Source organism: Rosa chinensis, chromosome 1 (assembly GCF_002994745.2).
Source record: "Rosa chinensis cultivar Old Blush chromosome 1, RchiOBHm-V2, whole genome shotgun sequence".
In the NCBI taxonomy this organism is placed as follows: domain Eukaryota; kingdom Viridiplantae; phylum Streptophyta; class Magnoliopsida; order Rosales; family Rosaceae; genus Rosa; species Rosa chinensis.
In genome coordinates, this window is record NC_037088.1 from 12,630,139 (window position 1) to 12,702,227 (window position 72,089).

At 38.9% G+C, this 72,089-nt stretch overlaps 3 protein-coding genes, 2 long non-coding RNA genes and 1 other non-coding gene across 9 annotated transcripts in view; 5 read left to right on the top strand and 1 right to left on the bottom strand.

Annotated features, from left to right (window-relative positions):
* The first annotated feature begins 2,043 nt into the window (after positions 1-2,043).
* Positions 2,044-3,947, top strand: LOC112181755 (phenylacetaldehyde synthase). The gene has a single exon (XM_024320155.2). It carries the CDS (start codon positions 2,102-2,104, stop codon positions 3,626-3,628), a length of 1,527 nt encoding a protein of 508 aa, XP_024175923.1. The 5' UTR covers positions 2,044-2,101; the 3' UTR covers positions 3,629-3,947.
* Positions 3,948-16,428: 12,481 nt separating this feature from the next.
* On the top strand, positions 16,429-20,130 carry LOC121051044. 2 transcript variants are annotated; one of them, XM_040512880.1, is made up of 3 exons: positions 16,429-16,763; positions 18,145-19,175; positions 19,284-20,130. In XM_040512880.1, exons 2-3 carry the CDS (start codon positions 18,290-18,292, stop codon positions 20,060-20,062), a joined length of 1,665 nt encoding a protein of 554 aa, XP_040368814.1. In that variant the 5' UTR covers positions 16,429-16,763; positions 18,145-18,289; the 3' UTR covers positions 20,063-20,130. The 2 variants fall into 2 exon arrangements, with proteins under 2 accessions (XP_040368814.1, XP_040368813.1); XM_040512879.1 differs by having other exon boundaries at positions 18,145-20,130.
* On the bottom strand, positions 18,686-18,789 carry LOC112183159. Its single transcript, XR_002929752.1, has one exon. It is a non-coding gene; the product is annotated as a small nucleolar RNA R71 (small nucleolar RNA).
* A 399-nt stretch (positions 20,131-20,529) lies between the features above and the next one.
* On the top strand, positions 20,530-27,496 carry LOC112180104. 3 transcript variants are annotated; one of them, XR_002928079.2, is made up of 9 exons: positions 20,530-22,418; positions 22,605-22,749; positions 22,947-23,054; positions 23,133-23,292; positions 24,302-24,430; positions 24,538-24,636; positions 25,001-25,134; positions 27,092-27,239; positions 27,357-27,496. It is a non-coding gene; the product is annotated as an uncharacterized LOC112180104 (long non-coding RNA). The 3 variants fall into 3 exon arrangements; XR_002928076.2 differs by having other exon boundaries at positions 20,532-22,418; positions 27,092-27,414; XR_005805738.1 differs by lacking the exons at positions 27,092-27,239; positions 27,357-27,496 and adding an exon at positions 25,484-26,269 and having other exon boundaries at positions 20,532-22,418.
* A 32,531-nt stretch (positions 27,497-60,027) lies between these two features.
* Positions 60,028-63,925, top strand: LOC112196745 (ribosomal RNA small subunit methyltransferase nep-1). The gene is made up of 7 exons (XM_024337168.2): positions 60,028-60,429; positions 60,564-60,656; positions 60,899-61,043; positions 61,475-61,585; positions 61,659-61,741; positions 61,821-61,878; positions 63,657-63,925. Exons 1-7 carry the CDS (start codon positions 60,163-60,165, stop codon positions 63,734-63,736), a joined length of 837 nt encoding a protein of 278 aa, XP_024192936.1. The 5' UTR covers positions 60,028-60,162; the 3' UTR covers positions 63,737-63,925.
* Positions 63,926-70,151: 6,226 nt separating this feature from the next.
* Positions 70,152-72,089, top strand: part of LOC121051724 — a 2,228-nt gene continuing 290 nt past the window's right edge. The window contains exons 1-2 of the long non-coding RNA XR_005806635.1: positions 70,152-70,763; positions 71,232-72,089. The exon at positions 71,232-72,089 is cut by the window's right edge and continues 290 nt beyond it. This is a non-coding gene — a long non-coding RNA (uncharacterized LOC121051724). The remainder of the gene's footprint in view (positions 70,764-71,231) is intronic.

Consider the following 72,089-nt stretch of genomic DNA (forward strand, 5'->3'; position numbering starts at 1 on the left):
ATGTTGATCTATTATAGTAGTAACTCATTGTAGTAGCTTTACAGCTGATTGGTGGACACAATTTGGGTATTCTGCACCAAACATGCAGAAAATTGCAATGCGTATTTTGGCACAAACGGCTTCTTCTTCTGCGTGTGAGAGAAATTGGAGTACATTTGCTATTATTCATACCAAGCAAAGGAACCGTTTGGCATATCAGAAGTTGGAAAAGCTTGTATACTGCTACTACAACATGAAGCTGCGGCTGCGAGATAAACAGGCAAAGAATAATGTGGTCAATGAAAACAACTATATAGATCTACTTCATGTTGCAAGCGAGCCGCTTGATAATGGCATTGATCCACTTCATGATTGGATTATGCCTGCACACCTCGATGATGAAGCTGGAAGACCTCTTCCACAAGTTGTAGAAACTGCAACTAATGCTGGAATCAACGTAGAGAGAGTCTTATATGAAGAAGTTGTTAAAAACCCAGAAGATAATTCAGATAGTGATGATGCGTGGGGTGGTACAGCAACTCCAGATAGTTCTGATGATGGTGGAGAGGGTGGAAGCGGAACAGGTGGTGGAGGTGAAAGATATGAATATGGACAATCTTCTGTGGATGAAGGATTCCAATTTACCTGTGAAGGTAATTTTGATCATACCACCCAAGATGAAGACCACGGAGTGAGAACAACTGGTCATGGTGCTCAAGAGAAGACCCGATATGGGAGGAGGACTAGAGGTGCAACTGATGATCAAAGTACCCCATCTAATGTTTCTTCAATTGCCTTAAGTTTTGACTCTATCAGTTTAGGCACAGAGTGCAGCGGGATCTCAAATGAATCTCATGAAGGCAACAATCAATTTGGTTATGATGCTTATGGATATAATCAATATGGAGAAGTATATGATCAGTCATCTAGTTGGGTTCATCCTTATTATCCCCTTATAGGGGAAACAGTCGGCAGCTCTAAAGAGATCTATAACTATCATGTTCATCACTACAATTCGCACTATATGGGTCATATGTCTTGGTCTGATTATTGCATTTTTGTAGACCAGCGAGCGGCTTTTCAACCTCCTAGAGTCTTTTTTTGGATGTAGATGAAGTTTACATTCATATATATATATATATATATATATATATATATATATATATATTTATATGTAGTTCTAAATTTCTAATAAATTGACTTTTTTCAAAAACGATATTTTCGTACACTGTATCCCCGATATATCCGATATCTCCCTTTTTCAAAGTACCGATAGATATGAAAATACCGATATTTAAAACCTTGATCAGAACCAAGAAAAGTGACACAAACAAACCCATTCAGAAGAATACAGAAGAATAATGTTTAAACTCTTACGGTTCAAGCTTTTCGCTAAAATTACTTAATAAACCTTTCAAATTATAAAATTAAAAACTGAAAATATTAAAATTAAAGACCATACCGGCCAACGCATACCTGCAGATCGACATGGGCTCCCCCCTTAAGTGTCATTCTTTGTCTCGCTTTTCATTGGGTTCTTATATGCATGGCATTAAGGGAGTATTTGATAAATGCTTGTTTGATAGTTATTCCTTGTATATACCTTCAGATCGACATCGTACCAGATAGGTTTTTGTCCAAGAACAAAATTTTCATGGTTCAATTATAGTCTACTCAGACACCGTGTCTAGGATTTTCTTTTGTTTATTCTGAAATTCATGTTGTTTTTGTTGGTTCCAGTTTGTCATTATACAATTTAAAGATTCTTTTGGAATATTACAATTTAAATATCTATTTATTAATTTATTTGAGCAAAAAGTGACTTTGAATGTCAGTTGCTCAGACTTAAACGTCGGGTTAACTGAGCAACTAATATATTGGTGATAATGGCCCCACTTCGTTTTTTCTTAATGAAGAGACCTGAACGTCGTGGGACACCAATAAGCTGTCCAGCGAAATTCGATCAGTTTCAAATCATACCGCGTTATATCTCTATATAAAGTTACCAACACGAGCATATAGTGCTACAGTGAAACTCAAGTCATCAATATTTTAACCAGCTCCTGTCTTCCCATCCTTCGTCTTCAATCTTTTTTTAGTTGTGTTCAGTTAAGCGATCCAAATGGGTAACCTCCCATTCCACCATGATTCACATGAAACCACCTCTGCCCCCATCACCAAATCCCTAGACCCTGAAGAATTGAGGAAATACGGCCACATGGTCGTAGACTTCATCGCAGATTATTACCAAAACATAGAGAAATACCCAGTTCTAAGCCGAGTGCAACCTGGTTATTTGAGAAAATGCCTACCAGATTCTGCCCCATATGACCCTGAACCCATATCAACCATCCTTAAAGATGTTCAGGACCACATTGTTCCTGGCCTAACACATTGGCAAAGTCCAAATTTCTTTGCATACTTCTCTTCAACTGCTAGCACTGCTGGGTTTCTCGGTGAAATGCTCACCACTGGACTTAATGTGGTGGGGTTCAACTGGGTTTCATCACCAGCAGCAACCGAGCTCGAAAACATAGTCATGGATTGGTTGGCAGACATGCTTCAGCTTCCCAAGTCTTTCCATTTCTCTGGCAACGGAGGCGGTGTGTTACATGGGAGTACTTGTGAGGCCATTGTTTGCACAATGGCAGCTGCCAGAGACCAAATGCTACGCCGAATTGGTAGCGAGAATTTGGGAAATCTTGTTGTGTATGGTTCAGACCAAACACATAGCACACTTCAGAAAGCTTCCCAAATTCTTGGAATCAACATGGAGAACTTCCGGGCCATCAAGACTACAAAGTCAACTGAATTTGCACTATCACCTGAGATGCTAAGATTGACAATAAGTTCAGACCTAGAAGAAGGGTTAGTGCCACTCTTTGTATGTGCCACAATAGGCACAACCGCAACCACTGCTATTGATCCATTGGAGGCACTATGTCATGTAGCAAAAGAATACGGCGTGTGGGTTCATGTGGATGGTGCATATGCTGGAAGCGCATGCATTTGTCCAGAGTTTCGACATTTCATTGATGGCGTAGAGGGCGCAAACTCTTTTACTTTTAACCCCCATAAGTGGTTATTCACTGGAATGGATTGCTGCTGCCTTTGGGTTAAGAATCCGAGTGCATTGGTACTTTCATTGTCAACGAATCCAGAGTTTTTGAGGAACACAGCCAGTAACTCAAAGCAAGTTGTGGACTACAAAGACTGGCAAATAGCACTGAGCCGGAGGTTCCGAGCATTGAGGGTATGGCTTGTGCTAAGAAGCTACGGCGTGGCCAACCTTCGAAACTTTATACGTAGCCATGTCAAAATGGCCAAGACTTTTGAAGGGCTTGTGAGAATGGACAAGAGGTTTGAGATTGTGGTGCCTAGAGACTTCTCCTTGGTCTGCTTTAGAATTTCACCATCGGCGTTGATCAGTAGGGATGAGGATGGTGAGATCGGTATGATAAACGAGGTCAACTGCAAGCTGCTAGATGCCATCAACGCATCAGGTAAAGCATACATGACCCATGCTGTGGTTGGAGGTATCTTTCTGCTGCGGTGCGCCATTGGTGCTACTCTGACAGAAGAAAAGCACATAGTCCAGGCTTGGAAGGTGGTGCAAGACCATGCACAAGCCATCCTCAATATGCATTGATAATGAGCTACTTGTGCCGGGCAAACCTACCCTGAAATAAAGAACGTCTCCTTCTGTTGTAATAGTACGTCGAAATAAATAATTAGGCCCCTGAAATTGATGTAGAACGGATGGCAGTCTGAATTGAAGAGCAGCTCGATCGTGCAAAAGGAGGAAAACCAAAGTTACTATTGCAACTTTGGAATTCGGTGTCCAATTCGATCGTTCCATAGCTTTCTGGAAAGGGAATCGCGCCAGGAACAAAACTCGTCGCTTTGCTACGATGTGTGGGCTTTTTCGGGCTTTCGGGGTCGTTTAGGGCCTCAAAACTGTAATTTACCGTTTTTCAAAATTTTCGGTTTCCTAGTTTGTTTTGGATTTGTTTTATTTTTACCCGTGGGTTTAGGGTTTCATTGTTAGTCGTCCTAGGGTTTCTTTTCTTTTCTCATATATATGCAACCTTAAACGGCTGCAGAACCTATTTTTTTTTATCATATTATCAATTAAATTGAGATTTATCTCTTTTATGTCTGGTGGACTCCAGAACCTTTGTTCTAGGTTTATTGTTTGTAAACCTTAGGTGATCTTTCCGACTGCGTCAGAAATAAACTTATCAGCATGCATTAATGAATTTATGAATATGTAAACGGTAAAACTACTTGTACCACGCATGTAAACCGACCGTGAAAATAAAGAATGAGTCTATGTCATGAAATAGTCGAAATGTTAGGTTTCGTTTTGGGAATAATGCTTGAAGGGCTTGTACGCTAGTATGTGTTCGTTTGTTTATTTCTTGTTGGTTGCTGGTTGCTGGAAACCGTATGTGTTTTGCTTTACCGCTAATTAAGATTGGTTGCCTGCCATTCTTGAAAAACAAATGAAAAATATTCTAGTAACTTTTCAGCAATTTTCTTCCCCATTCCCAAATCATTATAATTCCTACAGGAACCAAGCAGTGAACTCCAAATTCTAGTATCTGGCTCATCAGGCATGTCATCTATGAGGTTTAAAGCTTCCTCCGATTGACCAGCCCTACCCAGCATCTCTAACTTAATTTCAAATTTTTTTAGGAGAGTGAGTCCACTCTTAGTAAAAGTTAAGACGCTAAGGATAAAATTAAAGTTATAATCCTCCGATTGACCAGCCCTACCCAGCATCTCTAACTTAATTTCAAATTTTTTTAGGAGAGTGAGAAATGCACACTTAGTAAAAGTTAAGACGCTAAGGATAAAATTAAAGTTATAGTGGACTCACTCTCCTAAAAAAATTTGAAATTAAGTTTATAATTATTAACAAAATAAACATGAAGCCTTTCAAAAAAAAAAAAAAAACATGGAGTCTAAATTGTAAAATGGAGAGGGTAAATTTCACTTCTGTTTTTAATTATAATATTGCTTAAGGAAATAGGATGCAAGAGAAGATTGTAGAGAGAATGATTGTGTCTATTCATTGATAATAGGAGCCCTATATATAGGGATTATATAGTACAATTAATTGGAGTACAAGGATTCCTAATCTAATTAACTTGATTTGGGAATCTAGAATTTTCTCTCCTATTACAACAATAGAACTAACCCTAGTTTGACCGGCACACCAATAGTCAATATTCTTCAACACTCCCCCTTGTGCCGCTCAAACTTAGTGATGACGCTTTGATCGTTGCATCGTTAAAAACCTTGCTCGAGTAATAAAAAATTTGTGGGACAAAAGCAACCTCGAGGAGGAGAAAAAGAGTACAACACGTCTTTCACTCTTCGAGATCAAACATGTAGACATCATTCCTCCCCCTGATGTCGACATCTCCCCCTGATTGCTACAATCATGGGAGTTCAGATAACTTTCTCAATCCGATGCTCTTCACATGTTTCTCGAAGGTGGATTTAGATAACGACTTAGTAAATAAGTCCGTTATATTATTGTCTGATTGGATTTGATTCACTTCAATCTTTAGAAGTCCTTGTTGTTGCTGATTAATTGTAAAGGAACTTAGGCGATATATGTTTGGTGTTGTCAGCCTTAATGAAACCTAACTTCATTTTTTCAATACAAGCTGCATTATCCTCATAAATGCATGTAGGTTCATCTGTGGTAGACTTCAAACCACAAGTTTCTTAAATATGTCTGATTACAGACCTTAGCCATTCACTCACAGCTTCATGTAGAGTAATACTCTCTGCATGATTCGAGGAAGTAGCAACAAGGGTCTGTTTTGTAGACCTCCAAGATATCGCAGTGCTTCCCATGGTAAAGACATAACTTGTTTGGGAGCGACATTTGTGAGAGTCAAAGAGATACCCTACATCAGCAAAATCCATCAAAACATCACCATCATTTTGATGTAAGGGAGGAGGGTGAGGCAGAAAATCCTTGGTGGAGACGACAGGCCATGGCGGTATGGAAGGCGGCACCATGCCTAATGGGGTCCGATCCCATTCTTCCGTCATTCCTTTTCTCTCTGTAGGGATAAAACAAGTCCATATCAATCGTACTTTTTAAGTATCGAAAGATTGTCTTTACACCAGTCTAATAACGGCGTGTTGGCGCAGAGCTATGTCAAGTTAACAAGTTCACTGCGAATCAGATGTCTAGTATTATGCATTGAGCTAAGTACAATAATGCGCCTATTGCACTTAGATAGGGCACTTCGGCATCTAATAACTCTTCGTCCTCATCCTTTGGACGAAACGGATCTTTTACGGGCACAACACTACAGCCAATCATGGGTGTACTCACAGGCTTCGCTTTATCTTCATTAAAGTGCCTTAGTAATTTTTGAGTATATGCTAACTGATGGATCAAAATCTCATCACTACGGTGCTTGAGTTCTAGTCCAAGACAAAATCGTATTTTTTCAAGATCTTTCATCTCAAATTCGGATTTCAATTACTTAGCAGTTTCCTTTAACTCATCTAGAGTTCCAATTAGGTTCATGTCATCAACATAAACTGCTACAATTGCAAGTCCGGAACTTGTCTTTTTAATGAACACGCATAGGCATATTTCATTATTGACATATCCCTTTCCAATCAAGTAGTCACTTAGACGGTTATACCACATCCGTCTGGATTGTTTTAATCTATATAGTGAGTGTTTTAATCTTATAGAAAACGCGCTCCGTGGTTTAGAGCCACCTGATTTGGGTAATTGAAGTGCATCTGGAACCTTCCTATATATCTCTGAATCTAGATCCCTATAGAGATATGTTGTAACCACATCCATAAGCTGCATGTCAAGTTTTTTCAGAAACTACCAAACTGATAAGGTAGCAGAATGTTATTATGTCTATTATGGGAGAATATGTCTCCTCGTAGTCGATTGTAGGGCGTTGTGAAAAACCTTGCGCCACAAAACGGGCTTTATATCTAACAATCTCATTTTTCTCATTACCTTTCTAACAAAGACCTATTTATGTCCAACAGGTTTTACACCTGGGGGTGTCAGCGTTATAGGCCCAAATACCTATCTCTTTGCTAGTGAATCTAATTCAGCCAGGATCGCTTCTCTACATTTAGGTCAATCCGCTCTTCGTTGACATTCTTCAATGGAGCGAGGTACGATATCATCATACTCTATAATTCCTTTTGCAACAGAATATGCAAAGGCATCATTAATAGTAATAGAGTTTCTATTCGTCGTCTTATGTACACTAGTGTAATTCTTCAAGATCTCTCTATTCTCTGGAATTGGTTATGACATTCGAGCGTCCCCCAATGATGTCTCCTGGACATAACCATAATCCGGAATATCTTCATGAGACAGATTATTTATATCGATGATTAATGGATCATTTTTTGCCAAACTCGCTTTCTTTCTTGGGCGAGAATCTATCGAACCTTTGGGCTTCCCACGCTTCCTTGTAGGGAGCCCGGCCTGAGCCACAACATCCCCACTAGGGGTGACTTTGACACCATGCCTAGTCTCTCTTAAGGTGGCATCATGTCCTCTAATATTAAGGACATCAATCCTTGCAGGCACGTTTACAGCAGGTATGTGTGATCTCGTCACTTTAGTGATATAAAAAACCGCATCAGGTATCGAATCTGCTACCTTATGAAGATCAAGAATTTTCTGCAATTCAATTTCGGACTGTGTAGTTCGGGGATCAAAATGATACAAAGTGGGGACAGACCACGACAATTCTTGTCGTTCCTGTTGAACATTCTCGTTCTTATCTCCCCTTAACGACGGGAAGACTGTCTCATCAAAGTGACAATCCGCAAATCTAGTGGTAAAGAGGTCATCTGTCAAGGGTTCTAAGTAGCGAATAATAGTTAGAGAGTCATATCCAACATAAATGCCTCATCGTCGTTAATGACCCATTTTGGTGCGCTGTGGCGGCGCAATTGGCACATAAACTGCACACCCAAATATGCGAAGTGTGAGACATCAAGTCATATCCAGTAAGTCAGTAACCAACTGAGACACAGAGAATGGCTGAGTGGCAAAGGGTCTTAGACTAATAAGTACATCTGCATGCTATATTATTGCATAGCCCTAAGCAGAAATAGGGAGATTGGTGCACATAACCAGTGCTCTAACAACCATTTGAAGTCGTTTAATAGCAGGTTCTGCAAGAACATTTTGGGTGTGAACATGAGGAACTAGATGTTCAACTTCAATCCCAATGGACATGTAATAATCATCAAAAGTATTTGATGTAAACTCCCCAGCATTGTCAAGACGTATTGACTTAATAGGATGATCAAGGTGGTGAGCCCTTAACTTTATAATTTGTGCTAGGAGTTTAGCAAATGTAGCGTTCATTGTGGAAAATAGCATGACACATGACCAGCGTGTCGATGCATTAACCAACACCATAAAATATCTAAACGGTCCGCAAGGTGGTTGAATAGATCCACAAATATCACCTTGGATTCTTTGTAAGAATAGAATATTTTCTTTAGTGTCCTTTGCATAGGATAGTCTCGATCCTAATTTTGCTAAAGAGCAGGCTTTGGAGAACGAATGATGGGCTTTAGAAACAACCAATGAGGATTTTGGTTGAACCATGAAGTCACCATTGACTTTCGAAGTAGAAAAAGGGGTCAAAGAGGCACTTGTGGCGTCAAAGGCACCTTTAGGCAGCAGAGGGTAGGCAGCGCTGGCCTTGAATGGTCGGACTTCCATAGGTTTGGTGGGGTGAGGCGCATGCGCTTCTCTTTGAACCGACTTTCAGTTTTTACTTCTTTGCGTTATGAAAAATGGATGTCCGTGTGAAGTCTTTAATATACGGATCATCATATCACAACCTAGGTGTCCTAGACGGTCATGTCAAAGCTTATATGTGTCGGAATCCCATAAGTCATCTCTCATGACATGGTTAGACTCAATGATTCGAATAGTGGTTGCATACAACCTACTAGAACGACACATAAGTTTCTCTAATACTTGTTTATGTCCATAGTCATTAGAGATGATGCAAAGAAACTCTTGTCCATTCTCACAATGTGTTTCCACAAGAAAACCATTGGCTCTTATATCTTTGAAGCTCAATAGGGTTCTTCCAGCCCTAGGAGCATATAGAGCTTTAGTGACATTAATATTCGTGCCATTTGGCAACATAAGTTGGGCTGGTCCTCTACCATGAATCAATCTTGAAGATCCAGCCATTGTAGTCATGGAAGATCAAGTAGGCAACATCCAAAGGAATAATTGCCTATTTCGAAGTATGGTGTGTGTAGTAGCACTATCCACGAGGCATTCTAACTCTCCGGGAAACATACTGAACAATAATAAAGTTCAAAATTAAAATATGTCCAAGACATTCAAAAAATAAATCGATACTTTATTAGTAATAGCCAATGATTACATCAAATTTCTTGAACGAAATCTAATCCAAAGTAAAAAATCAAACTTAGACAGATCGTAGTCACTCAATCCTTTCGGTAACTCCAATTTGGTTGTGACCACGTAAAGTAAGTCAAGATTTTGGTGGAGCTATGTTCTCTTATAAAACCTTTCTCTTGGTCAAACCTTTCCTAGACATCACAATTAATTGGATGAGCCTAGTGAGAAAGAGTTAAAATAAAATGTCATCTTATTGATTTAAAGGCATAATTTCCATTACATAATTCTTGGAAAAATAAAAGACTATACTAGATAAAATCTGCGGCATTTTGTCTTCATCGCTATATTTAAAGTCTTCCATAACTCGATGTCATGATCACTATCGATCAGGTACTCCATAAAATACCAGAAGAGGATGCTCTCTTGATTGAGATGTATTAACACAATACATATGATCCCTAGGACCAATGGCATTGGAATAGCATCACCATGGCCAAAAGTGGCGCCATGGTGTCTAACCCTTATACCCTCAACGTCATGATTCCTTTGGTCATGTATTGGCCAACTTTGGCAATTACCTTCTTGAGCAGGTTGATTATATAGATCACATCGTCCATGGCGACTTCTTCTAGCCATCAAATGGTGCTCATGGCAGCCATCTTGAGTCCTAACATATTCTCTATTTGAAAGTTCATGGCTGTGCCTTTCAACATATGCCATAGCTCCAAGTAGCTAATGAAAATTTGTGATATGTCCTTCGTTGATTAAGATTCGATAGAATTCAAAAAATCTTAATTCAGTGACGAGGAAGGTAGTTAGGGTTTTCTCAATCAATTGACCCAAAGGTTTCTAATGCTATCCTCATTCATGTACTCAAGCTGGAGTGTTATCTCCATGTGGCGCTTCATTAGGGTAAGTGCCCTGGAATTATCTATCTCAGCTTGAGAGTCTTGAGTGGTTCCTTTAGAACATGGCTCTTGGATTGTAGGCAATAAATCAAGAGCAATATCCCGTGCCCATAGAATCCAATGGAGTAAAATCGAGCTCGTTCAAGTTTGACATCCTGAAAAGGGAAAACAAGAACGAATTAGTTTCGGAGTCAATGCTTCCACGAAAACTAATATTAAGATTTCCGAGCCTTAATGCTACCAAGAAATCGATTTCCAAGAATATTTGGATTAGACCGAAACAATGATTTTTGGATGGTCAAATTTTGATGCTCATGGACGCTCTTAGTCGGTAGCTTATGAACACACTTAGTCCGCAATATTTTGATGCTCACGAACGCTCTTAGTTCATATAGCGTGAATCCCGAGGATTCCACTTTTATAGAATCGAACCCACATTATATAAAGGTGGGATAAAGGAGAAGGGAGGTTGCATGTCCCAGAAGAAAAAGAAGGAGTAAATTACTGAAAGCGAGAACTTTAATTGTAAAGTCTTGTTAATCGAAGCTTGAGAACACACACGTGTTGATGCAGGCGTGCTAGGGTTGATCGGGGCTGCTAGGGGTGCCTAGTGGCTGTCGATGCTGGCCGGAACAAAGAGAAACTAGTCAAAAACTACTTCTGCCGGTTTTTCTGTAGGAGCTTTAGTCGATGTGGAGGACTGTTCAGTGACTTCTAGACAGGTTCTTGAGGTTCTGCTTCCAGTTCCTGAATCCTGAGATCGAGGCACTGCTGCTGGAAAAATTTAGTGGAAATCGAAGGTCCAGAAAGTGGCGAACCAGTTGAGAACTTGCTGCGAATGGTTTGGAGCTTCCGATGGCCGGTTCAATAGGTTTCTGGCCGGTTCTGGTGGTTTTGCCGCCTATTCTGGACTCCTAATGTCGAGGGCTTCAAGGTGTGTGGCGGAGGCCAAAAGGGTTTCAGGGTTTTGTATTCGGATTTAGGGTTTTTGTAATTTGTTTCAGGGTTAAGACTTCGTATTGATAACGTATTTAAGGAAATATGACGCAAGAGAAGATTGTAGAGAAAATTATTGTGTCTATTTGATTACATAAATTTTTATGCATGTAATTGTATCTAAAATACTAGAAATAAGTTAATCCTCAAGTCAATTATTATGTAATTAATCCATTTTTATTTATTTTGTAGTAAATAAGCGAAATTGCGGAAACGAGATAGAATAACGCGAAAATGGTGAAAATAGAAGTTTTCGACAAACGGACGAAATTGTCAATGCCTTAATTAAGTATTGGTTAATTAGCCTTGTCGGTGAGCCGTGACCTGTTGGTTAGCCAGCCTAACTAACACTGTGGAGGTCACGGGTTCAAATCTCACTAACATCAGGGATAGGGTGGGGTGGGGAGTTACATTGTCGTCCAGAGTAAAAAAAAAGAAAGAAAAAAGTATTGTTTAATTAGCCAATTAACTAAGCAATCATGCTTTGGTTAATTACCCAAGTAATTAAAAGTGCAGCGCATGAAGAAATTTTGGGTCAATTAGCTAGCCATTGCATAATTGTCCACTTGACACGTGGCAAACTCTTCATTCACTAGCCAAACCATCACCACGTGACCTTGTTTACTAGCCAAAACCCTTCTCTCTCCTCCCATATATATTTACTCAATCACACTCACCAGAGACATCAACACCGGCGCCGCACTCACCATTCTCAAAGGGGGAGGGCTGCTGCCCTCTCCTCTCCACCCTTACATTTTTGTTATTTCTTTACTTTTCTTTTGGGCATTTGGAGAACTATTCACACAAAGGTTTACGGAATCCATCAAAGTCTACAAGATTCAAGACTTAGATAATTGTGAGAGTTGTAATTCAAGACTAGTCATGCTAGCTTTTTAGCTATTTGTGACTATTCTTGTTTTCTCCTGCACTTTTATACTCTGTTCTCTTTGAATTTTGTATCTTTGATGTTCATAATTATGGGTAGTGAGTAATTTTCTTGTTGGGGGTTAGGATTGTGTGCCCTAACCCAAATTTTGTGTAAAAGATGTTTAATTTAATGTAATGATGCAATTTTCATACCATGAATGCTTATATCAATTATTGTTAGGTTGAAATGCATGTCTAGGAATCTAGTCAACTCTAGGATATGTATTTTGCACATGTCTAGGACGGAGTTTGAGGCTTGACCCCATCTAATTCCTAAGCTAGAAACCTTCAATTTCGTATTCGAGGGGTTATAAGCATGGTGATTTACACCTGTTGCTTGATTGCGCGGGCGGGTTGCTTAGTAGTCTAATTCCTCGATCTCTAGGCCTCTTGATGTGAATTAGGGACCCTTGAACTGGCTCTAATTCAAGTCAAGTGAGTTCCTACGACCCTTGAACCGGAGTAGGAATACAATGAAAGGGAATTTCGGTCCTTGAGCCTTGAACTGCCTTAGATACGACTACTGCCAAAGTATGAAATTTGCATCTACATTAGATTAGCTTCCGACACATAGAATTTGGGTGAAGGAACCTCCCTAGCACTCGACATTCCCATTTATTTGGTTACACTTTTATTAATTTCTTTGCATTTTTATTAATTGCTTTACATTTCATTACATTTTGTTAATCTAAAATCCTCTCTCAAAATATTGAAACTTCGACTCATTGTAAATAATCATCATTAGGCTCTTAGTTTTGATTAGACTTTAGTGAGAACCAAAGCCGAGCATTGCTAAGGCTTGGTGCCTTAGATTAGAAGTTTTATTTTATTTGCTCTTCTTTTGCATGCTAAGTGTCTTTAGTTCCAACTACCCAAGGATTGTGGGTTAGTCACTAATCCCCGTGGTACGATAATTTTGGGCTTAATACTTCTCTATCTTGACACGATTCGTACGCTTGTGAGAGTATATGTATCAAGTCACTATTTATTGATAATAGGAGCCCTATATATAGGGATTACATAGTACAATTACTTGGAGTACAAGGATTCCTAATCTAACTTGATTTGGGAATCTAGACTCTTCTCTCCTAGTACAATAATAGAACTAACCCTAATTTGACCTACACACCAATAGTCAATACTCTTCAACAAATATAAATTTATTTTGCCATTCAAACTTCGCCACCCAAATATAATAAAGTTGAACTCGGCTTGCTTTCTCTTTTGACTCTGTGTTCCCTTATCATCGCTGAAGCCTTCATGGGGTTTCTGAGGTAGAGATCGGTGCTAAGAGATGAAATACTGGGTAGTTTATATGTTGAGGTTTCTGATAAAGTTCCAGGATGGTTGAATGAATGGCGGGACAAATTGCTTGAAGTTGAGATGATGAAATTGGTTAGGGTTCCTGTTCATCTCATCAAAGAGATGAGAAAAATTATTTGCCATTATATCTTACATGATGAGGGATCACGAATTCGCAATGGTTATGACTGTTCTTGTGGTCAATTTTATACATTTCACTTGTCATAACAGGCCATCTATGCTTCACACGTGTACATTGTATGACAAGATTCAATTAGCTATGAACTGCCCCTTATTTTAAGAAAGAAAATCTTTCAATTGGTCAGTTTATAAGGTTTGGCTTGATTTTTCATATTTCCCAATATGTGTCAAACCCTTACAAAAAATCCTTGATTTGTAGCCGAAACAACTTAGCGATCGTCTTGGGTACCTTGGTGTTTGCCATACCCTTATTTTTTTATTTTTTTTACTTTTAGTAAATTAATATAGTGGAAACCTACTGAACTGGTCAACAGGTTACCCAATTAAATATCGACATGTGTCATTTTTAAAAATAAAATTTACAATATTAACAACACACTCTTTCTTGATATGTAACATTGTTAAAAATCATGTGACAAGTATTGTCAAAATAATAAATTACACATAGTTGAACTACAATTACGACTTATGACAACAGTTGTTGTGGTTATTGTAATTGAGTGGTCAAAGATGTAAATATTATATTTGGACAACTTTTATCAAATTCAGAACCTTGATTATGAAGTGGAGAAGCTCCTTACAATACTGAGCTGTTACATATCTTTTGGTCTAATTTTAATTTTACCATGTTCACAATACAAATGTTGTCGGAATTGTAAAATGGTTGGTAATCTTTTTTTTTTTTTTTTACTTTGTCAAGGGGAACCCAAAGGCTTCCTAGGCCCAAGATAAACCCCTTCGGCGCATGTGAAATGGTTGGTAATCTTGTAAATGGTATAGTTTTTGAAGTAATTACTACAATTAGAACAAACGTTACCACTTTTATACCAATAGTTGCGAGTTATGGTAAAATATGTAGTCATTGAGTAATTATTCCATTAATGATAAAAATATAAAGATTTATCACTTTGACAACAAATTTGTTGTTGCACTTGTTAAATTGTCCATAAATTAGTATATTAGTTTAGGTTGAGTGATTACTATAAATAGGACAAAAGTTACCGCTTTTACATCAATTGTTGTGATTGTGGTAAAATGTGTAGTCATTATAGTAATCATTTCATTGATGATAAAAACATAAAGATTTACCACTCTGACAACAAATTTGTTGTCATACTTGTTAAATTGTCTATAAATTAGTACATTAGTTTAGGTGGAGTAATTACTACAAATAGAACAAAAGTTACCGCTTTTACATCAAGTGTTGTGGGTTGTGATAAAATGTGTAGTCATTGTAGTAATAATTTCACTAATGATAAAAACATAAAGATTCATACATGTTCTATTTTATATAATATTTACCACTTTGAGGACTCATGTAACCACTTTGAGGACACATGTGGTAATTAGAAAAAAAATCCGCATTAAAGTAAATAAGGTCTTCGTTAGAGAAAAGTAGATTCTCATTTGAGTAATTAAGTCCTAAAAGTGGTCATTGTAATAGGTTCTCATTAGAGTAAAGTAGATTCTCATTTGAGTAAATAAGTCCTAAAGTAGGTTCTCATTTGACTACATTTAAAACAAATATTATTTATTTTTACACTAATTGTTGTCGTTGTAGTAAAATACATGTAAAAAGAATTATATTTGGTTAAGGAAACTACTAATGATATAATTAATTGGTAATAAAGATAACTTAACTAATACTAATTTTGCGAACTTAGGTGAGAAGGTTTTTGTTTTTAATAAGGAAAAAACTGTTTAAGGAAAACTGAAATTGGGAGAGAATAGAGTCGTACTTTCATTGATACTAGGGGCCTCTTTATATAGAGGATTACAAGCATAGAGATAGAGTTATACATGGAAACATAATCGTACATTGATTGGATATCTCCTAAGATTCTTCGAGAATATCACTAATATAAATCCTATTTCAACTAGAGCAAGTAATCTCGAGTTTGGGCCAGACACATATTCTGGATTTACTTGAACAAAAGTGTAATTTTCAATTGCGTAATTGTCCATTAATAACAAGCATTAATTCACTAATAATAAAATTAATTAGTAATATAGACTATTTAACTAAAAGTAATTCGGTGAACATAGAAGGTTCTTTTAATTTTTTTTGAAAAAGGAAAAATCATAATTGTCAATTGTCAATTGATAATCAAACATTAATTGGCTTTTGTTTAAGGATATTGATTATACACATTTATATGCGTCTAATTGTATCTAAAACACTAGAAATAAGCCAATCCCCTTGTTAATTAATATGTAATTAATTCATTTTTATTATTTTGTAGAAATAAGTGGAATTGCGGAAACGAGAGAAAATGGAGTAAAATTAGAACAAATTGGAGTTTCTGACAAAATGACGAAATTATCAATGCGGGTCAACTATGGTCAACGCTATCAAGGGAGCAGAATCCACTTATCTCTGATAGTATTTGCGTAAGTGCATTTGGAAAAGAAGAAGAAAGGAAAAAATGGAGACAAGGGAAGAGAAAGAAAAAGAAAGGAAAGAAAAAAAAAAAGTTAAATTTAATTAATGAAGAAAAGGAGAGCAGCTTAATTAATTAAGCAAGATGCATGCTAGCACGTGACTGCAGCCATGAGCCCATGACTTTTCTTTCTTTTCCTTTCTCTCCCATCATGCAGACGACGCGTGCCTCCATCATCCATTCATTTTTCAACAGCCAACCACACCCATTCATTATTCTTTTCTTTTAAAAACCCACCGAGCCACCCATTCTAGGGATTCTTCTTCTCTAACAGAAGAAAGCAACAACTCCGCCGCACACCAAAATCCCATCAGATTCTCTCTCACCTCCAACCCAATACATCACGCCCAGATCCCAATTCCCATTTCCCATTTCTTTCTTCCTTCTTCTCTCTAACACCGAAACCACCCCACCTCCAATTCTTCTCATCTTTCACTTCACCTCACCAATTTCTTCCCCTCACCAAGATTCACACCTCCTCACCAAGATTCACCTCACCAAGATCTACCTCACTAAGATTCAATCTTCTCATCAATTCCACAAATTTCAAAGGGGGAGCCCAAGCATCAAGAAATTCATCACCATTAAATTTGGGTAAAAGTGGGGAGCCATAAATCAAGGCTAGCCATAATTGCTTTATAGCAATTTGTGGTTTGTTCTTGTTACTCCTACTTCTCTTCACTTTGTTCCTCTTTAAATTTTGTATATTGATGTTTGTTTAATGATGGGTAGTGAGTAGATTTGTTGTTGGGGGGCTAGGGTTGTGTGCCCTAGTCCAAATCTTGTGTAAAAGATGCTTATTTTAATGTAATGATGCAATTTTCATATGATGGATGCTTATATCTATTTTTGTTGGGTTAAAATGCATGTCTAGGAGCCTAGTCAACTCTAGGGTGTGTATTTTGAGCATGTCTAGGATGGAGTTAGAGGCTTGACCCCCTCTAATTCCTCAGCTAGAAACCTTCAATTTCGTATTCGAGGGGTTATAAGCATGGTGATTTACACCCGTTGCGTGAATGTGCGGGCGGGTCGCTTAGTAGTCTGATTCCTCGATCTTTAGGCCTCTTGATGTGAATTAGAGACCCTTGAACCGGCTCTAATTCATGCCAAGTGAGTTCCTACGACCCTTGAACCGGAGTAGGAATACCATGAAAGGGAATTTCGGTCCTTGAGCCTTGAACCGCCTTGGATACGACTACCACCAAAGTAGGAAATTTGCATCTACATTAGATTAGCTTCCGACACATGAGATTTGGGTGAAGGAACCTCCTTAGCACCCGACATTCCCATTATATTGTTCACACTTTTCTAGTTTAATTTCCTTGCATTTTTATTAATTGCTTTACATTTTATTACTTTTTGTTAAGGTCAAATCCACTCTCAAACATTAAATCCATCGACTCATTTGTGTATACCCATCTTGAGGCTACAAGTTAGTGGCTTTGAATAGGCTTGGTGTGAGCTAAGCCGAGCATTGCCAAGGCTTAGTGCCTTGATTGTTTATAGTCTTATTTTACTTTTTATTTTTCTTGTGTGCTTTTAGTATGCTACTGCCAATTATCTTGGTTAGGTCCAACACCTAATCCCCGAGGTACGATAAACTAAGGTCCAATTACTTCCCTTACTTGACAACGATTCATACGCTTGCGAAGAGTTTATGAACCAAGTCAATGGCGCCGTTGCTGGGGATTAAGGTCTTCGGATCTTAATCCCTTGGTAATTGGCATTTTGGGTCACTTTTAGCATACTTTTATTTTTATTTTTCTTTTTATCTCTTGTTTCTTTGTTTAGTTGTTATTTTTTTTTATTTTGATTTTTCATCTCCTTGGTTAGTTTAGTCAAATTTAGTACTACTTGTGTTTAATTCTCTCTTCACCCCTCTAATTATTCGTTAATTTTTTGTGGGTTGAATTGGTGCTTATCTTGCTTATATTTTTGTTATTGAGATACTTGATTTCTTATTGATCCTTCGTAGGTATATCAGTGACACTCTACTACCTATCAATTTGAGAAGTGGTTGTGTTTTGCAAAGACTACCTAGAGGAAGACCAACAAGGAGAGTTAGGAGACCAAGACGTCGCTCACAAGCACCTTCTAGGTCTCCTATTCGAGTAGTAGATATGGGTGACGAGCGTCAAGGACCACAAGATGAGGAGGAGATTCCCTTGAGCCATTATTCATGTCCTAGCATTGTAAATGCTCCATCTTGCATTGTGCTTCCTCCGATAAATGCCAACTTTGAGATCAAGCCTAACATGTTGTCTATTCTCCCTACTTTCCATGGCATGGCTAGTGAGAGGCCCTATGATCATATAATTGAGTTTGATGCCATATGTTCCACTATGCACTTGGGAGGATTAACTTTGGAGGGTTTGAAGCTTCGATTATTCCCATTTTCTTTGAAAGATCAAGCATGCACATGGTTTCATAAGCTCAAGCCAAGATCCATTCTCTCTTGGGCTGATATGCAAAGAGTGTTCTTGAATGCATATTATCCCCATCATCGGACTACTTATATGCGGGATAGATTGACCAAGTTCTTTCAAGAGGATAATGAGACTTTTTATGATGCATTGGAACGCTTCAAGGATATTGAGTTAGGTTGCCCTCATCATGGACTCACCAAGTGGCTTCTTTGCGAATCTTTCTACAATGGGTTGATTATTGATGATAGAAGGAGATTGGATAATGCATCGGGTGGAAATTTTCTAAAGAAAGGTCCTAATGCCTCTTGGGATACTTGTGAGGAAGTGGCTACCCAATCCGGTCAATGGGATAATCATCAAAGGAGAAGAGGAGGTAGAGATGACCACACTACATCTAGAGGCCGAGATTCACAAGCATATGGTACTAGAGGCCGAGTTGATATGGAGCCTCGTGGTAGAGGTGTGTATGATGTTTCTCATATTGATAAAGATGATGGAGTTATGAATTCCAAACTTGAGAGGCTCGAAGCAAAGATTGACAAGAAATTTGAGATGCTTCTTCAAGCGCAAAAGGGTAGTGGTTCGTCTTCTTCAAATGTCAAGAGTGTTACTTCTTCACATCTTTGCTTGATTTGTGAGTCCCCTAATCATTCTACTCATGATTGTCACTTGGCTTCACAATTTCCGGAATTTGTTGAGGAGCAAGTTAGAGCTATTAATTCTTATCAAAGGCCACCAAGAAATGATCCTTATTCTACTACATATAATCCGGGTTGGCGTAACCACCCAAATTTCTCATGGAGAGATAGTGGAGGGTCCTCTAATGCACACCAAGGTGGTTCTCATTCATATGGAGGGAATCAAGGCCCTAATTCTTCATCTTTTGGTCCTCACGGTCATGGAAACACACAATTTGGTGGACAAAATCATTATGGGCAGCAAGCATCTAGTTACAATTCTCAAGACCAAGGGCCATCTTTTGGTGCTACACATGCTTATGGAGGAGCCCCACATGATACTCAAGGGTTTGGTCAAAGTTCCCATTCATTTGGAGGTGCCAATCCTACACAAAATGCTCCTCCCGGATTTCAAAATAGGCAAGCACCACAAAGGGAACCAAAGAAGTCTCATATGGATGATATATTGGCCGCTCTAGCCCAAAGTCATACTTCTCTTACACAAAGCCAAGCGAAGACCGATCAAACTCTTAATATTCTTGCTCAAGGTCAAAGTTCGCTTGCACAATGTGTGGGAAAATTAGAGGTCCAAATGGGACAATTAGCTAAAGAGCTTGGAGCACGTCCACATGGTGCATTACCTACTCAACCGAATCAAAATCGGAGACATGAGCAAGCTAAGGCTATTACTACACTTCGAAGTGGGAGAGTTTACGACAATAAGGTACGCATGCCTAAATCTTCTAACTCCCCTTTGAATGTGCATGATGACATGTATGCTCCCACTTAGGGCTGTCAATTCCGACACGACCCGATAACACGACTCGAAACCCGCACGAAATAAAGCGGGTTGAACCCGCACGATTAAAAAGCGGGTCGACGGTGGGTCAACCCGCCATGACCCATTTAATAAATGGGTCGGCCACGGGTCAACCCGCCAACACGAAGTGAACCCGTATAATCCAATTATGCTATGTTTCTTCTTGAAATTTTGGACGTTCAGAGTATTTTATCGTAGGATTAGACAATTTGAAATATTTCGTTTTTTAATTATTGGATTTAATTATTTATGAATTATATATAATTATTTATATCTTTCGTCTTGTGGAGTTTTTAGTGAATTTAATCAATTTATGCATTTTTTTAGTTAAATGGGTCCCATTATTAACGCTTAAATGAGTCATTTTATCTAACAAGACATGACTTATTTATTAAATGGGTTGGAAACGGGTAACCCGTTTAATAAATGGGTTGGGTTTGGGTTTAAATTTTTGACACGATTATTAAATGGGTTGGGTTTGGGTTTATATTTTGCGACACGACAAATACCTTAACCCGACACAAACCCAACCCGACACGACCCATTGACAGCCCTACCCACTTACCCCACATCAGATTCTTATGATACACATGTTTCCACCCCTATACATGATTCTCATTCTTCACTTTCATATTCTAATGATGATGATCATGTGTTAGTTGAGGATTACATTGATAATGATGATGATAATGTGTTGCATTCATATGGGGCCAAGGGGGAAGAAAATGTACCTCTTGGCCATGTTGCTAATGATAATGTGCATATGCATCGTACTTTTATTTCAAAGGAGGATGGGAACCGGGGGGAAGAAAATGTACCCCCGGAAATTGGAGTGGGTGATGTGACTTTGTATACAAAAGGAAGAAATAAGGGGGTGGATAAGGAAGCCGGGGAAGGAGAAAATGTACTTCCCGGAGGTGCACAAGGAAGGAAGGCCTCTTTATCTCATTCTACATCTTCAAAATCTCAAGCCTCTAATTCTTCATCCGCACCACCTAAGCATGTGCATTTTGGCCCCACTACTCCTTTATCATCACCTAGGGATCTTCATCAAGGGGGGAGGAATAAGGCGGAAGCTACTTCATCTACTTCTATTGATACACATGGTTCATCCTCGGGTTTGAGTTCTAATGGTTCACCGCCTATTTCGTCATCTAGTGAGCATCGGGAACAACATCAAGGGAGAAGTAATAACGAGGAAGACTATTCTCATGTACCTTTGGATTCTAGGGATAGGAGTGGACCGATCCATTCTACACTAGGCGAGGCCTTGAGGGCTAAGAACCCTAGTGGGATGGTTACCACCCTTAGGGGTTCAAGGGGGAGTCTCACTTTTTCTCCACCTCTTGATTTGAACTCATCGGAGCCTAGACTTCCCTATCCACAAGTTAAGAGGGCTCAAGATCAAAAGAAGCAGAAGGAGACACAAAAGCAAGAGTTCATTGAGCTATTCAAGTCCGTTAACATCAATATCCCATTACTTGATGCCATCAAGCAAGTACCGGCCTATGCAAAATGCTTGAAGGACATGTGCACTAGTAAGAGAAAGTTTGTGGAGAATGAAGATATATATTTAAGTGAGCAAGTGTCGGCCGTACTTCAAAGGAGGTTGCCTCCTAAGCTTAGTCACTACTAGAAATCTGTTCATAGACATCGCAAGTTTTAAATCGGTCAGACTTGCCCACGATGTAAAAAAGTAATCTAACATTGTTTTATGAAAATACCGATTTAAATGTATATCATTAACATCGGTTCTTAAAATGACCGGTGTTAAAAGTTTTGTTTGAAAATTTGCGGGAACCTATTTTTGCAAAAAGCGCCAAGTCTTTAAGTGAAATGAGGAAGCGGGGACTAAAACTTAAAATTTTCACACTTAGAAAAAAAATTGCGCCCGACCCCAAAACTGAAACACAAACCCTAAGCTCATTGTCGACCTCCATTCTCAACCCAGACTCGAACTCCTCCTCCTCCTCCTCACCATCACAATCCTCCCTCCTTCATTCTCAGGCGGAATCTGAAGCGCCGAGATCCCGACCTCGATCTAAAATTGAAGTAACAGCTCTAAATCCTGAGCCAGGCCTTGATCTGAGATTGGCAGAGTTGAAGAAATTAAAGAGGAATGGTTCTTTCCTCTCAAGCCCCACCGAAGTCGGGGTTGGAGCCCTAAACTCGAACACAGCAACCCAGCTGCACTCAACTGCGCCATTTCTGACTCTCTCCATGACTCCGTGTCTCCGTCTCCGCCATTTCTGATTCTCTCCGTCCCCGACCCTCCATTTCCGCCTCTCCGGTCTCCCGTCTCCGAGTCTCCGTCTCCAAGCTCCAGGTATCTTTCTCTCCCAGTCTCCCTCTCCGTCTTCTTCTACTCCTCTTCCTCTTCTTCTTCTCTTCTTATCTTCTTCTTCTTAATCTAATTGAATCATGAATCGCCCATTTGAAATTGAAATTGAATTCCTCAAAGTAATGAAATTGTATATATGAATGTATCCTGATAATCTGATATGTTGGTCAGGCCCAGATTGGAGCTACTTTCATGGCTAGGCGGCCAGCAGAATCTAGATGACTAGATTGGGAAAATCGATCCCATTGATCTGCTATGATGCTTCTTTGCTTCGGTCAATCTCGACCAAACGATCACCTCAATGAAAATTGAAATCGTAAGTTATTTCTTTTTCTAGAATTCTAGTTGTTGAATGTTGAATTGTTGATGTCCTGATATATATATATATATACTTATATTGTGCTATTGCTGATTTACCGATTATGTTTACAATGAGATTGGCTGTTAATCTGAAAGATGAAAGCTTGAGAGTTGAATGCTTTCTTGGGTAAGTTAATCTGCCTTAATTTGCAGGCTTGGTGATTGTATTCAGATATTCTTCTTCTTCAATTCATCAATTGCCCCACCGATTCACCGATTGTCATCACCAATTGTCGAGAACTGCTGCTTCATATGTGTAAGGTAGTTAGAAACTTAAAATAAAGCTTGAAAGTTGAAAGCTTTCCTGGGTAATTATTAATTAATTCAACATTCCTGCAGGTTAGTGTCGAGAAGCCCCCATAAGCAGAGGCCCACAATTCCTTTGAGAAAGCCCTCACAATTCCTTTGAGAAGCCCTCAGAAGCAAAGGGCCACAATTCCTTTCAAACCACTGAGCTTCTCTCTATTTTGCTTCAATACCAGAAATCTACTTTCTCTTGGTAAGAACTTCTACTCTCTGTTAAATTTCTGTTCTTAAATCTATTCAAGGTTCTTGTGGAATGCACTTTTGATAATTACCCAGCTTTGGTAACCCCATTAGGATGGACTGGAATTGAACTTTTTTACTGCACTCCAAGTGTTTGATGTTATGCCTCAAAGACAACACCCAAGCTGAACCAGTGGGCTATTCTATGATTTTTGAAAAACCTATACTCCTTGTTTTACTCTCAGTTTTTGACAGCTTAAAGTAGACTCTTCAATGATCATTTTGAGCTTGGTTTCACGAAAAACGGAGTTAAAATGAGATACTTGTGCTATTTTGAAGTTACTGCACTGTTTCAGGATTTCTGCATAATCCAGCTTTTCTGTAATTTCAGATTCTTGTTTGACCCTCCATTTGAACTTCGATTAGCATGAAACTTTGCAAAATAGTAGCTTTGCATGTCTATTTCAAAATCTGGAAGGTTTTGCTTGAAATCACTGAAAGACAAATTGTTGGTGAAATTTTCTTGCTTGTTACCAGTTTTCTGAAATTTTCTCAAACTTGCAACTTATTGTTGCAAACAATTGATTTGAGAACCTTTACACTTATTTTTCTGTCCTCGATCTTTAGTGAGTCGGATTAGACATGCAAAGCATGCCTTGAAACTTAACTTCAGTTCGAAAGGCTTAGAAAAGGTTCTCTTTGTTCGAAAGTAACTACAAACCAGTGTTTTCTATGCTTTCTGATCAGAACATTCTAATCAATGTTTTCTTTTCGGAATAAGCCCACACATGGTGAAGCTCTAGCTATTGCTCAGTCTCTAATTGAGTGATTTAGTCTAAGGGAGAATTAGATTAAAGATTCTAACTTGCATCAGTTAGGATTACGAGGTTTAGGGAAATTGATATCAAAGAGGTGCCAACTTTTGCAAAAGGATCAGATTTCTCATTATTCATTGCACATGCTGAGATTAGTATAAACCTTGTGAGTGTGCTATTTCACTTATGATATGTTTAAACTTACAGATTTTCCTTTGCTGAACTTGCTACAAGGACTGGTATAATCTAGGTGGTTTTCAGGTAGGAGGTGGGATCAATTCAGATAATTCTTTGCAATACATAGAAGAAGGGGCTAGCCACGTCATTGTCACTTCTGTGAGTTCTGTTTTTCTCCTCTTCTAAAATTGAAAAACCATGTATATTTCTTAGAACAATTGATATCAGGAAAACATTTTCTAAAACTTGTCATGGTTTTCTTGCAGTATGTATTTAATAATGGGCAAAACCTTGAAAGGCTTAAAGATCTTGTTCGTGTTTTTGGAAAAGAAAGGCTTGTTTTAGACCTTAGCTGTAGAAAGAGGGTATGAAGTTATCCAGAATTATACGTCTTATGTCCTTCGTTTGTTCACTTTCTTTACGAGGCTAAGCAGTCTCATTAGACTACGTATTCTTGAGCAGTTTTAATTATTGCCTTTGAAATATCAGTTTATTAAAACTCAGATCATATTATGAATGCTAGAACACAGTGGACGAGTTTTGCAGCAAGCTACTGGAACTATTGTATTTTTTTTTTCTTTAAGCATTTTCAAGTACCATGTTTAATATATAATAGGCTTTTGTGCTTTAGCCTAATAAGCAACTGTCACACATTCGCCATCTCATTAATTTACTCAAGCCCCTCTTTTATTCGTTGGCCTTAATGTGTATTTGGTCTTTTATGTGTAGGAAGGTAAATATGCAATTGTCACAGATAGATGGCAAAAGTTCAGTGACGTGTATCTTGACAAGGAATTATTAGACTTCCTTGCCAAGTATGCAGATGAGTTTCTGGTACATGGTGTCGATGTGGAAGGGAAAAAGTAAGTCATTTTTATTGCTATACATGTTTCTTTACACAATACATACGCTTACATAAGTGCGGCAGAAATATAGATATTTAAATAAATGCTCATGAAAACCATTTCCTTGTGCGAGGCTTTTTTTTTATTTTGTCTGTTTCTTTGAATGGTCACACTCTTTTTGCTGTTATCAAGAAAACATATTTTACCAATAAATTAGATTAGTTGAGGAAATTTGGTGGATTCCCGAATTATAAATTACTACTGATTTTACTACTGTTCAGAACATAGGGTATATGTTCTTTGGTTTACCAAGAGTCGAAGTAGTTTAGATTGAAAAGATTTGGCTTATTGCTGCTTTTTCCGTTAGTTTTAGGCAGTGTTTGGTGAGACTTCTTCTGATAATCAACTAGCAGAAGAACATATGTATAGCTGGTTTGACTTTTGAAGATGATCCAGTCGATAAAAGTGAAAAGCTGGAACGAGATGGGAAACAATGGGTTGATATGTGCTCTTCAAGGTGTTATGTACCCAGAGTGCATGATAATGTCCTGCTGCAAAAGTGGCTATGTGAGAATAATACAAAACGTTTTCTTTAGCATAATTTACCCCAACCTAACCCTGGCTGACCTGAATAAAGAACTGTTCAGTAATTGGTGCTACGGTAGGTATTCACAATCTGGTCAGTTCAAGTGTGTTTATTATACAAATAAATAAATAAATAAAAGCACAGTTATGTAGATTATGTTAAATTTCTACTTGTTTCTGACTATATCAGGAGCTCAGTTAAGGCTCTGGAAGTCTCTCATTTTGCTAGTTACTGATGTCACTGAAAACATGTGCATATAAGTATACCATTTTTCTTGCGCTCCTTGAATCCTGTTTTCTTTTTCTTTTTCTTTTTGTGGAGAAGAGTGTTCCTTGAATCCTTAAGCCTGATACTCTTAACTTTCATTTTATCTTGTGCTTTATAGATTATGAAAATAATGTTTCTGAATACAGGGTTTGTGCATCTGGCTTCTGTTATCCTTATTCTTATCTTTTCCCATCAAGTTCTTTATATGGGCAGTTTTATTATACTGTTTTCCTATGATACATCATAACTGCTTCTTGGAGTTGTTGTGATAATGTTTTTTTTTTCTTTTTCTCTTTTTTTCTTTTCTCTGTGATAGGTTCTTTGAGCATTTGTATAATTTGCTAGTATGTGATGTTTCATTGTTATATCAAGAATCAGTTCAAATTGGAGCTAGTCTTATGGTTGCTCAGAATTATACTGAAATGTTCAACCAATGATACTTAAATTCAAATAATAAGTGATGCATTTTGAAATCCACAATCAGAAATTACGCATGCATATATATTTGGCTGATTGTAAAGTTGCTCAAATGACATGGCATGTTAGCATTCTTCTAGTAGTTTGTCCCCTAAGTAGTGGTAAAATTAACAATAGCATTCTGCTGCCTATCAATGTTACTGCAGATCACTATCTTCTCTTTGATTTTCCAACACCAGGAATATTATCATGAAACTCATAAAGAAGTTAAACCTTAGGTTATGATTATATTCTTCTTTTGTGATATTGTTGCTTTGACCATTCACCATGACCATGAATGATTGATGTGCCTTCTGCTCTTCATTTGGTTGGCTTCCTGATTTTCTGCAGTTGGCTGCAACGCATTTAGTTGACGCCCATATATGCAATGACATTGCAAAGTATGTTACTGCATTTCTTCTTTTTTATCAACCATGATACATATGGAGCTCCCACACATAAATGTCTTCTCTAAGATTGATTTGATACATAACTATGGAAGCTAGGTAATGGCTGCAGCTGTCTTCCCTTTTTTTTCTTTTTCCCTTTGCTTACACATGACTTGCAATGTAACTGTGTGGAAAGGTGATCGATATGGGATTATGGGGTTTTGCTGCATTTGGAAACGAGTTTGCTTGCAAGTTCATGTCTTTGCTTTTGACACAGGTACTTGCATGAACTTCTTACTCAAGGAGATGAATTTGACACCATTGCTTTGTTGATCCGGCATCTACATATAATTGTCAAAGACCAGACTTTGTACGTATTGAAGTGGCTGATTATATACAGAGTTTGGCTACCAACATGATTTTGAGTAAGACTAGTTTTTGCTTTGAAGCAGAGTTTGGTGTTGAACTTTTGTAGTTGGTTGCTAGTATGTTTATAGGCTAGCCTTTGTAGGTTTTGGGGTTTTATTTTGTGAATTATGTAGAATCATGAATGAAGATGAGAAAATTAATGGAAAGCCCCAATTTTTGAATGATGAGAAATGTATTTCTAAATATTTTCCCACCACCAGCAGCTAGATGATTATTTGCACATCATTCTTATATATATGAACTGATGTATATAAATGGGGAACAAAACAATAATGACAGAAAATGATGTCAATTCAGAGATTAGAAATCAGTACCTAAAACTGGCCGGACTGATGTCTCATGATTATCAACATATCGAAATGTCACCCCGAAATCGATGTACACAAAATCAATGCACATCGATATCTAAACACCAGACCGTTATCTACTGTCAACTTACAAATCAGCTGTTATAGTAAACCGATTTACCATGAAATACAGGACATCGGTTTTGAAAAATAGAAATGATGTCTACAAAACTACTAGACATCGTTTCAACCAACGAAAAGCGATGTTCCTAGTAACATAAAACATCATTCTTCATAGATTAACTGATGTTGCCTAAAGGTACATACATCGTTCTCAGGAGAATAAGACGGCAAGATGCACGTAAAAATAGATACGAACAAACAAATTTTTTTAGAGACTGATGTCTACGAGTGTATTAGATATCATTTCTGAAATTGTAATCGATTTAAATGTTCACTTAGATATTGTTCGAGATATACTTTATTAAGCATAAAATGTGAAAATATGAAGAATTAGACATACCTAACATACAAAAATATGATGATTATAACGATTATACATCGATTTGTTTTTTAGAATCGATGTTGGTTGTTGTCTGGGACATCGGTTAAAAACGCGCTTATACTGATGTCTATATCTTTCTCTACACCCACTAAGACATCGGTCGAAAATTAGTTTAACATCGGTTCTGGGCCGATGTCTATGAACAAAATTCTAGTAGTGAGTGACCCCGGATCTTTTACTATTCCATGCACCATTGGGTCACGAAACTTTGATCGAGCATTATTGGACTTGGGGGCTAGTATCAACCTGATGCCATAAGATTTGTACAAGACTTTGTCATTAGAGCCAATTAAACCTTTGAAAATTAAGCTTAAGATGGCGGATATGAGAATTAAGTACCCTCGTGGAGTGGTGGAGGATGTTCTTGTCAAGGTAGATGAGCTTTATGTGCCGACTGATTTTGTAGTACTTGATATGGACTCTCCTTCTTGTGATGATGGTGATGATGAGTTACCCATTATTTTCTGTAGAGCTTTTATGGCGACCGCCGGCGTGAAGATTGATGTTCAAAAGGGTCTACTCACCATGACAGTATTTGACACTATTATTGGGTTTTGGATTTTTGATGCTATGAGGAGCCCATTATATCATCTTGATGAGTGCATCCAGATTGATGTTATGGATGATATTGTTGGGAAGAACTTTATTGAGCATTCATCGATGGATTACATGGAGACTTGCATTGCTCAAGGTGGAAGCGAATTTGAGAGTAAGGAGCATGTTGAGGCTATTGCACACTTAGAGGCATTGACACCATATTTGCCTAGACGTGTTCCACCAGTTTTACCTTTGCCACCTTCTACTACACCACCTATTCCTTCATATGAGACCCCACCAGATTTGGAGCTAAAGACTTTACCTTCGACTTTGAGATATGCATTTCAAGGGGAGGAGAGCACATTACCGGTTATTATCTTGTCGAAGTTGAGTAAAGTTGAGGAAGATAAGCTTCTGAGGGTGTTACGTAAGCATAAGAGAGCTATTGGTTGGACCATTGCCGATATCAAAGGCATTAGTCCATCCAAGTGCCAGCATCACATTTACTTGGAGGAGGGGTGTAAGCCCACACGAGAGGCTTAGAGGAGGTTAAATCCTCCCATGATGGAGGTAGTGAAGAAAGAAATTATTAAGCTTCTAGATGTTGGAGTCATTTTCCCAATTTCTGATTCGCCATGGGTTTCACCAGTTCAGGTTGTCCCCAAAAAGGGAGGAATTATAGTAGTGCAGAATGAGAAGGGTGAAGATGTGCCACAGCGAGTTCAGAATGGATGGAGGGTTTGTATTGATTATAGAAAGCTTAATGGAGCGACAAGGAAGGATCATTTTCCACTACCTTTCATTGATCATATGTTGGAGAGACTAGCAGGTCATAGCCACTATTGCTTCTTAGATGGCTATTCGGGGTATAATCAGATTGCTATTGCTAAGGAAGACCAGGAGAAGACTACTTTCACATGCCCGTTTGGTACTTTTGCGTATAGGAGGATGCCTTTTGGACTTTGTAATGCACCTGCCACTTTTCAGAGGTGTATGATGGCATTGTTCCATGACATGACTGAGCGCTTTATGGAGATATTTATGGATGATTTCTCGATTCATGGTGATTTCTCGATTCATGGTGATTCCTTTGATGATTGTCTTCGACACTTAACCCTTGTTCTAGAACGGTGTGAGGAGACCAATTTGGTCCTCAATTGGGAGAAGTGCCACTTTATGGTGGATGAGGGTATTGTGTTAGGGCATGTAGTATCATCACGTGGCATTGAGGTGGATAAGGCGAAGATTGAGTTGATTTCTAGTTTACCACCACCGAAGAATGTGAAAGGAGTTAGGAGTTTCCTTGGGCATGCTGGCTTTTATAGACGCTTTATTCCAGATTTGTCTAAGATCACCAAGCCATTGTGTGACTTGCTAGGCAAGGATGTGCCATTTGATTTCACTTCAGAGTGCTTACAGGCTTTTGAGTTACTTAAGGAGAAGTTGACTCATGCACCTATCATGATTGCACCTGATTGGACTAGACCATTTGAGTTGATGTGCGATGCTTCAGATTTTGCTATGGGAGCTATTTTGGGTCAAAGGATTGAGCGAGCACTCCATGTGATTTATTATGCTTCCAGGACTTTGAATGATGCACAAGTCCATTACACTACTACCGAGAAGGAGCTTCTTGCTATTATTTTTGCATTGGAGAAATTTCGGAGTTATCTTCTTGGGAGTAAGGTGATTGTCCACACGGATCATGCGGCATTGAGATATTTGTTGAGCAAGAAGGATGCCAAGCCCCGTTTGATTCGTTGGGTGTTATTACTCCAGGAGTTTGATATCGAGATCAAGGATAAGCCGGGTAGAGAGAACCTTGTTGCAGATCATTTGTCTAGACTTGAGCATGGCGGAGACTCTCCTGATATACCATTGATTGAGCATTTTCCAGATGAGTACTTATTTCATGTAGACACTGAGATGCCTTGGTTTGTAGACTTTGTGAACTATTAGGCTAGCAATTATACTTTCATTCCTGATAACTATGATGCACAGGCCAGGAAGAAGTTTCTTCGAGATGCTCGGTCATATATTTGGGATGACCCGTACTTGTGGAAGGTGGGTAAAGACCAGGTGATTAGACATTGTATTCCTCAATGGGAGGCCTTAGAGATTATTTCATTGTGTCACTCATCTTTATGTGGAGGTCATTTTGGTGGGAGGAGGACAGCTTTCAAGATCCTTCAGTCCGGTTTCTTTTGGCCTACTTTGTTTAAAGATTGTCATTCTTTTGTGCTTCAATGTGATAGATGTCAAAGGACCGGGAATATTTCCTCCAAGGACCAAATGCCTCTCACTAATATTATAGAGGTTGAGATTTTTGATTGTTGGGGCATAGACTTTATGGGACCATTTCCGAAGTCTCATGGGAATGAATATATCATAGTCGCGGTTGATTATGTTTCGAAGTGGGTTGAAGCCAAGGCCACAAGGAAGAATGATTCTAAGGTAGTCACCAAGTTCTTGAAAGAGCATATTTTCTCTCGATTCGGGACTCCTAGGATTATTATTAGTGATGGTGGTACACATTTTATCAACCGGACTTTTGATGCTTTATTGAGGAAATATGGGGTAAAGCATAAGGTTGCCACACCTTACCACCCTCAAATCTCCGGTCAAGTGGAGGTGTCAAATAGGGAGATTAAGAGAATTTTGGAAAAGACGGTCAACTTTTCTAGGAAGGATTGGGCTATTAAACTTGATGATGCTTTGTGGGCCTATCGGACAGCATATAAGACTCCTATTGGCATGTCTCCTTTCCGCTTGTGATATGGAAAGAATTGTCACCTTCCGGTCGAGCTTGAGCACAAAGCTATGTGGGCTATTAAATTTTTGAATTTTGACTTGGAAGCAAGTAGTGAGAAGCGGAAACTTGATCTTTGTGAGATGGAGGAGATCCGAGAAGAAGCATATGAGAATGCCAAATTGTTTAAGGAGAAGACCAAGGTGATACATGATCGGAAATTAGTGAAGAAGACATTTCTTCCCAAGCAAAAGGTTCTCCTATACAATTGTAGGCTCAAGTTATTTTCCGGAAAGTTGAGATCTAGATGGAGTAGACCTTTTGAGGTAGTTGAAGTTTTCCCTCATGGTGCAATCACAATCAAGAATCTTCATGGGGGGAGCCCTTCAAGGTAAATGGGCATCGATTGAAACCTTACTTGGACACCACATTTGACACTCAAGAGGAGGAGGTCACCCTCCAAGATGTCCCTTGACTCACCCTTGACATATGGACCGGCAATGAAGTCCTTAAACAAAGCGCTCACTAGGGAGGCAACCCTAGCAATACTTGTGATGTTCTTTCTTGTTCATTTTGCATCAATAAGGCTATTTAGCCATCTTTTTGGGAAGTTGGGAGGTGCTTGGAGTGTGAAGAATAAGGAGATATTTTGAGCTACAATTCTTGTGTGGAGGTCATGGAGGATGATTTTGGGTTCTGAGTTGATGGGATGAAGACCACGAGCTTAATGGAGGACCCTTGTCCTTATTCCTTAATGGGCTATTTGTGATGCATTGCTCTTGGACACTACACATTTCTCAATAGAGTCGATCTTTCATGAGCACCTTGCGCTATTATGGAGTATATGTTAAGGAAGTCAAGGCCTTGTGCCTTGAGGTTGGTGTCTCATATTAGTCTTCTCTAAGGGTCGTGAGCAATGGAGGGTCGACAAAGGGGGTTTCCGTAACTTTTCTCCGCATTTAGATTTTCATTTTCGTAGTTAATTTTTGTGCCTTCTCCCGGACTTCACTCTCATGCCTAAATCCGACACGGATTTTAGCTTTCGAGCTCACTTTACAACATTGAGGACAATGTTGGTTTTAAGTGTGGGGGTGAGGGCTCAGGAGCCTATGAATGAAAAAAAAAATGAAAAAAAAAAAATTAGATTAGCTTTCTGTAATTATATTTTAGTGGTTAATGCCTTTTTCCAACAATGACGAGCTATGAACTTAACTTGTTATGATTGTGGATAGATTAAGCATGATCTAGGACTTTGAATTTGTTTTGTGATTAAGTGTATATGTGATCTATGCTTGATTATATGTGTGCATATAGCCTATGTTAGGTTCGTTCATCATAGTTAGAGAAGCATATAGATTATTCGATTAACTTGCATGCCTTATTTGTGAGCTTTGGAGCCTAATATCCATAGTGTATGCATTGTTCATTCACTTTTTCTTCATGTGTGTACAATTTCATGACATTGCGTATCTAGAACTTGCTTGAGACCTCTCGAGGCTACTTTTAGCTTGCGACATGATAGAAAAGATGGAGGCATTAGGACTATATACCACCATGGCCAAAGAAGCATGTGCCCAAAAATATTTACCACTAGATTGCCACTTTGAGCCTATTTATATAATTTAGCCTTTTTGTTCATTACCACCACAAATTCCTACCTAGCCTATACACTTTTATCCTACCCTTCCATGGTAGTTGGTGAAGCGATTCGAGAGAATGACTTTATGTTTGAGTGCTTCAAAAGAAAGAAAAAGTCAAAAGTGTGAGGTTACAAAAGAATAAGTGTGGGGGTGAGTGATTTTGTATAGAAAAGAAAGTTTCGAAAGAATTCCAAAAAAAAAAAAAAAAGAGGTTCAAAAGAAAAAGAGAATAGAAAAAGAAAAAGGTGATTGAAAAAAAAAAAGTGTCGGAAAAAAAAAAAAAAAGAAGAAGCTAGTATTATTTTTGTTTATAGTATAGTGTAGTGTGGGTTGTACATCGGGATTAGAGTGAGTGAGTTAGCATTTGAAAGCAAAAGTCGTATATCTCTACAAGAGAGAGTTGCTTCACCGGTTTTCATGGACTTTGTCTTTCCCTATCCTTCATTTCTTATAGCCAGTTGCCCTTAGCCCCATTACAACCAAATAAAAGACCTCTTAATCTTGAATATTGTGAGCTACCTAGCGGAGACGAGATCGAAGAGCAAGCATATGGCGGCGCATGTTGTGAAATTGCTTTTGAGTGAAACACATATAACCCCTAAACACTTGAGCGGTAATATTTAGTGAACCTATGTGAGTTTAGCTGGTTATATCGGGTCTTCTATATGCCTATTTGATTATCGTGGATTATTTGACACGTGGTCAATACATGCATATACTTGAGCATTTTTCACATGTGCTTCTTAATTGCCTCACAAATTCAAAAATCTTATGTTATGCTTACATCTACTTCATGGTCATGTACATAATTAGTTCTCTGAGGATTATGGTTGGAAAGGCTAATACCGCAGTTTCTTTATGTTAGAGCATTTGTGTTTGAGTTAATAGATTTTTGCATATTGTTTTACATTTAGTTTGCTTGGGGACAAGCAAAGTTCAAGTGTGGGGGTATGATTATACACATTTATATGCGTCTAATTGTATCTAAAACACTAGAAATAAGCCAATCCCCTTGTTAATTAATATGTAATTAATTCATTTTCATTATTTTGTAGAAATAAGCGGAATTGCGGAAATGAGAGAAAATGGAGTAAAATTAGAACAAATTGGAGTTTCTGACAAAATGACGAAATTGTCAATGCGGGTCAACTGTGGTCAACGCCATCAAGGGAGCAGAATCCACTTATCTCTGATAGTATTTGCGTAAGTGCATTCGGAAAAGAAGAAGAAAGGAAAAAATGGAGACAAGGGAAGAGAAAGAAAAAGAAAGGAAAGAAAAAAAAAAGTTAAATTTAATTAATGAAGAAAAGGAGAGCAGCTTAATTAATTAAGCAAGATGCATGCTAGCACGTGACTGCAGCCATGAGCCCATGGCTTTTCTTTCTTTTCCTTTCTCTCCCATCATGCAGACGACGCGTGCCTCCATCGTCCATTCATTTTTCAACAGCCAACCACACCCATTCATTATTCCGTTCTTTTAAAAACCCACCGAGCCACCCATTCTAGGGATTCTTCTTCTCTAACAGAAGAAAGCAACAACACCGCCGCACACCAAAATCCCATCAGATTCTCTCTCACCTCCAACCCAATACATCCCGCCCATATCCCAATTCCCATTTCTTTCTTCCTTCTTCTCTCTAACACCGAAACCACCCCACCTCCAATTCTTGTCATCTTTCACTTCACCTCACCAATTTCTTCCCCTCACCAAGATCTACCTCACCAAGATTCACACCTCCTCACCAAAATTCACCTCACCAAGATCTACCTCACTAAGATTCAATCTTCTCATCAATTCCACAAATTTCAAAGGGGGAGCCCAAGCATCGAAAAATTCATCACCATTAAATTTGGGTAAAAGTGGGGAGCCATAAATCAAGGCTAGCCATAATTGCTTTATAGCAATTTGTGGCTTGTTCTTGTTACTCCTACTTCTCTTCACTTTGTTCCTCTTTAAATTTTGTATATTGATGTTTGTTTAATGATGGGTAGTGAGTAGATTTGTTGTTGGGGGCTAGAGTTGTGTGCCCTAGTCCAAATCTTGTGTAAAAGATGCTTATTTTAATGTAATGATGCAATTTTCATATGATGGATGCTTATATCTATTTTTGTTGGGTTAAAATGCATGTCTAGGAGCCTAGTCAACTCTAGGGTGTGTATTTTGAGCACGTCTAGGATGGAGTTAGAGGCTTGATCCCCTCTAATTCCTAAGCTAGAAACCTTCAATTTCGTATTCGAGGGGTTATAAGCATGGTGATTTACACCCGTTGCGTAAATGCGCGGGCGGGTCGCTTAGTAGTCTAATTCCTCGATCTTTAGGCCACTTGATGTGAATTAGAGACCCTTGAACCGGCTCTAATTCATGCCAAGTGAGTTCCTACGACCCTTGAACCGGAGTAGGAATACCATGAAAGAGAATTTCGTTCCTTGAGCCATGAACCGCCTTGGATACGACTACCAGCAAAGTATGAAATTTGCATCTACATTAGATTAGCTTCCGACACATGAGATTTGGGTGAAGGAACCTCCCTAGCACCCGACATTCCCATTATATTGTTCACACTTTTCTAGTTTAATTTCCTTGCATTTTTATTAATCGCTTTACATTTTATTACTTTTTGTTAAGTTCAAATCCACTCTCAAACATTAAATCCATCGACTCATTTGTGTATACCCATCTTGAGGCTACAAGTTAGTGGCTTTGAATAGGCTTGGTGTGAGCTAAGCCGAGCATTGCCAAGGCTTGGTGCCTTGATTGTTTATAGTCTTATTTTACTTTTTATTTTTCTTGTGTGCTTTTAGTATCCTACTGCCAATTATCTTGGTTAGGTCCAACACCTAATCCCCGAGGTACAATAAACTAAGGTCCAATTACTTCCCTTACTTGACAATGATTCGTACGCTTGCGAAGAGTTTGTGAACCAAGTCAGATATCTCTATTTGTGTTTAATCCAAACTCTAGGTTACTTGACCTAGTGGTAATAGGGTTCAATTAGAAGAATCTAGAGATTATCTTTCCTTGTATGATTCTATCTCTATGCATTGTAATCCTCTGTATAAAGAGACCCCTATTATCAATGAGAATACACAGCGAATTTCTCTCAATTCCTGATTCCCTAAAACACGTTATCAGCACGAAGTTCTAACCCTGAAACCCTAAATTCGTAGCCTTCAAATCCCAGAAACCTCCGCCGCCCACCTTGAAGCTCTCACTTCCAGGAGTCCTGAACTGGCGGCGCTGCCCCCAGAACCGGAATCTGCCTGAACCGGCCACCGGAAGTGACCAAACCGGCCCCCAAGAAGAATCTGTCGATCTTCTGCCCGATTTTGCATCCTTCCCGTCCACCGATCACTGCCAACTTTTGTCAGAAGCTGAAACGACACCCCAGGATCCAGGAACTGGTGGAAATTTTCCTGGAACAGGTCGGCAAGACCTCGAACCCTCCAGTAGATCACCTGACGTTTCCTGCCGGTCTGCATCTGCCAGATTTCCTCCAGTCAAGTCCAACCCAGTCGAACTGCAGTGCGACCCAGCTGATCCAGCCCTGCTTTCGGCCCAAAAGCAATCAAACCTAGAGGCCCATAAGACGGAAGTAAGCCCAGCAACCCAGAGGTTTGCCACGTCAGCGTCCACACAGTCAGCATCCAGTCAACTGCCACGTCATCATCCGGACTGCCACGTCAGCACCGGACGCCACGTCAGCAATCCCCGGTCAACGGTCAGTCAACGCCGGTCAACACTTTTTCGGAGTCTTTCCGGCGACTTTTCCGACCACTTTCCGGGGACATTTTTCTGACCAACTTTTCGGTCAAGTTTTCCGGCCATTTTTTAAGGTAATTTTTTCTAAAAGTTCCCGTTTTTGAAGTTTTTTTAAAATTTCTTCTTCTTTTCTCGGGGACTTCCAACATCCCTTCTTCTACCCCCCTTTCTTCTTTATAGGGGAGACCAAAAGCCGAACTGTGAGGGTTCGTGCTCACTCCAAGCTTGGAGCTTGTAGAGTCCTCCAAACTTAGAGTTTGTTGAGAAGAAAACGATCGACCACATACATCATTGTTTCGATCTAATCCAAAACCCCTCTTGGAATCGGATTTTCTTGGAAGCGACTACGCTCAGAAATTTAATAGTTTTTCGTGGTAGCCTTTTTCGCTCCGAAACTAACCCTAATCTTGTGTTGTTTTTCAGGATGAGTTGCCTGAACAAGCTGAACTTTGTTCCACTAGAGACAACTGGCGCAGGATACCATAGGTGGTTCCGAGATGTGCGCCAACATCTTAAGGCTGATGGACTTCTGGAAGCCATCCAAGAGCCTAGTCAGAACGTGCTCTCCATTGAGCAAGCTACTACTTTTGAAGCAAAACAAGCTAAAGCCATAATTCTCATGATAAGGCATATGAATGACGCGCTCCAAAATGAATATCTCAATGAGGAAGACCCAAGAAAGCTATGGGTAGAACTTGAGCAGTGATTTGGCAACGTTCGTGACTCCCTGCTTCCTGATTTAGAAGTGCGCTGGCATAGCCTCCGTTTTTGTGATTTCAAGTCTGTGCTTGATTATAACTCTGAAGCTCTTCGTATCAAGTCTCTGATAGAGTTTTGTGGCTAAGTCATAACTGATACGATGTTGATCGAGAAGACACTCTCTACTTTCCCCGTCTCTGCACTGATGATTTCAAAGAATTATCGGATTGATGTAAATGCAGGACGTATCACAAGGTTTCATGAGCTCATTGGCGCCATGAACGTAGCTGAAAAGCACGACAATATTCTTGTGAAGAACTATAATGCTAGACCCGTGGGAACTAAGCCTATTCCGGAGTCTAACTATAGTTGCGCCCCTAATGGAGGACGCAAGGAGCGAAACCCTAAGAGTAGGGACAATTCTGGACATTCTGGTCCATATGTTCGCCCTAAAGAGGAAGGAAATGGCCAAGAGAGGCGTGCACGGAACTGTGGAGGTCAACGTGTGAAGAGAGAGAGAGGCGGAGCCTCCGACCATGGTGGTAACGCCACCAAGAGCATAGGTCGTCCAAATCGTGCCCCAAAGGCGCCTCGATCAAGGGAGCCTGACCATAATGATATTTGTTTTCGATGTGGATCAACTGAACATTGGGCCAAAACATGTACAGCACCCCAGAATGTTGCAAACGCATACAAGACGTATCGTGAAGCAAGGGAAGCAAATTACATGGAACAAGAAGATCAAGATGGCGATCTCGATCTAAGGGTGGAAGACTACAAGGATCAAGACCCAGAAACTAGCGATTTTGATTAAGTCTTTTTATTTTCCAAGAGATGTAGGCGATTGCCATATTACTTTTGCAGTAGATGCCAATGATATTAGTCTTTCTTCAAAGTAGGTGTACTCAATGTAAGTGTGATGTTTAGGAAGGTTTTGAGATAAGTGGTACTTAAGCGAGCTTTGCTCCACCGACATCTCTCTACTCACCTGGTCACATTTATATTGGAAATACCGAAAGGAGTTAGACGACTACCATTGTTTTGCATTAACTAGTTTATTGGATTAGATTTTCTTTGATCAAAGAAACAATGATGTACTCCATTGGCTTATGAATAAAATTTCGAGTTCTTTTCATTATGACTCAATTTTGATTCTGAGCATATTACTTTGTGACTACGATGGCTGGGCCATCAATATTAATTCAAGGACATGGAATAGCCCAAGTTCCACTTGCCCAATGGCACCTTAATTACTGTCACAGAAACTCTCTACGCTCTTAGGGCAAATTGCCCTATGAATAGCCAACGGATTCCATGCGAAAACGCATGTAGAGAACGGAGATGAGTTCCTTTGCAAATACCTCTAACGATTGCAAACAAAGGTGCATCTTAGAGAAGTTTATGTGTCTCTCTAGTGGACTATATGCAAAAGATATGAAAATACTCATTTTGTTCTTACATCAAATCCATGAGGATTCTATGGACTGATTCAACCAACTTGCGGATGTTTAAATATCTCATGATGTTGGTTGACGCGCAAACACGCTAGTCACATGTCGTGCCATTGTCCACTTGTAATGCTGTTTATGCTACACTCCTAGCACATATCATAAGACAACGGGCTCACTCCCCAGATCATCCTATTCAGTCAATTGGATTTGACTATGCTAGAGAGTTTACATCGAAAGACTTTTGATGGATATTGCAATGGGACTGATGTTGGACATCTCATTCCCATGTACACCCAAATGATCTTGCGGAAACGACTACGATGATAGTCCAGACATGGGTAATGCGCACCAATCTCTTTCTATCCGCTTGGGGTGATGCAATATCGCATGCAGCTATGCTAATTTGTCTACGACCCACCGCCACTCAATGTACCCCTGCGTTACAGCTAGTGACTGGGTACAAGTATCGTACTTACGCATATTTGAGTGAGCCATTTATGTGCCAATTGCGCCGCCACAACGCTCTATGATAGGTCCTTACAGACGAATGGGCAACTATGTCCGCCACTTAATGCCCTTGCCAGGCAATCTCATTACCGCTAGATTTGCGGGTTGTCACTTTGATGAGACAGTCTTCCCATCGTTAGGGGGAGATAAGAACACGGATGTTCAGCAGGAACGACAGGGATTGTCGTGGCCTGTCCCCACTATGTCTCATCTCGATCCCTATTAAAGTGACGAGATCACACAAATATGCTGCAAACATGCCTGCAAGGAAGGACGTCCCTACGAGAGGACGTAGCGCCACCCTACACGAAGGTAGGCATGGCACCAATGCCAAAGAGAGTGGCACTCTGGCGTTATAGGCCATGGCCCCAGCTAGGATGCGTGGGAGGCCCGTGAGTTCGAAGGATACTTTGGCACATTCCAATGCTTTGATCATCGACAGTCAAAATCCGTCTCATGAGTATCTTCCGGGTTATGGTTATCATTGGGGGACGCCTCAACGTCAGAACCTATTCCTGAGAATATAGAGCTCTATGAAACTTACACTAGTGTACATGAGCCGTTGGATAAAAACTCCATCATGATTGATGATGTAGTTGCGCATGAGTTTGTTGAGTTTGATGACATCGAACCATGCTCCGTTGATGAATGAATGCCAACGTATAGATATTTGGCCTAAATGGAAAGATGCGAATCAGGTTAAGTTGGATTCTCTAACGAAGAGGAAGGTTTTCGAGCTAGAGATGCCAACACCTCCTAACATAAAACCTGTTGACTAATGGGTCTTCGTTAGAAAGCGTGATGAGAAAAAGAGATGGCAATCTCGCCTTATGGCGCAAGGCTTCTCACAAAACGCCCTGAAATTGACTACGATGAGACATATTCTCTAGTAATGGATGTCATTGCACTCCACTACCTTGTCAGTTTGGTAGTTTCCGAATAACTGAACATGCAGTTTACAAATGTGGTAACTACGTATCTCTATAGGGATCTAGATACGGAATATACATGAAGGTTCATAGTGAACTTCATTTACCCAAGTCAAGTGGCTCTAGACCATGGAGCGCGTTTACAAAGAGGTTGAAACGCTCGCTAAAATGACTACTTGATTGGGAGGGGATATGCCCACGTGTTTCCATAACAAGTTTCGGATTCCATCGCGGTTCATGTTGGACATGATCTTCATTAGAAGATCTTAAAGAGTTAAGGGAAACCGCTGAACACTTGAAATCCGAGTTTGAGATGAAGAATTTTGGGAGAACACGATTATGTCTCGATTTAGAACTTGAGCATCGTGTCGATAGATGCTTAGGCATTTTGACAAGGTCAAGCTTTCAAGCACCCCCATGATCGTCCATAGTCTTGATCTTGAAAAGGATCCTCTTCGTCGAAAAGATGATGACGAAGATGTGCTAGAGGCAGAAGCGCCTTACTTAGTACAATAGGTGCATTATTGTACTTATCCCAATGCACAAGACCAGACATCTCATATGTTGTGAACTTGTTAGCTAGATATAGCTCTGCGCCAACACGACGCCATTGGATTCGGACCCATCACACACCAGGTATGCCACCAACACTGGCCTGCGTCCACTATCCCCATCCCAAAATGACATGTGTTTTGGAAGGTTTTCCTGATGTTGGGTATCTCTCTGACCCACACAAAGGTCATTCCCAATCCGGTCAAGTGTTCACCATGGGAAAAAACTATGACATCTTGGAGGTCTACAAAATAGACCCTAATCGCTATATCTTCGAACGATGCAGAGATCATTGCTCTTCACGAAGTGGTTCGTGAATGTATATGGATTGGATCCATAATTATGTAGGTTCGAACAATTGTGGTTTGAAGTCTGCCACAAATGAGCCTACGAGCATTTAGGATAATGTTGCTTGTTTTGAACAAATGAGGCAAGGCTACATCAAAAGCGATAACACCAAGCATAATCAGCAACAACAGACTCTCCTCAAGATCAAAGTAAACTAGGTTCAATCTAAGGACAGTAAGGCAGACTTGTTTACTAAGTCATTGTCCAAATCCATGTTCGAGAAACATGTGGCAAGAATTGGCTTGCGGAAATTATCCGAACTCCCATGATCGTAGTCATCAGGGGGAGGCGCAGACATCAGGGGGAGATGTCTACATGTTCACCTCGAACGTGAAGGGTGTGTTGTGCTCTTTTCCCCCTTCGACCGAGGTTATTTTTGTCCCACTGGGTTTTTGTTACTCGGCAAGGTTTTTAATGAGGCAACGAGAGAAGCACCGCGTTTGGACAACACAAGGGGAAGTGTTTAAGGATATCTCTATTTGTATTTAATCCAAACTCTAGGTTACTTGACCTAGTGGTAATAGGGTTCAATTAGAAGAATCTAGAGATTATCTTTCCTTGTATGATTCTATCTCTACGCATTGTAATCCTCTTTATAAAGAGGCCCCTATTATGAATGAGAATACACAGCGAATTTCTCTCAATTCCTAATTCCCTAAAACAGCTTTATTGTTTTCACTATCTTTATTGTTTTCAATTCAATTAGTAGATTGTGTTACCAAAAAAATTAGAAAGGCTAACGGCTAAACAAGTTACCAATTTGTTAAATATTTTGAACCATTAGATATATTACTAATCCAATGGTCCAAAATATTTAACAAAATGAGGGTATGGCAAACACCAAGGTACCCAAGAATTCTCCAACAACTTATACCATGCTTGAAAAATAAATAAATAATCATCAATGACGATGACCTTTCTATTCCCTCCTCCTATCACTCTGCATCTGCATCCACCTCGGATATGTGTGGGAGTCCACTAGATCAAATCTTCCAGACTTCCGATAGGCAAGTAAATCTTGATCGTCTTCCCAATTCGCAGTCAACTCTCGCGAATCTTGATCCTACCTCACCAGCCACTCCAGAGCTCCAGCAATAATGCCATGCATTTAGATATGTTACTCCAGAGATAGAAGTTTGAAGCCAAAACTTAACAATCTTGCTGCTATTTTAAGATTTGGCTTTCCTCTTTGTTCTAAAATAATGCAGATTTGATGTTTTTATTGGAATGAGGTTAAAGGTTTTGGTTATAGGAATTAGCTAGCAGTTACGAAATTTGGATTTTCAGTAATTGCATCAATTAATCAGCACAACATTAATCTGAACTCACCAGGTTACAACGTTTACTTGCGTCTTAAGAAAGAGGAGCAAAAGTACTTGTTTATATCAGGAAACAACATCGGTTTCAGATTAAAGTTTCTATGCACTAATTTCAATTTCGATTTTGATTTCTAATGTGTTCTTGAAAAAGTCTGACTTCTTGTATTCCATTGCAGTGATTAAGTGGGGTGATTGACGAGAGCTTTCGGAATATAAGCAAGTGACATGAGGCCCGTTAGAGTCTGCTGTAAGATTAGGCTCTCTCCAACGAATTTTTCTATTCATTAAAATTGATAAACTTGTAAGTATATATGTGCATTACCTCTTAGAATTGTGTCATTTCCTTTTCCAAGTTTTGTAACTTAGAGGAAGAATAAAAACAAATCAGTTTCAGAGTAATCTTACGTTTTGAAACCTCAGATTAATAAGACAAATGGAACATTGAAAGGATAGCACTCATTTTCATATGTTCCTCAACATAAACTTTAAAGACCTATACATTGAGGTCTCAAGTATCTCAATGGCATTATCTTAATTACATGGAATCCACTTCGATTAAATCCTGACTGTTGTTTCACTGTTTCACCCTGTGTAATGCATTGTGGTAGTCTGCATTCAAATCAGAATGGGGCAGTCTATCTGGACTGTTCCTACATTAGAATCTGACACCTAGCTTGTCACTCCCATGCATTACCATGTAATATCATGTGCATACAATTTACTTTAGTCTATTTTGACGTGCATTAGCAGAAGCAAATTCACTAAGATGTGTTCTTTTAAAGTGGTTTGAAACAATGATGCTCTTTAACTTCAAGTTTCAATTGTTAGTGTACCTACATGTGCCAGAACGAGCATAATTAGCTATAATGAGCCACGCTCACGGTACCGCCAGAGGTACCAACTCCCACCAAGGGGGTAACCTGTGAAGGCACGGCCAGGCGGGCTACCGCTCGAACCCTGGACCGCCCCCAGATCACCGCTGACGCGCCGCCACGCGCCGCGTCAAAACAGCATCAGAAGCTCCAGACGATGGGAATCGAAGCACAGCAGTCCCACATCGGAAACAAGGAGGAGATCAACCTCTTCCTCACCTATAAAAGGTTCTCTCCTCTCTCCTCATTAATTACGCAATTACTACTCATTTATTGTTATGCTGCCCGTATACAGTGACTGACTTAGGCATCGGAGCAGTGAAGACTGCCCAACGCGGTCTCCCTCTGACGCCCTGTCTATCGTGTTGCAGCAAACAGGAATCATCTAATCCTAGGAGTAGCGGTCCGCCCACCGGACCCGCGTTACGCAAGGAATCGGTTACCGCCGGATCTGAGTATTAACAGTTAGGATGAGGATTTTTATGAGTATTCCTTCCTTCAAGATATTTGAATTAATTTAGCGTTTTCTCTTTGTTCTAAAGCGGCAATAGTAAGCATACTAGGGTTGACATTTCTAGACATTTGGTTTTCCCTCCCCTTCTTTTCTGTGCCATTTGTTTTCATTCGTGTACTGAAGGACAAACATTCTCATGTTAATCTTTTTCACTATTTTAATTTTCAAACCTAAGGATTGTATTATATAACTGGTATACTTGCAAGCAGTGAAGAATATGCTCCATTATTTGATTCTGGTGATCAGATAGACATTGTTGTCTGTCTGGGAAACTATAATGAGGCTGCTTCTTAGAAGCCAATATGTGGGATACGTGAAAAACTGTATTTTATTCACATTTGGAAATACAATAATACGTCTAATCTGAACCAGTTTAAGAATTTAACAAATTTTCTCATGAAAGAAAATAACAAGCATAAAATAATACTGATCAGAAGAACCTAAAGGCCTTTCATTAGTTGCTTCATGCTATTGTGGACAGATGGAATCAACAAAGTCATGGTGCTGCAAAGATTGGCCACATGATGAAGAATGATGGTATTCAATTATATCTATTCGTCTTCATTGTTGATTACCTGCAGTGATCCCACTGTTGCAGGAGTATATTGGTGGCAGTCAGCTACGCTCTGCAAATCAAGTTAGTCATTGGTTGATGTGATCCAGTATTAATATTTGGTTTCACTTTGTTATTTAATACTATGTTTCTGGGTGATTGATGTAATAAGTTTTGATTGTTGTTTCCGTTTGCAGTCGGAACTCTAAACTTTCCACTTGGAATGGTTACAGATTTAGGCCAAGTCAAGTACATGCTGATCAAACTGATTTTGAGACGACTACAAATCATATAAAAGTAAACATGTGCTATTTCCCTTGGTTATAATTGTGCCTATGCACTTTGCCAATACGATTATGCTCGAGTGGCTGTCATTGTTTACAATTAATAAGAATATATCATGTTTAAGAGACACAATGTTGCCTTGTCTATATGGTCACTGGGTTAAGAAAATGGAATGTGAAACCATCACTTTAAGAAGAATCTTCCTATCGCTTTGGCCATTGATTTGATAGAATTATATACATCACTATGGTATCAGGTAAAAGTTCTAGTCTGACTTGGCTAAATTCCGCATCAAGGTGCGGCAGGCATGTGTTGACCTTCTTGAGGGAAGAAGGTTTTCTTTGTTTCTGATGATGGGGTTGATGCTTCGAGTAGTTATTGCTTTTTGGAGTTTGCCTATGTTGTAGATTCATGCAAGGAAGTTGTTGCTGTTGAAATCCACTGAACACCACCTAGATTTCTTCACTGGTATATTTTACCTATTTATAAGGTATGATCTCTGGTCAAGTAGTTTAGTTTAAACATTCATGATTAGCTCTTAAACATTTTCGTATAATGTTCCTTTGCTTATGTGGTTAGAAGATTACCAGCAAACATACACTGATATACCTTGATAATGGCGATAATCTTCTGATGGCCACAGCAAGCAAGGGATGGTGAGTCCCCTGCTTTATATAAATGATATTCTGTTAATTCTTTTCCTCCAACACCCTTCTGCCAAAATAAGATATGATTCAAATGCATGCTTGGTACTTTGAGCACATTAAAACAGAAGATGATGGCAATTTAGATTTCTCATCTGTTCTTAAAAAAGTCTAGCCGCATGTCTTTTCCATTGCAGTGATCTAATGGGATGGTTGATCAAGAGTTTGCGGCAAAGGTACCCATAGAAAGTGGCATGATGCTGGAGCTATAAGCATATATGGTGCTAGTGTTGTATGCTGAGGTTATTTCAGAATAGCAGTGCTTATTGAGGCTTGTTCAAGCATATTAAATTTTCCTCTACAGGTGACAACTTGAAATTTCATAAATATATATAACAAATAATTTGTCAAACTCATATACAACAATTTTTGGTATCAGAAGTTCTAGCTTGGCTTTCAAGATGATGCGGCAGGTGTGCTGAACTTCTTAAGGAAGAAGGAAATGGTTTTCATTGTTTCTAAGGATGGAATTAATACTGTGAGTAGTTACGTCTTCTTGGAGTTTGCCTCTGCTGTAGATTCATGCAAGCAAGCATTAATTATTTGCATAAATTCAGCAGCACATATTCAGTAGCTACCACCAATCTGGATTACCATTCACAAGGTCTAGTGGCACCGTAAAAAAGAGAAGAAACTACTTCTACTTAATACTTATATTAACTGAGGGAATTTTGATTTCTAATGTGTTCATGAAAAAGTCTAACTGCTTGTATTCCATTGCAGCGAACATATATGGCGGTTGATGAGGGTTTTCAGTCATAAGCAAGTGGCATGAGTTTCTTCAGAGGCTGCTGCAGGATTAGGCTCTCTCCAACAAGTACTTGTTTTCATGAAAACTGATCAATGAGCAAGTGTATTTGTGTAATCCTCTTAGAATAAATACCTTTCCTTTTTCATTGTTTCGTAACTTAGAGGAAGTATTAAAACTATTCAGTTACAGATTAACAGAGTACACATATTAGGCTTTGTATTTAGCTTTTAATTGATCATAATTCTACAATCAGAAACCAGTTTAATGAAATGAACAGAACACTAGACGAATAGCTCATTTTCTTAGATTAATTGGAATAAATTAGCATTTGTAACTTAGCCCCTTAGCATTATTATTAATATTATATAATTAATGTTCTTTGCCTATCAAATCTGCAGGTAACAACCAAACCAATAGTGATATACACCAACAGTGGTGAGACCATTTGATGGTCAGAGCAAGCAATGGGTGGTAAGTCTCCTTCTATATGAATGCATAGTGCTTGCCCTACTCTTTTAGCTATATCATCCGGTTTTAGATCAATTCATTCATGGTATAATTCACAAAGTAATGTTCCTTTGTCAGATATAATGTTATATTACCAAATGGTGAATCTTGTACTATTTGTTGGTAAAAATATGAAACCGATCTTGCTTGTATATGATGAACTGTTCCATGGAATATGAAAATGTTGCATTAAAATGTTCGTGAAAAAGTCTTGACCGTATGTGCTTTCAATTGTAGCCATTGAGTGGGCGGGTTGATGAAGAGTTTGCAGACATAGTCATAGAGAAGTGGCGGGTTTCCCTATTTTAAGGCTGCTGCAGAACACCTCCAAATACAATCACGGCAATATCCGAGGCTCTTTCTAACAAGATAGTATTTTGTAGTTAATGATGCTTAGTTGAGTTCTGAAAATGAGATGTAAATACTTGTAATATGATGCTACGAATAAGGTCATGTGTCTTTTTCATTTCCTTGTTTTGTTACTCCAAGGAAGTAGCAAATTACTATCACCATGGTGCTGCTGCTGTACGGTGACTGGTGAGGTTGTTTTACATCGAATAATAGTGCTTGTTACGTACATTTTGAAGTTAAATTTCAGTAGCATCCTGTAGTGTGTACTAGACATTTTTCTAAAATTAGATCGGCTTCCTACTAGTCATATTAACAGAAAATTTTGAAAAATTAGCTCATTTAAATTGAGTTCAAGAAATGATCTCATTTGTCTGCACATAAAATCTGGTTCATCATACTTATCCATGTCATCTCTTTGTGGTATCACTGTCTCAATTTGCTAAGAAAATCTGGATATCATGGTTTTTTCTTTTCCTAGTCATTTCCTTGTACGGGTAGCCTTAAATTAAAACTGGAAATCTACTGCTACATTGTGATTCACATTTATACATCCATCTCTTTTTGCTTCATATGATTCATAATGTTTTTAAGCAACAGATGTGTTGCTACAGTATATTTGTTCACCTGTTGAAATGAAGCCAATTAGGGTTGTCTATATCTGTCAAGCTCAAATTTCACTAACAGGAATTACAGAGAGTCGATGGCATTCAAAGAGGTTCATCTGTCCACAATGAACTGACATTCGGAAGTGTAATTCATAATAAAAGACATGGTGAATGTAGAGGAAGATTTTTAACCTCTATTTATATCTTAACCATTGAAATGTACTGTAGAACCTCGACTGATATTTTCTCTGATATCTGTCAAGCAACTTGAGGATGAATCATAAATGAGCTAGGGAACAAGGTAGTATGCTGGGCCAACTTATGTAGCTTGCAGTCCAGCTTTGCCAGGTCTTTGAGTCACTTCCATGGAATAGTTGGTGGCTTTAGCTGGTTCCAGCTACCAAGGCATCCCCTAGATCTATGTACATCTCCTCCAGCAAGGAGCCTTAAGCCCTTAACTAAATTACTTTCTTGCTAGCTGAGCAGTGCAACAACTCTGGGGTTGGTGAGTAAATTAATGTTGGAGCAGAGTGTGGTCAGGCCGATCACTGTGGATGTTTCAGAGAGCAAAGCAAACATAACGTGCAATAGAGCATCCAAGAGAAAAAAGCCAAGTGTTCTAAGAGTAAGTTCACCCGTTGGGTCACCAGGTCACCCACTATTCACTGCTTTTTAGTATTAATTTCACCATTTGGGTCACGAGCACAGTGTATTTCGTGCCCTGGGTCACCCTGTACAGTGTTCTGGGTCACCATGGTGACCTGCACAGTGTATTTCGTGTCCTGGGTCACTAGCACAGTGTATTTTGTGACCCAGAGAATGAAAATATACACTAAAAAGCAGTGAATAGTATGTGACCCGGTGACCCAATGGGTGAACTTGCTCTAACTAGAACCTCGAGCATCCAAGAGGTGTTTAGGTAAGCTGGAGGGCGCCCAAGTCTCCTTTTCTGACCCTTCAAACGGGAGGAGGCTGGAATACAACGGCTGTAAGTTACAGCTTGGGACAATTTTACCCTTTTGTTGAGGTGGCGCATTCTTGCCCCTTATTTGTTGTGAAATACCAAAAAACCACACAAACAGCCGTTTCTTCCTCTGCTTTTCTCCTCTCTCGAGACCCTAAAATCCCCACATTCTATTCAATGCCGGCGTCAATTAATCACCCAAAAACTCAACTGAACCGACCAATTCCATCAAACCCACTTGTACTTTTCTGTTCCAAGCAAGCCCAAAACTTCGAGATCATTTTCTCTCGCTGCATCGTTGATCGATGAATGATTGAATATTTGCGACGAGAAATCAAAAAGCACTTTGGCGCTGCAGACTACGTGTTCAATGCTGGAACTGAAATCTAGTTCGATGCTCAGTGAGTCAAGCGGCGTGCTCTGGTTGGAGATGGCTCTTGAGCATCGGGTCTGGCCTTCTGGGTTTGTCAGCGATAAGTTCAAATATCTGACGTCGCTGGGTCTTGGTCGATGTTTCACTACTGGTCGTCGTTCAACAATCACGATATCAGATCGTTCTTCTGTTCTGTTGAAGAACAAGAGCTTAGTACTTCAAATGATATTGGTAAACCATCAAGGGAACATACTCGTTGAACACAAATCAATTTGTTCTTATATTTGCAAAATCCATTTAGAAAAGGTAGTGATTTTCTGCAAAAGCCCACAAAGAGAGGAATGAGATAAATGCATAATTATAGCCACCATGATTAATAAATTAGGCGACCCAAAATATGATTTACCCAGATCCACTGGAAATTAAACAACTAGTTTTATATTTCTTGAACATCAGTAGTCTATTTTCCGGTGAAGTGGCAAGTGATTTCGTTATAGAGATTGAGGAGAACTGGAGAAGGGGGGGATGATCTGCTACAGGTGTAACTTACCTCGGCTGTACACTAGAATTCTCCTGGAGAGTGGAGATCCCCCTTTTTTACCATAACGGCTCAAATTTTTACGATTAACGTTCCGTTACTGTGAAATTACACCATGCCTCAAGGTTTGAAAAGATGTGGATATCCTTGCTCCATGTACACTGGTTTGACCGGCTGTAAGTTGCAGCCTGAGTATCCCAGAACTCTCCCTTCTATACTCTTGGCAAGCTATGTACAATAGTATAGTGTAAAAAAATAAGAGAAAACTTCAGCTACCGTCCCCAAACTATGCTGCCAAGGCCAATTTGATACCCGAACTCTCAAAAGTATCAATGTGATACCCAAAGTCGTATTTTGACATCAATGTGATACTTCCGTCAAAAATCTCTAACGGCTCCGTTTGTTTGCTGACGTGGCAAGCACGTGGCCCCCCAAAAAAAGTGCAATGACCAATTTACCCTTTTTTTTATTAATTCATTTCTTCTTCTTTTGGGATCGATCGCTCTCTCTCTCTTCCTTTCCCAATCTACTCCTCTCTCCTTTCTATCACAAAAAGGCAGATCGAACCAGAAGCACCTGCGGTGCATGAAAGTGGATTCTGATGGCGAAGCGAACCAACCACCTCTGCACCAATCCCAATTCCGATCCGAACCAACCACCCCAAGATGACGATTCCCTCATAACCCAAGTCCTCCAACTCCTCCGACCCAATGAGAAAGACTGGAACTTTGACCAACTCCACACCCTCCTCTTCCCCAACTCAACCTCTCCTTCTCTTCGCCCCCTTTTCCTCATCACTAGCCGCCTCGGCGCTCCCTCCAAAGCCCTCAAATTCGTCGATTACGTCTCCGAAAACATGGCCGGAACCCCTCCAGGATCCAAGGCTCTGCTCTCCTTTACCAGCCAAACCTTTACTTAACCTATCATCCATTCCCAAAACCGAAAAAGGGGTTTCATTCTATATTACTATTACCAACAACTAAATTCATTCGATCACTCCATTCCCACTACACACAATTTGATTGAATTCACAAATGGAGAAAACCAAAACCACAAAAATCAAAAACAAGAAAAAAAAAAAAAAGGCATTACCCCAAGTGAAGAGAGACCCATATGAAGCTACAGCTGCGGTATGCTCGCGGCCACAAGCAATGTCCAGCCAGCGCGAATTAGCTCCGGCGGGGCAACCAAAGAGCTCAGCGAGAGCTGCTTCAGGATCCTCAACTGGCGCTCTCTCCCCTTCCGACCAGTCTGGCCGGACTGGTTATATCCCCAGACGTAAATCGCACTCCTCGCCTTGATTGCCGCCGGTCGGTTTCGACCCAATAGTTCCTCGATATCCATGTTAACTAACCAATAATAAATTAATCGAACCCAAAATCGAAGGAGACTTAAAAGGGAAAGATTTAAACTTGGTTGGCAAGGAAGGAAGGAGTGGGATTGAAGGGTTGGGGATGGGACAGTGGAGGTGGGTTTGATTGGGTCTCTTCTCTCCTTCATACACGAACGAATGAAGGAGAGGAGAGGAAAGGATCTAGAGATGGAAGAGCGGAGGGAATTTTGGGAGGGGGAGGAAATGTAGAGTTCGGCTGTTCTTCATAAATCCAAAAATCCATTCCCAGTGATAGAAAGGAGAGAGGATCAGATTGGGAAAGGAAGAGAGAGAGAGAGAGAGAGCTCATCTGTTTTGCTTTGTTTTATTTTTTATTTTTATAATTAATTAGTAAAGAAAGACAATTTTACCCTTGCCACGTCATCAAGTTGACGGCACCGTCAAAAATTTTGGACGGAAGTATCACGTTAATGTCAAAATAGGTCTTTGGGTATCACATTGATACTTTTGAGTGTTCGGGTATCAAATTGGCCTTGGCAGCATAGTTTGGGGACGGTAACTGAATTTTTCTCAAAAAATAAATGAGATAGTAAGTTGGAATAAAGGAAATATTAGCACAACATAATTGAGCTCAATTTAATTTTAGTTCTCCCCCACTACTAGCCTATATATCTCCAGAAGATATACTAGCAACTAGCACATCTCACCAAATGGCAACTATAGTTTCTCATGCACCTTTTCTCCTACCTTCTCTTCTTTCTCTGCAGCTTCTTTGCCATTCGCTCTCAAGCTCAATTTCATCTATGCTTTGTATCATGCTGTACTAATAGTAGTAGTTCATTAGAGCCACTTAAAGGTTACACATGTCATTTTATGCTGAATGATAGTAGTGCTGGACCTCCACCTCAACTCTCTTCTCACTCCCCTCTAATTCATAAAACAGAGGCCTCATAGAGAAATAAGCTATTTGATTATAAGAATTGCAGCTAAGTTAGTTGATAGTTGGTTGGAACAACTAGAAGCATTGCAATTGAGTTAGTTGATGGTTGGAACCCAAATAGGCAACAGACCCATCAACCATGGCTGCATGGTTTAGCGGAGTCCTCTGGTCTCAGCCACCTCAAGTTTCACAGCTCCCACTAACCAAAACGAACCCAAATCCATAGTCAAGGACACTTCCCCAACTGGGTCACGTTGGGGAGTCTGGAATGAAGAGTAATATGCTTATGGTGAATTCACTTGTTGATATGTACATGACATGGTTGAGATTTGTTGATTTTTCTAAGTTTTTAATTCATAGTAGTTAGTAACATTCGGAATTAGCTCAATGGTAGTTGCATCAACTAATCAGCATATATGGATAGCATCTCTGGTTACACTAGTGGCACCTGAAGAAAGATGAGCAAGTACCTCTAGTAATGTTATGGTGACTGGTGCGGTTGTTTCAGATATAACAGTGCTTATTACCTTTTGGAGAATTTCATTAGCATTCCCTACCGTGTACAAAACAAAATTTTAAAATTTGATCGCCATATATCCTTCTAGTTGTATTAACAGAAATCCTTGAACATTAGCTCATTTAAACTTGGTTCAAGAAATGATCATTTCTCTGGACATAAAATCTGGTTATCATACGTGTCCCTAGTGTGTGCTAACAGATATATTGTTTTCATAGGCCGTGGTTGAGATTTGTAGGTTTTCTAAGCTTTTGATTTATAGCAGTTGGTGCTTATCTAATCCAAAATCTGTATAGTAAAATTAACACGATATAAGATCAGCTTATTTTATAGTGACCTTAAACCGATTCTTGCTTAGAGAATTTAGGAAGTATTGGGAAGCATTAAAATACCCTAAATTCAAATACCAATACATTCTCATTTCTGCATGTAGAAAAACTGATACATTCTCAACTCTGTACAGGCCTCTTTTGTTCAGCACATAAACATCTTATAGCGGTGGATTTGGTTTATGGGTAAGTTGATCAAACTGCTTGCATTACCAACTCTTGAGACTCAAGAGAAGGGGGTTGCTGATCTCACATTCGCTTTCCCCAACGCTTATGGGAGACTAACTATTTCTCTAGACTCTAGCTAAGCCTTTTGGGCTAAACACACCCCGGTAGTTTTACTCTCAATATCCGTTTTGGCAGTCTTCTCCTCTATATATAAGTTGTATCCCAGTCAACTAATTGAATTACGGACTAGAGCGATATATCGAACAAGGAAAATAAATTTGGAAGGATTACTCATTCTGTGGTGTACATTCTTTGGAACAATGAATTCATAATCCAATGAAATCAAAGAACATGCTTGCAACAAATAAGAAGATGACAGGTACGGATAAAATCCTTACCTCATCAGAGAGTTGGTGTTAAATTAAGGCTAGATCCTATTCCCCCCATGTGGGTGTTTCACAACTGTTCATGCTTCTCCGTTCTTCCTAAAGGTACAGAGAGAGAGAGAGAGAGAGAGGGAAATCTGGGAATAAGCTACTAGAAATCTGGGAATACCTCGTCGTGGGTTCGCAGAAAGAAGAATCCATTCAGCCTGGTTTGATTTTCTCCGAACTGAAACTTTTTTGCGGTATTCAGAGGAAGACGAAGACGCACGTGCGACTCCACACGATGGGCATTGGGAGTTACAGACTTACAGTCGGACTCTGAGAGAAGACATGAGATGTCGCAGTTTGGGAAAATTTCAAAGTATGACGTGATATGACTTTCCCACATCGGAAATACGGATTTGGAAAGTAGTGTTTATATAGGATTACACAACTGGACCTTTTGCCCAACTCACTTGGGCCGAATATTCACTGCAGCGACGGGTCATCGTCTTGCTTTAGCCTCTGCGACCCAAGTTGCAGTTAAGCCCGTTTCGCTCGACGGCCCAATTACAAGAACAAGGCCCACACAGAAAAAAAAGAGAACAGAAACAATGCCCACAAAATAAAAAGAAGAAGAGGCCAGGAAAAAAAAAAGAGGCCAGGAAAAAAGAAAAAAGAAAGTAAAGAGGCCAAACGCAAAAAAGAAAAGAGGCAAAAAAAAAAAAAAAAAATGGAGCACGAGGCTTAACGATACAAAAATAGGGCTTCAGTTTCTTAGTCTAATGCAAAACAATGACCCATCGCTGCATTGCAAAGTGAATATTCTAGCAAATTTTTTTTTACTTAATTTCAAATTTTTTTTACTTAATTTCAAATTTTAAAATCCACACTCCTCATTTTATAGTTTCATTCATTTTTTTATTTTTTATTTTATTTTTTTGGTTAAAATTCTTATAAAAAGTAAAGTGATTTTGTCCATTTACCTCATTTCTAGAGATTTTTTTTCCCACTTAGCCTATTAAGTTTTTTTAATTCCCTATTACCCAAAATACTCTAAGAAGGTCTTCCCTAATACCCTATTAAGATTTTTTTTTCTTTTTTTTTAATACCATTTTACCCCTCACCCCTTTGTTATTTAGAGAGAGAGAGAGAAAATGGAAGAGAGAGAAACCATAGGACATTTCGCCGGAGCCCGTAACCGGCCGCAGAATTCCGGTCACCGGCCAACTTTCGTCGGATTCCGGCCAACTTCAGCAGGATTCCGGTCACCGGCCGCCGCCCACTGTTTTTTTCCGAAAACTTCTATTGCCCTCCAATAGACGTTTCAATTACCGAAATGAAAACTAATCTTTCTAAAATTAGACAAATAAAACTTTAATTAAAAAAAAAAGTGGAGATTACATCAATTCAAAACATGTATTGCCCCCCAATAGACGTCTATTGTCCTCCAACATACGTCTATTTCTCCCAAATAAATATTTTATTAGGGCAATAAAATCAATAAAACTTGGGCATTAGCCCCTTCCTAATCTCTCTAAAATTAATCATCATAATTTAGTTACTCTAAAATATATATGGTTGAAAATATGCAATATTGCAATTCATATCAGAAAAATGTGTGGATAGCTTTACAAACCATGATAAAAAAAACAATAGAAAAATGAATCAACCAAACAAAAACTATCCTCCCACCGACCTTGTTTTCACCACCGCCACGATTAATAGTAGACTGTTAATATCACCAGCAGCAATGGAAGACAAACCCTTCAGTTCTTCAAGACTCGCATAGCTCTTTCCCCATTAAAAAATTATGAGCTTTCAGAGATAACAGGTAGAGAGAGAGAGAAAGATGGAACCCGCCTGTCGTCTTCCATTTTGGATAACCACTTATCGAAAAATTATGAGGTCTTCCCATTTTGGACTCCAAAGATAACATGCGGAGAGAGAAAGATGAAACCCACCCCAGCCTGAGCGTCTCGAGGACGCGCTCGAACACCACCGCCACGCAGAGAATCCGGAGCACGCCGCGCTGCTCGTAGCTATACTCCTGCGCTGACTTATTGAGGAGCTCAATGAACACCAGGTGGTTGAGGAGCTCGGCGGAGATGACGAACGGCTCCATGTCGTCGCCGATGTACACTAGCACGTGTCCCTCCGGGACTCCGGTCTCCGAGTTGTTGCAGCGTCGCCGGATAGACGTCGGATCAATGGCTTCATTGTGTTTGCAGAGAGAGAGAGAAGAGAGAGAAAGAGGCGTTTTGGTTTCTACTTTCTAGAGAGAGAGAGAGGAGAGAGAGATCGGTGTACAAATCGGAGGTATGAGAGAGAGTGGCAATATGTAGTTTATTAATTAAGATGGAGGCAAAAGTGACTTTTTAAACTCAAATGGGTGAGTGGGAATTATAATCTGTTGTTGGGGTAAGTGAGATAATTTTTATCAATTTTGGTGTTTTGGGTCAATGACCCAATAGTAAAACTTGAGTACAATTCCTACAAGAACATGGTATTCTTTCTTATCTCTCAAAACCCTAGCCGCACAAGGTCAGGGAGCGAAACCCAAGAAATCTTCCTCTCGTCCTACGGCGTCCGCCGCTTGCCTCGTTGGCGTTGGGATGCTGTCGGATGGGAATGGTTGTTATTGCCCTTGGCTTCTAATATTGTAGTGTTTGGGGTTTAGACAACGAGTGGGCGATTATGATCGGGTTAGAAGCTCTTCTAAGTTGTAGAGCGGTCGTGGGCATTGCTTCATGGGGACGACGTTGGCAGTGTGGCTGGGTTCTCCTTAGCGACAACGATGACACTCTTTCGAGGATCTGCTAGAGGCTTGGGGTGAGACGTTCTTGCATCTTTTTGTGTCTTATGGATAGTGGCGTCGTGATGGTGATGATGTTTCCTTGAGGTGTGGTGTCAGAGATACACTCGGGGCGGCGATGGCGCCAGAGTTACACTCTGGTTGGGTGCGGTAACTTTTCTGTAGAAGGGTGGAGGATTGATCTAGGCTGGGCTAGTCAAGTTTGGACTTTGGATGATGCTTTTCTTTGGGCCTTGTGGGCTGATAATTAGTTAGTTTTCTTTCTTTTATTTTCCTATTTTGTTTAAGGAATCCTATGTTTGTAGCTTAGTCTATTTTCAATAATTCTCTACTTTTTAGGGAGCTATGCACTTTTATGTGCTTTTAGCAAATGTTCTGGAGTAGTACCGAAGGAAGAGACCCGTTTTTCGACGTATTTGATGTCTAATTTGTGGATCTAGTACTACGTACCACTGTAAGTGCTAACACATCTTCTTGTCTGTCTATAGATAGCAGCGAAAGGGTATGTAATGGTCATTTTGGCTTGAGATTAATATTATTATTGTCCCTATGGGTTTGATCCCAAAAAAAAAAAAGGGAGTTTGATCTTTCCTGTATTTTGAAGTTTTTTTCTAACACCCAAATCCGACGAAAGTGATGGCGAAGATCATTGATCTTCACAGGCTTGGGTGAGAGGGATCTTCCCAACAAGTATGCTTGAGAATTTCGTCAAGTTTTTCCACGGGACAGCATCGTGATATCAATAACATCATCTCCTGCAAGTGCAAAAGACGCTTGAAAGCTTGCAGTAACTTCCTCAAGAGAAGCCATTTGAGAACAAAGATGAAGGAGAGGAGGGGGAGGGTTGCGGGGTAGTGCACAAGGCACTATCAATGGCGGCTTTGGAAGCTGTCTACATCTTTAATAGGATTATAGGATCTCCACTAAAAGAAAAAATATGGGAAAATGTTACAAATGGTTACTGAGTTATCAATAACATCATCTCCTGCAAGTGTAAGAGACGCTTGAAAGCTTGCAGTAACTTCCTCAAGAGAAGCCATTTGAGAACAAAGATGAAGGAGAGGAGGGGGAGGGTTGCGGGGTAGTGCACAAGGCACTATCAATGGCGGCTTTGGAAGCTGTCTACATCTTTAATAGGATTATAGGATCTCCACTAAAAGAAAAAAGGGTTTTTTTACTTCAACAGTGTCTGAACTCTTCGAGGACTTTTAAAATGATACCTGAACTTTCAAAGTTATCAATGTGATACCTGGACTCATTTTTTCGTATCAACGTCGTACCTACGGTTAATTTTCGTCACGGTGTCGTTAACTATGATCACGTGTCCCGCACGTGAAGCACAAAATAAGGGTAAAAATGACTTATTCCATTTCTTTTGGTTCTTCACATGTCCCTTTGTACCTTCAGTTCTTCTGCTCCATTTCTATTTTCTTTTTCATCTGCAAATTGCAATCGGATGGGATGATGGCATTTCCTAGCAAAGACAATCAACCAGACGAGAACTTATTTCAATCAATGCAAAACCATAAGCAAAACCCGAATCCAATTCTCTGACGAACGGACACCATCGGAGACTCCATGGAAATTGAGATCAAAGCAGCAAAGCATGGAAATTGAAAAATACCCAAAGTGTTCTGAGATCAAAGCCATAAACACAAGTGTTCTGAGATCAAAGCAACAAAGCATGGAAATTGAAAAATACCCACAACCCAAAACCAGCAAGACTAGTCAAACCAATCCAAAGCAACAAAGCATGAAAATTGAAAAATACACAAGTGTTCTGACAAGCTCGTTGCTTCTTCCCAGGCCGTGTTTCAACACCTCAATCTCACTATTGTTTTACTCTTCCTCCCCATCCAAAATCTCAGAAACCTATCTCGAGGGAGTGATTCAAAAATCCCCAGAATTCTATGTGTCAATCTCGACGATTCCATCAAACCCAAAATCAAATCTTTTGAAGATTCGGGCTTTTCGAATTCTGACATTGCCGAGATCAGTGCATGAATAGGGATCCAAAACCTCCACCACCATCAGGCTCACGGCCTCCGTCGAGTTGAGCCCGACCTCCACGTTGTCCGGCGACGCCTGAATGCTAATTCACTCGCCGGCATACTAGCACCGAGAAGTGATTTGGACACCCAGATTAAATCTTGTTAATTTTTTCTTTTTTAAACAAACCAGTTTGGTTTTGATTTCAAATTTGATTGGAATCGTTCAAGATGGATTCTGAGTTATGGACCTCCCGCCTCGCCGCCGCGAAATGTCAGTATATGTTGCAGCACCATCACCAGATCTCCCACTTGGATCCGTACGGCGATTTGTAATGGAGCTTCCACTTGTACCCGAGAGAATCTAGAGTCACCATACGTGATTGTAATCTTCTCTTTGTTTGCTGTGTTGGTGGCAAAGAAGAGAGAGGTGATGTATGAGAGAAATGGTCAGGCATGGTTAATGGAGGTAGTGGGTAGAGTATAGAGTGAAAGAGATTGCAGTTGAAGAAGACGAGAGGTATAGAAGGTAGAGGAAGAAGACGAGAGGTGGAGATGGTAGAAAAAAATGATTAAAAAAGAAAAAGAAGAATATAAATAGGTAAAATGTCAAATATACCCCTACGTTTAGGGCAAATAAGTCTTTTTATCATCATTTAATGACTCACATGCGTCACACGTGCTCGGATTAACGGCACCATGACGAAATATGGGCGGAGGTATGACATTGATAAGAAAAAATGAGTCCAGGTATCACATTGATAACTTTAAAAGTTCAGGTATCATTTTAAAAGTCCTCGAAGAGTCCAGACACTGTTGAAGTAAAAAACCCAAGAAAAAATATGGGAAAATGTTACAAATGGTTACTGAGTTATGACTCACTCAACACTTAACTCACTGTATTTTTAACAATATCACTTAATTCACTCACTTTTACATATGTCTTTCACTTAACTCACTGTCCTTAATTCTACCGTTAGAATCTGTTAAAATTGAGGGTATATTTGTCTAAATACTAAAAAAAAATCCATTTTTAACTTAAAATTTTTTTTGAAGAAAAACTGACAAATATTTTTTTTCGAATTATATTTCATTTAAAAAAAAAATTCCTTTCTTATTAGAAATTTCAGAAATTAAAAAAAATCTAATAAATTTATAATTTTTTTTAAAGTTGGAAATGTATTTTTAAGTGTTTTGACAAATATACCCTCAATTTTAACGGCTTCTCAAGGAAAATTTAATGACAGCGAGTTAAGTGTAAGATAATGTTAAATATAAGTGGGTTAAGTGATATTTTTGAAATGTGAGTGAGTTAAGTGTCGAACAGATCAAAACTCAGTGACTAAAAGTGATTTTTTGCCTAAACAATAACTGAATAACAATGAGTATATAGAGATAGAGTTTACATCACAAATACACATCTAATAAATATTTACATAGACAACCACATAGATAATAATATTTAGAACAATAACAATAATTATAATACAATTCTAGAACTGGTATAAATGTAAATACGGATCAGATTACTAACGGACTAGATTAGTTTAAATCTATATCTCATCCATTGAAATAATGAATTATCAGACTTAGATGGTTATCATATTACAAGATCGATTTGTTAAATCCGTCTTCTTATGAGGAGGTCTACCTAGTCCTACTTATGAGGATGGAGGATTCAGAACATCGACATGCACTTGTACCAATAAAACTTGATGGTTGGATAACATCAAGTGAATTTTTTTGTTATTAAAAAAAAATATAATAAATATCAAGTGTTGAGATCATCTAACAGGTGTTGGCTGACTGCCGGTACATAGAAGAATTTCCATGGATTTTAACATGTAATTCTCGTACGAAATAGAAAAAAAAAAAAAAACAAAGGTAGATATTAGCGATTGGGTGCACTTATTATTTGTCAAGGTGCATAGATAAGTACTGTCCCACAATGAGCCCGAAATGGTCCTTAAACCCTAAACCTTATATTCTCTTATCTCTCTTCAGGATTTTGGTTCTTTCTGTATTTCTGTCTTCCTCTTCCGCCGAACCACCCAGCTTCTCAACCTTGTGTCTCTCTGTCACCGTCAATCTGTGAGCCACAAAAATGGTGAGGCCATATGCAGTGAAGGGAAAGAAGCGAAAGACGAGGGAAGAGAAGTATGACAGAGACGAAGAAGAAGCAGCAGAACAAGTAGAGGAACCCAGTAAACCAGCTATGGGTGACGAAAATGGAACACAAGGAAAAGAGGGCGAGCAATTTGAACTTGAGGGCATTCCAATTGCCCCAACTACTGACCAGAACCCGAAAAGCGGACCTGGGGTCATCTTTATCCTTGAGAAAGCTTCTTTGGAAATCGGCAAAGTTGGAAAGGTTCAATCTTGTTGCTATTGTATTGTTCAGTTGTTCTTTTGGATATTTGGGTAGAGGAGTTGGGTCTTAAATTTCCGATGTTTGTTTTGCCTTTTCATTAATTTTTCGTCTTAAATTTGTTCTATGCTTAACAGACTGAACAGCTTTTGAATTCTGATGATCACGCAAATTTCTTGAAGAAGAAGGGCAAAAACCCTGCTCATTATAGGCCTGATATCCTTCATCAGGTTAGCAGACTCGGGCTATTGTTGGTTAAGCATTTTATAATCTGCATTTGCTTATATCTATTCTTGGTCAATGAGCAAAAAGTTAATTTCCATAGTAATGTGAGGATTAACTTGAGGTGGACTGTGATATAGAACAAATTAGAATCAAGAAGATTATAAAACAGCTGTTGAAATTCAATTGGTATAGTATTGCTTACAGTTTCTTTGGTTCTTATGTAACAATGGCATTTTATGATCTGCAGGCTCTCCTCATGGTTTTAGATAGCCCGATTAATAAAGCTGGGAGGTTGCGATGTGTGTATGTGAAGACCGAGGATGGTAAACTTATTGAGATTAAACCATATGTTCGTATCCCAAGGACGTTTAAGCGGTTCTCTGGTGTCATGTGTAAGTCCATCTTATTTCCTTGTCTTACACTATGCTTTATAAATTGTTTCTGTTCTGATAAAATGTGAGCAGAAGATTATCATCCTCTTTTATCTTATTTCTGATATTACACACACACACACACACACATAGTTGCCTTATATAGGCACATTACAACAAAAGATCACTGAGGTAAAACTAATTCAACTTGATGTATGCATATGTGAAAGCATTAACATGCAATTACCTCAAAAAAAAAAAACATAACTATATTTAGCTCAAAATGGTAAAACAAGAAAAGCATGTTGAATGTAAATGTCTGTAGTGAGCAGCCAACATTGACCACCATCCATGTGGCCATGCCTTAGTTTAACTGACTTCTAACATGTTCTTTGCTTTTTCTTGAAAACCCCGTTTTAGTGGTTTGTTTAATCTTGCCATTCACCTTGCAGTGCAGCTGCTACAGAAACTGAGTATATCTGCTGTTGGTAAGCGTGAGAAACTTATGCGTATGATCAAGAACCCTGTGACACAGTATTTACCTGTTAACTCCCGGAAAGCAGGTGAGTATATTGTACTTTGGAAGCATTCATGTCACATCTATTATGAATGTCATGATGTATTTTTGCATTTCAGGACTCTCGTACAGTTCAGAGAAATTAGTTAGCATTCAAAAATATGTTGCTGCTGCTGAAAACAATATGGACCTTGTTTTTGTGGTATGGTTTGTACTACTTGGCCTTATCTTTAAATATAATATGGTAAAAATGGAATTCTGTTATAACACTGCATTTTCAGGTTGGTGCAATGGCTCATGGCAAAGTTGAGACGGACTATACTGATGATTTTGTATCAAGTAAGTTGATTGCCAATTGTGTTCTTTTCTGCTTTGGATTTTCTTTGTACATTGGGTGAAGCACTCTCTTTACCTGCATGTATATCTTTGCTTTTCATCAGCATAAGTTTTTATGTTTTTGAGGCAGACTTTCCCCTGCTTTTACTACTGAAAAGTTAACAGACCTACTATTGGGATTCAAAATTATCTAAAGGGGTCCAATTTGGTGAATGATTAAAAAATATTATTAGTTAAGAGAACCTGTGAGGACATTAGGATTCAAAGCAATATAGATAGACCTAGACATTATTAAGCCATGCATTTTCTTTATGGTCCATCTATTTGAATTGATTGGATAGAAGTAATTATTTGAAACCATGCATTACTTCTGGTTACGTCTTCTATGTATATCTATTTATTGTTAATAGTTCAATCAAGCTGTTAAACTAATATTAACTGTGTTTTGGGATTCAAATCTCTCATCCAAATGGGGTCATTTTGTCAAAATGTTGATGACCAAGCTGGTACCAGTAACTGCCTTAGATTAATGTACGAATGTGCTTCATTAAGTTGGTCTGTGTGTTTGCAAGTCTTTTTACCTTTTGTTTTGTAATTGGGTGCTTCTAAATACACCTAACAAAAAACATAATGCACCCAGCAATTTTTTGTTCCCAGCAAAATTTAAATTCTTTAGAAATCTCTATGTACACGGTACACCCAGCAAGATTCCCATAATACCCCTTATTTTATGTCTCCAGCAAAACTCAGCCAAATCTAGTCTCTTTAACTACAGCTAGGCTACCTAGCAATTGTTTCGTTGTTGTTACATTTACCCAGCCCCGTCTTCTTTTTCTGGATCTCTGTCTGGGAGAATTTCTGTTTCTAGAAAGTGTAATTGCTGATTTCTATAACGAGCCGCGGCAGTGGTTGTTAGGACGGTCATTAAGGTTGTGCAGCTCTATCGCAAGCATGGAGTGATTCATAGGGAATTGAAGCTGGAGACATTTTGTTTACCACCAAGAAGAGTTCCCCTCTCAAGGTCATTTGTTTTGAGGTCGTCATTATTCTTCAAGCCAGCAGGAAATTAAATCTAGGCTTTTGATTTTGTGATATTAATCTCCTAATTGAAAAATAAAACCACTGATATATATGTATGCACATATACATGTGTGTGTGTGTAGATATTAACTTCATCAGTTTTGATTTTGACTTATGTGGAGACTTAGTTGGTGTACTATTTGTGGCTTCAGTTATAAATACATCGGAATATTCATCTTCATGGTATCTATACTGCATTAAAGTTATTATGATTAGTCACACTTGAACTGGTTGACCAAATTGTTCTTGGTGAGTAGTTAGGATAAGATCAAGGCCTTTTTTTTTTTTTGGGGCCACCAAAATCAGTATATAAGTTCCTTCTGCTTTCTGGTGGTTCAGAAATATTGCTCTGTTGGATGGTTAATGCCATAAAGTAGAGTTTGTAGATAGAAAAATAGAAGACTCATATATGAAGGTTATTATGACTGGGGAGAATAGCTTAATCCTTGCACTTTGAGAAAAGATCATGAACTTGGCGTGAATGTTTTCAGGTTTTGGCATTGAATTCGATGGGTGTATGTTGAATCATGATGGATTTCGATGGCCTTTTTTTTGTTATTATTTTAAAATATCGTGAACTTTAACATCATTTAATGCCAATCAAATTGCTTTGGATTTTTTCTGGAGACATTTAGAAGCACCATTTTAATTTTACCGAGTCCTGGGATTGTTCTATGTAACATTTATGTTTGTTTTTGCAGTTTGTAGCTATCCATTGAGTGCTGCGTACTGTATCACAATGATTTGCCAGGCACTGGCGGGCAAGTGGAATATTTTGTGATCATTTCTACTGGCTTTAGTCAAAATCAATGATATTAATGTCTCTGTAATACTTCACTAAAAAAAATATCAAGTGATGTAATCTCAGGGTTCCTCGATAGGTTTGTTTTGTCTCGGACGATGTATGTGGATCTTATGCATTATTTGTTGAAATGGTTGGGATGTGGGTAATTCAAAGTCATTTAAACTATAAGCTCTCAAGCTGATGCGGATGATATTTCTCTTTCTACTTTGGAAATGCGGGTACAAGATATTGGTCGTGTTAACTTTTAGAAAGGCGAGCTTTTAGATCGTGAGATAGCTCACATTTCAAGAAGAATTGAAAGGAGAATCATTGTTTGAAGAAATATGCAAGTCACGTTTCAAAAGAGGACAAATACAAATAAAATAGAAGAGAACGGATTCCACATGAATGAAACGTGATTGAATGCTCCAAAGGGAGAGGTAGAAGGGGAGAGGTACTCGCATGAGGAAAAGGATCCAATGACTTTAAAAAAAAAAAAAAAAAAAAATTGAACAAGGAGCCGTGTAATACTCCTACAAGCAATTGACATCAATAAATCATGGAAAACGATGGAGATATATGCACTTTCTTTTGATTGATTGTTGTGGTATCATACCTGCGAAATGCATGGTTTTAGCTCACATGTTTATGAACCGTCACATACAGTTTCTGATAAAATTAATTAAAAATAGAGAAAAATTTGTGAAATGATAACTGAACTATGATCCCGTATAAATTTTAATTCTTAAACTTTTAAAACTATCTTGATGGTATTTGAACTAATGCCTTGTTAGTTTTTTAGTACAAATTGCTGTTAAATTGTTTAGGTGGCATTTGTGTTGCATTCATTTGGTGATAATAGAATGGACAAAATAGTAATTTTATTTTTAGCTAAAGTATTAGGGGAATGAAATTGACATCATTTTTATTTTTGCAAATTACAAGACCGCTTTCATTCTTGTATGAGTATTTTACGATAGACATGTGCGTGCTAAAGGGAAGGAGGAGGAGGAGGAGGAGGCTTGGGTAAGGAGGTGTGGCTTGCAAACAAGGGGATGTCAATTTCACATCCAATAATTATTAAGTAAAAAATAAATAAATAAACTAAAATTCTATATATAAAAAAGCCCTTTATTTGCTGCAACTTCGATCACCCTTTCTCCCCTTGCTGACTCCAATCTAGGGATGGCAAAAATCCCCATCGGGTATTAGACCTTAACGGGGAGAAATTCCAGTGAAATAGGGTAACGGGGATGAGGATCCCCAGTATTCGAATTCTAAAATCGGGTACGGGGCGGGGATGATATTTTGATCCCCATCCCTATACCCACCTGATAAGAATTATCTGAAATAATATATATATATATATATTATTTATTATATATATTTTTGATATTATTTATAAATAAATATTTATGTAAAATTCATATTTTTGTCAATATTTAAATTTTGTTAATAAATATATTCAAAAAAAGGAAGATTATTTTAATAAAAGATCTTTATCAACATGTCAATTTTCCTTTTCACGTCGAGTTAGGGTTTAGTGAAACTAGGGTTTTGAACGACGAATACCATCCGGTGGCGGCACTTCTCTTGATTAGTTCGTGCATGAAAGCTCTGCTGGTGTGGTTGTGGTTGAAAGGTGTGGGTATCTTGCTTTGGATGGAGGAGGTTGTGGGAGAGTTTTCACGGCGGCTGGCTATACAAGATGAGGAGGACTTGGAAGTTATTATCGTGGAGGACTTGGAAGTTATCTTGCTTTGGTAGACCCAGTCTTTAGGATTAGCGCAAGTGATGATGGAGGTTTTAGAATACAGTTAAAATTAAGATAGATCAAGAATTGAATCGCTTCTGATTTAACCAAAAAAAAAAAATGTTGTGCATCTATTTGTCAATGATGACTTTGGAGCAAACCAAACTCCCCATAATGTGTGATTTATTGGAGTCAAAATCTTGAGTTTGGTAAAAAAGTACTTTTATATGGTCCAGTAAGCAACCCCAAAGATGTCCTAAGCAATCATTACGAATCTTTATTCTTCCTCCGAATTACACCAGTTGTTGATAACCAAAAAATCCTTTGTCGAGCCAATGCATGCATCTTCCTCACACAGTACCAATAGTACACAAGCGAACAACATTATAAAAAGGTCGGTGAATTTTAGGCCTCAAGACATTTTAGACCCAAGCAAGCTCGCGATCGTCATGCTAACTTAAAAGAAATTCTTGAAATTATATTCAACTTCTAGTCTTGTCATCCTAGAGTTGTGACACCATCCCAAGCCACACCAACAGTTCTGGGGCTTATTGTAGTGGATGTGGTGCAGAAGATAACAAAAATATATGACGCCGATTATCGATTTCAAGCTAGATTACTACGGTGAATGCCCATTAAAGAATATGAAGCCTTAGAGATTTTAGTTTGTTTTTGGAACTTCCTTCCTCGAATAAGCTTTGGGCCATCTTTGTGCAACTGGTAAAGGGTGAATAGAGGCTACAAAGCCAAATCAGAGAGCCGAACCTCTATCAAAGTCGCCCTAATACATGTCATCCTTTCGATATCTTACCTAAGTGGATGTTCGTATCCGTATTGGCTCTGCAAACCGAGCCAAAGAGAGTGCAAGAGATGATACAAGACAGGGAAACACCTCTTTGACCATTCTCCGGGGTCATTTCCTAACTAGTATTGGGAATGAAGTCGCTCTCATTTCTCCTTAATCATGTATTTAAGTGGTAGTGTGGGAGTAGGTAGTGACTCCCAGTCCTGAGGGAATCAACTTTTCATACTCACTCTCATTTTTTTACAATAATTCAAAAACACCTTTATATTATTTGGGAAAAATTTTGTTTAGTCCCTGTATTATGACTCTGTCATCGTTTCAGTCATTGACATTTTATTTTAATCTGAAAAGTCTTTGAGATCACAATTTTCGTCTAATACGTCATCGCCGTCCAATTATTCCGTTAAAAAGATGATGTGGCACAGAGTTAGATGCCAACTCAGCGCCATGCAAGCGTGGTACATAGTAAAATGACAAGAATAGCCCTGTCTCTTCTTTCTATCCATACCTGTCCTGCACAACAGCAACCACCCCTTTCACATCTTCCCCAATCGATCAAATCCCTAATTTTAGCCCAAAAATATGAGAATCAGATTGGAACCCAATGCCCAACTTGGAACCAGAATGAAACTAAATCCGGGTACGATGGAATCTGGGTCGAACATCGGTGGTCAGAGCGCTGGTGGTCAGAGCGCCGGTGGTCTGGATTGAGGAATGACGACACGACTGCATGAGAAGAAATCGAGGTGGTCTTTGAGCGTTGGGTCTGTAGCTCCATCCTCATCTTCAGCCACCACCAACTTCCTCATCAATCATTCTCCTCTTTCGATCCAACTCCCTATTCTCTTACAAAAAAAAAACAGAGAGAAACCAAACCCCAGATTCACACACCCAATCAGAGAAGACATGGCTTCTTCTACTTTTAGTGGTGACAAAACTGCTCCCTTCTTCTGCTTCCTCGGCGCCGCCGTTGCTCTTGCCTTCTCCTTGAAGTCCTCCTCGATCTCCGATCCCTCGAAGCAGTGAGTCTGAGGACGATGGCTTGGGCAGAAGCGGTGACATGTGCTTCATCTTCTCTATCATACTCGTTGATTTGAACTCATTTCGAAATTGTGTTTCTGATTATGAGAATTTGTTAAAGGGATTTGAATCAAAATATAAGGGCTGTGTTTTAATTAGGGAAGTGTTTGTGTTTATGAGGTGCAAATTGTTGTTGTCCAGGGAGTTTTGAAGGCAATTAATGTGAATAAGGTGTTTGCTGGAGGCTGCAGAGTGAAGATATGGATTCCCAATTCGTTTGCACGGCTAAATAATCAGACGGGGGCGATTTGAAGAAGATTAAGACTGTGGAGAAGTATTTTATTGAGATATGGAGGTTAGTGGGGATGAATCTAGACAGTGGAAAAGTTGAGTTTTGTGGTCTTCTAAGGAGATCAATGCCAGGTCACATGAGTATTGGCCTTGTGTAATGGATATTGCAAGGAAAAACAAGCTTCTGAGGATCATTAGGTACCTAGAATATGTGATTCTCATTGTATTGGATCTAGTGAATTTCGATATTAATGTCTTGTGCTTCTAATGTTCAAGTGTAGTCAAATTATGGGTCGAATGGATCAAAAAGAGTTAGCCGTAGTCCAGATCCTCTACCCGTGTATGCAATGCGGATGTTATTGGTTTTGGGTGAGAAGAAGAAGAAGGTAGTAAGAAAAGAAAAAAAAGGGAATAAAAGGAAATAGAAAGGAGAAAAGGAGTGGAGAAGTAATGTAGGGTTATATTAGACAATTTACAGGTTACATGGCATATGCAATTTGCTGAGGTGGTGTGGCTTGGAGTGCCATATGAGCAACTTAATGGCCCAAGTTGACTGATTCTTAACGGCAATGACCTATTAGACAAAAATTATGACCTCAGGGACTTTTCAGATTAAATTAAAATGTCAAGGACTGAAACGATGACAGAGTCATAGTACAGGGACTAAACAACATTTTCCCCATATTATTTTGTAAGTTTGTAACACAATGTCCTTTTTTTTTTCTTTTAACCAAAAAATACCCTTATATCTTCAATAATATAAAAGTACCTATTAATTTCTACTCCAATTCGAATACTAGTAAACTTCTTGATAGGAATACCTAGTGTTCGTCCCTTTTCCATCTTCTTCTATTCCTTCTCTCTCAAACCCTTTCTCAACTTGATTCAAGTTTTGTAAACGCACTGTAAGATAATAAGCAGAATGGAGGAGAATAAGCCAAATCCTAGAAACCCCAACAGAGGAGGAGCCGGTGGCTTCTTTTTTCCGTTCGTTATTACTGTAATGAGTAATGATGAATGGCGGAAATATAGTATATGTATTCTAAAATCAATAGGTGACTTGTGTACTAGCTGGCCACTATTATATGGTTTTTAATTACATACAAAATCTGTGTATAAGCACTAATTGCAGCATCTATGACACGCTGTGAAGAGACATTATAACATATACCTTAATATATATAATTAAAGAGTTTTTACTACCACTAGGGTCAAAACTTTCTTGCACCGGACAAAATGATACCCAACTTTCAAAAATGATCAAAATGATACCTAAATTTTTAAAAACAAATCAACTTGATACCTAACTTTCATAAGTGATCAAAATGATATCTAAAGTTTTAAAAACAAATCAACTTGATACCTCGGTTTATTTTTTCTAACTTCTTTGATAAACAAATGCAAAATCAAGCCCAAAAATTGAAGTAATTTGTGGTCTGAGGGCCATCAAACATCTATAATCCAATCTTCTTCTTGTATAGAATTAAAAAAAATCTTCCATTCAATTTCAATTTCTACCATCGATCGTAGAATCAAATAAAATTCGGATGTTTTCCAACTTCTAAAGAAACAAAGAAAAATGGAAAGAGAGAGAGAGAGAGAGGTAGAGATAGAAGAAGAAGAGAATTAACAAAGTAAAATAAAAAATAATTGAAAAACAATTTTTGTGTAAAATATTATTATAACCCCACAAAACATTGCACCACACGTGATCAATTTTAACAAAAGTTACAAAAAATAAACCAAGGTATCAAGTTGATTTGTTTTTAAAACTTTAGGTATTATTTTCATCACTTATGAAAGTTGAGTATCAAGGTTATTTGTTTTTAAAAATTTAGATATCACTTTGATCACTTTTGAAAGTTCTGTATCATTTTGTCCGGTGCAAGAAAGTTTTGACCCTAGTGGTGATAAAAACTCATAATTAAAAGATCAGAGAGGTTCATTCTGTCTGGAATACAGATGCTATTTTATTGTAGTTTACAGATAAATTGTAATTAATTGTAAATTCATAGTAAACTTCTGTTCATTATGAAGCGGCAAATCCTAAGCTCTCCATCAGGTTGTTCCTAAAAGAGGTATATATATACCGGCCTTTCTATATAATATTATAATTACACAAAATGTGGAACAGAACTGATTGATAAGTACAATACCTGCACCATTTTTATTATTCTTATTAACTTTGGTGAATGCTAATGTATACTTCAATCTTAATACTGTTTTTTCTTTTTTCAAAAACATTAACATGGAGCGATATGTATGTGGTAAACAAAAACTACTTGGAAGAACTGTTTCAAAGGATACTAACAAAAGAAAAAGCAGTACAGAACTACAGACAATATTAAAAACAAAAACAAAAGAAGTTCTTTGCAAATAACATGACCAAGCACAATGAACCCGATAAATAGTGATTATTTATTAATTTAGAAGTAAAATACGTTTTGGTTGGGTGAACCGGGACATGGAGAGAAAAGCAAAAGTCCTAATTTCTATCAGCAGTCTCCACCAAACTTCTATTTAAATCATTTTCCTTGATTTCGTTCTCATTTCCTTTTCACTTCTTCATTTCCTCTTATCGTTCATCTTATTCCTAATATATATTCTTTTCATATGTACTTCTTGACTCACAAATCACTCATCTACACGGTACAGATATCTATATGTATGGAATGAATTCATGGGTTGCTCAAAAGTGATCTTGCAATTGCAGTGAATATATGTTCGCGGATTGATGTGAATGTTGAGGTGCAGCTTTAGAATCATATCTGTCATGGTTTTATTACTTTTGACAGTGTTTCTTGTTGTGCTACCGCTGCTTTTGCCACCACTGCCGCCGCCTCCTTTGATTCTTCTATTTGTTCCGGTCTTGATCATGGCGGTGCTTGTATTTCTCGCCATGTCTCGCTTGCCACAAGTTCCAGATCATCACCATATGGCAGCTGTTGTTAGTTATGTTTGATACACATATGAACCAGCTTCTCTTTTTTATTTTTCTGAGGAGAAAAGGCAATATTTTATCCCCACACTACTCATCTCATGATGTTAATGAAATTTGAACATCCGACCTCCGCAACATCGGCTAGTCCAGAGGCCACAACTCACCAGTGAAGCAGCGTTACTTCATGATATTTCGATCTTTCGTAAGTCCTCAGGTTGGTGACTAGTTAATAAGACTAATTTGTTACAAGTAGACTCTAGATGCAAAAGTTAATTTGCAGCATTTTTTTTTTTTAGATGAAAGAATTATATTTTAAATAATAAAGAAAACTGTATAGCGAAATTATCATGGGGTTTATAATGGCCGTGGCCATGTAAGAAACCAATTGAATTGCACAAATCTATAATCTCTAGGGTTGAATTCCAAAATTCATAACCTTTGATAGCTGCTTGTCGGGTGATGAGTGATGACTACGAGCTTTTTTGGGTAAAATAAGATTAAAACCCGCGGATCACAATGTTCATATTTTCTGTAAATCAATCTTCTAAAAAATGCAGCATTTTATCATTGGTAAACATATATGTTTCTACCTCATTTATGCCTGGTTGCGAAGAACACGATTATCAAGATACAGAGATGCATGTGGAGAAAAATTTGGTTTTTGATCGATAATGTTTTCCAGAAATTACGGTTCAAGTGAAACGATGATGATGTTATCGTCGCCGTTCGAGCTGTAGCACAACGCCTCACCCCAATGACATTTGGAGGAGGAGAAGAGCTTCGGAATTCCAGCCTAGAATGGTCTTTGCAAGCCACACTGCGGCTGTTGTAAAAGCATCACCGGATACGACTCCGTCATATCTCTGCCATGGGCTCCACTACTAGAGCAGCTGCGATGTCTAACTCCACCACCGTATCACCTTACACCACCTTGCTTGACAGTTGTGTCACTTTCCTGGTACCAGCCAATTTCCCCAGTACATCACTAGCAGTTTACTCCTCGCCTGCGCCTTCTTCTTGATCAAGAATTGATCGCAACCTGCTGGAGCACAAGCGTTGCAGCAACCCCTTCACCTTGTTGTATTGCAAATCCACCTCCACCACCAACACTTCAGCAAATTTATACTCTCTTGTTATCGAGCAACCAACCCATGGAAGTCCTAGCAATGAAGCGGTGGGATCTCCTTGTTGAGAATATATACATCCCTCATAGGAAAAATTGGACTTTGCCTATGAGTTTATAAGGGTTTAGACTATTCCATCAATTGTCAATTGGTTTTGGATGTGAATCCCCTCAACCTCACCCAAACCATTGTACTCTACCAAAAATAACATCATTCCACTGCCATTGTTCATGAAGCCAAACACGAACCGCTCCTTACCATGGACTGAGATCGAGCCGCTGCCATCATCTCGGATTTATCATCATTAGGTTTGCTGGTCACCAGCCGTCTCACGAAATAGTAGAAGGAACTAGCCATCGTCGTTGTACCCACCTATCCAAAGTCCACCACCACATCTTCAGTCAATGTTAAGGCCG

Coding starts and splice junctions, on each gene's coding strand:
- LOC112181755 (XM_024320155.2), top strand. CDS start 2,102: ATGGGTAACCTCCCATTCCACCATGATTCACATGAAACCACCTCTGCC.
- LOC121051044 (XM_040512879.1), top strand. CDS start 18,290: ATGGGTGACGAGCGTCAAGGACCACAAGATGAGGAGGAGATTCCCTTG.
- LOC112196745 (XM_024337168.2), top strand. CDS start 60,163: ATGGTGAGGCCATATGCAGTGAAGGGAAAGAAGCGAAAGACGAGGGAA. Junction 61,586..61,658: donor TGTTAACTCCCGGAAAGCAG/GTGAGTATATTG, acceptor TTTGCATTTCAG/GACTCTCGTACAGTTCAGAG. Junction 61,742..61,820: donor ATATGGACCTTGTTTTTGTG/GTATGGTTTGTA, acceptor CTGCATTTTCAG/GTTGGTGCAATGGCTCATGG.